At 44.8% G+C, this 72,089-nt stretch overlaps 2 protein-coding genes across 2 annotated transcripts; one reads left to right on the plus strand and one right to left on the minus strand.

The window, feature by feature from the left end:
• The first annotated feature begins 22,091 nt into the window (after nucleotides 1–22,091).
• On the plus strand, nucleotides 22,092–23,568 carry LOC121169544 (cancer/testis antigen 55-like). The gene is made up of 2 exons (XM_041000158.1): nucleotides 22,092–22,200; nucleotides 22,870–23,568. Exons 1-2 carry the CDS (start codon nucleotides 22,153–22,155, stop codon nucleotides 23,062–23,064), a joined length of 243 nt encoding a protein of 80 aa, XP_040856092.1. The 5' UTR covers nucleotides 22,092–22,152; the 3' UTR covers nucleotides 23,065–23,568.
• Nucleotides 23,569–32,545: 8,977 nt separating this feature from the next.
• Nucleotides 32,546–42,467, minus strand: LOC121169460 (cancer/testis antigen 55-like). Its single transcript, XM_041000055.1, has 6 exons — nucleotides 42,431–42,467; nucleotides 40,425–40,484; nucleotides 36,698–36,879; nucleotides 35,534–35,678; nucleotides 33,382–33,494; nucleotides 32,546–32,740 (listed from the first exon to the last, which is right to left on the minus strand). Exons 1-6 carry the CDS (start codon nucleotides 42,465–42,467, stop codon nucleotides 32,546–32,548), a joined length of 732 nt encoding a protein of 243 aa, XP_040855989.1.
• Between the last annotated feature and the right edge of the window lie 29,622 nt (nucleotides 42,468–72,089).

Below are 72,089 nucleotides of genomic sequence, written 5' to 3' on the forward strand. Positions count from 1 at the left end.
GCTCAGGAAAAATGTCTAGAAGAAGGAGGAAAGGGAACTTTCCCTTTTCATTCTCATCCTCTTTCCCAGACTAACTGCTACTTGTTTAAGAACTGTCCTGCTCAATATTGAGACAAGTACTTAAAAATCTGTGTTTTTGCTCTGTGCTGTGGAAGTGGTGCTGGTGGATTATTTATTGAAAATAAAGATATCATGTACCTGAAAAAAAAAAAAGAACTGTCCTGCTCTGTAATCTAGGAGTGAAACACCACCTGAAGAAAGTACAGTATGATTACTTGCCACCAAGAAAGTAGTTGAATTGATTTTTATAAGGCTTTATTGTATGTGAAAGGCATAGTTACAGAGAAGGAAGAGGGAAGGGAGGAGTGTTTATATGTGCTGGTTCACTTTCCAAATGGCTGGGCAGATCTGAAGACAAGAACCAGGAAATTTTTCCAGGTCTCCCACATGGATGCAGGTACCAACGCACTTGTTCCATCTTTTGCGGCTTTTCCAGGGCTATCAGCAAGGAGGCAGATCAAAAGTGGTGCAACTGAGACACAAACTGGTATTGCAGTCAGCGGCTTTACTTGTTAGACCACAGAGCTGGTCCAAGCTGAATAGATGAACTGGCTCTGCTATATAATAGCAAGGTGGGGAATACTATTTATCCCAGCAATAACATCCTGTATTTTGCTTTATTTTAAATATTTACTTGACAAACACTTTAGCCATCTTCACATTCTCCCAGAGGCTGTTTCAGCAGGGAAATATAATCAGGGTTTGGATCCAGGAAACCAACACAGGTACTCTATTCACTAAGATGTGGGCATTCTAACCAGTGGCTTAACCACTAAGACAAATGCCTAACTATCCTGTATTTTAGAGGGTAATTGTATACTACAGATACTAGGTGCAACATTTATCATTAATCTGCAGACATAGTAAGACTATACTCTTGCTTTGCCATTAACCTGTTGTTAGTTCAAATGTTTCTCACTTTACCTGGTCTGTATTAAGATAAAATCACTAGCATAGGTAAATGTGTATTCAAATTCAATTGTAATTACTTATAATTTGGATGCACTCCTGCTGTATTGATTTTCCCAATCTTTATTTTTGCATCTGTAAATTGGGTCATGATCACCTGTACTGCAGATTTTGCCAAGAAACGACATGTCATGAGGTTGTCTTATTGTTCAACCACGGGCCAGGAACTCAAGCCTTGTTTTTCTTGTGGCTAGTAGGACCAAGAAAGAGATGTAAAGGAAACAGTTGAGTTCCCTGGGGGCGGGGTGGGCAATTCCTATTATCTCAATACCTACAGAGTACATGCTTGATTCTCCTTGTTCTGAAAATAAAGACAGCCTCTATCTGAGTCACTATGTGGGAGACATGAATGGAGTTCCTGGATCCTGGCTTCAGCCTGGCTTAGCCTTGAATGTTGCAAACATTTAGGGAGTGGACCACTAGATAGAAGATCTCTTTTTCTCTCTGCTTCTTTCACTCTGTGTTTAAATCAAATAAATAATTTTTGTAAAATGTCAAAGGTTTTGACATTTATTATTTGCTTGGTTATCTATTGAAAAACAGAGGGATAGAGAGAGGGAAGGAGAGAGAGAGGAGAGAGAGAAAGAGAGAGATTATCGTATGCTTTCACAGGCTTGCGATGGGAAGCATCCAGAAGCATCAGAGTAGAAAACCCTGGTTCATATTATAAACTTTTGTGTACTATACTGAGGAATTTAACTTGATTGTAGCTTCCACTGTGCAGATTAAAGTAATGCATATTCTGTAAAGTCACAAAGCATATATTGATAGTATGCTTTCCCTCTGAAGCCGACTTCAGGGCCCAGTCAGGCAGCTGCAAGTGCACCTTTGGCCATAGAACAGCAGAAAAAGAAGTTTCTCTCTGGTTGCACTGAGTTTCACAACATTCAAGGCAGACTGGTTAGAAGATTAGTATTACTTCTGTCCAGGCATCAGAAATAGCAGAACAAACTCTGCAATACCAGTGAACTATAAAGCATGCTAAAGAAACACTGATTTTGCATGTTGCACTTGACCTTCCTTATTGTCATTTTTATCTTGGTGGTGATTGTTAACCAACATTATAGAGTATGTGCCTGGATATTTACAAACTGAATTCTTTGCCAAGGAGGAGCTAATGTTCCTTTTCAAAATGTAGTGCTTCCATATCCAAGTTAGGAATTAAGAGGGTATTGTATACCTTGTATGCAGTTAGAATCTAGGTCTGGCAGTGGCATTGCAATGCTTTAAGGATCCCATATGGGTGCTGGTTTGTGTCCCAGGTGCTCCATTTCCCATCCAGCTCTCTGCTTGTGCCCTGGGAAAGCAATGGAGGATAACCCAAAGCTTAGGGACCAAGCATCCACATGGGAGACCCAGAGGAAGCTCCTGGCTCCTGGCTTCAGATTGTCTCAGTTGCGGCTGTTACAGCTGTTTGGTGAGAATACCAGCAGATGAAGATGTTTCTGTCTCTCCTTTTCTCTGTAAATCTGACTTTCCAATAAAAAAAAAATCAGGCATAGAACCTGATGCATGGTGATAAAGAAAAGACGTGAAGCAAATAATCAATATACAATATACAAGTGTCTGGCTCTGACATAACAACTGAATTCAGGCTCTAATTCAGAATTTCAATCGGCCCTAGTGAGGATAGGGGACAATTGATCACTTTTTGTCATAAAATAATCTGCTGTATTTTTATGGGTTGGATTTGCTCATCTCCTCTACAATAAATATCTAACCCCCCCCCCAAAAGAAGCAGTCGTCTGAGCATGCTCATGCATATGGATGATGGTTGCAGTTTTTTTTAATATAAAGATTTATTTATTTCCATTGGAAAGGCAGATATACAGAGAGGAGAGACAGAGAGAAAGATCTTCCATCCGATGATTCACTCCTCAAGCGGCCACAGCGGCTGGAGCTGAGCCAATCTGAAGCCAGGAGCACTTCCAGGTCTCCCATGTGGGTGCAGGGTCCCAAAGCTTTGGGCCATCCTTTCTGCTTTCCCAGGCCACAAGCAGGGAGCTGGATGGGAAGCAGGGCAGCCAGTATTAGAACCGGCGCCCATATGGGATCCCGGAGCATTCAAGGTGAGGACCTTACCCACTACAGTATGGTGCCAGGCCCAGATGGTTGCAGTTTTCTCCAGTTTGAGCCTCATTTGCAGTATGTTCTCTTTGTTTTCCCTACTTCACTAGTCATCTCTCAAAGCAAAACTTGCTGTTTCTGTTGTTGGTCTGCATCGCAATTTCTTATGTGAATATGTAACCAACAGCCAAGTCTGTTTAAGTTGTGTTTCATCTTTTTCTCTTTTTTTTTTTTTTGGTTGTTAGAACATCATTGGCCATTTAGATTTTTCCCTGATACAATGAGACATTGTTATTAAAACAGATAAGCCATCTGACCAGGACTGATGTTTAGTCAAGGTTACTTGATCATTTGTTTGCCAGCAATAGAATTTCTGACCAATTCCTGAGGGCCTCAGTTAATTTGTTAGACACCATGGTGATCCCCAGAGGAAGGTGCCTAAGCTCACTGCTATATTACTGGTTAAGATGCTTGAGTTGTACATCTGAGTTTGTGGGACAGTTTCCTTCTTGCAAATTCTCACTCCAGCTCCTTGACAATGCAAACCAAGGGAAGCAATAATGGGGTTTTTGCCACCTGTGTGGGAAAGATTTTTTTGAATTCCAGGATACCAGTTTGGGCTGTAGGCATTTGTGTAGGAGATGAAGGGGGATGGAAATGATCTCTCCACCAATGTGTCTCTCTTAGATGTTAAGCCAAGAAGTGTATCAGTGTGTCTGATATTATTCTCAGTGAAATACAAGAATTTTGTTTTTGTTTAAATGATCGTTTATTTTATTTGAAAGAGTTTGGGGTGGGGGGAGAGTCAGAGAGACAGTGAGATCAAGATAGCTTCTCTATGTTGATTTATTCCCCAAACAGTAAAAATGGACAGAGCTGGGCTGGACTGAACCTGGGAGCCAGCAACTTCTTCCAGGTTTCCCACATGGGTCCGGGGCTCTGGGATTTGGACCATCCTTGGTGACTTTCAGGTCATTAGCAGTTAGTTGGATTAGACGTAGGGAAGCTAGTACTTGAATTGATGCCCATATGGGATTTCAGTGTCATAGACTGAGGATTGGCCTGCTATGTCACCATGTCAGCCCAAGAAAAACAAGGCATTTGAAAATATTCACAGAAATGTACACTATCAAATGTACACTATCAAAATCAAATGTACAGTATAAAATATATTATTAAATGGGAAGAATCAAGATGGCAGAATAGGGTAAGGACACGTTAAAACAGACGGAAAAACATTTAATCAGGATGAAGCAGAAAGGACATATTTCAGGAAATAGGAAAGGACAGAACAACAGCAGAGGGGTACCTGGAGACAGACATACTCAGGAAAGCAGTGGACACAATGGTGTGGTGTTGCAGTGACTGATACTCCAGCAGCATTCAGCAAACAGCGATCTGAACTCCACCAGCAACCAGGTGGGAAGGGACTTTCAACGGGAACTTGGGAGGTGAACCCAGACAAAGAACTGTCTGTCCTGCTGGTCCGTTTGATTTTACTGGGAGCAGAGATAGAGCAGCAGATACCAGATGGATAGTGCGAGAACAGGGTGGATTTCACAGCCCTGTCTGCCCCCTAGAGCTGAATTGGGCACCATTTCACATAAGGAGGTAAAGGCAAGGGAAAGAACTGAGCATACGCTGAGCTGGGAGTGAACTCATTTCTGACTCAGTGAACTGCAGCAACGTGGCATTCTATAGGTTCTACCCAAGACAGGTCTGGGTAGCCCTCAGACTTGACATACAGCAAATCAAGAACTCTAGTAGTGGTACATCCGGCGCCATTTTGTACACTGTGGCAATTGGGACTGCAGGGGACAACAGTGAACTGCGCATGTGCTGAGCTCATGAGAACTCACTGAGCTTCGTGGATTGCACTGGTCCTTCAGGAAAATAATACTGACTGTGGCATTGTACAGGTCAAAATAGGTCAGTGTGGCACCCAAAACTAACATCCAACAGATTCTGACAAGATCAGTGCCACCAACAACCTAACTATATAGGACACCTGGTGTCTCCCTAATCCTGGGACCTGCTCCAACTGGAAGTGGGAGAAAGGTTGCAGAGACAATAGTGCAGCCTCAGCACGGTATCACAGGAGGTGGAGACTGGTGATCCAGGAGCTGGGGCTACGGAGACCATGATGGAAATCTAACATAAGAACCCAGACCTGGAACTCGCTGGAGCGAGTGGCACAATTGGCTGCAAGCAAACAGTTGTGTACCAACTGCAATAAGTAAAATCTAACTGTAGACCTGTGGGTGGCGCAGCTTAGAAACCTGCCCCAAGGAGAAGACTCTGCTAACCAGGAGTACAATGACCAAGAGCAAAAAAGGAGACAAAGGCACAACGAATATTATTGAAAACTCCCCTGCAAAGGAGCAAAACCCTATGCCAACCTCAGAGTTAATCGAGAAAATGGGGCACACAGAATTCATAAAACTCATTTTAAAGCTTCTGATCAACAATGAGAAGCACATACAAGAGTTCAAAGAATTTATGTTACACAAGCAATAGCAGCAATAAAGCAAATCAAGGCTGATATACCAGAAATTAAGAACACAAAAGAGCAAATTAAAAGTAGAGTGGAGAGTCTCCAAAATAGAATGAAGCAAGCAGAAGAAAGAATTTCAGAATTGGAAGATATTTCCTGTCATCAGGGGTAAGAAACAAAAAGCTGGAAGCAGAGCTGGATCAGGCCAAAAAAAGTATGCAAGAATTGAAAGACACTATTAAGAGGCCAAATATAAGAGTCATGGGAGTCCCAGAAGGTGCAGAAAGAGAAGCTGAGTTTGCAAATATATTTAATAAAATAATGAAGGAAAATTTCCCTCATCTAGAGAAAGAATTGGGAAACAAGATCCAGGAGGGGCACAGAACTTCCAACAGGCTTGATCAAAAGCTCTCTTCAATTGAGCATAAGAAAAAGACCCTTAAATGTGCACGTGAAAAAAATCAATTGACATGTAAAGGAATGCCAATTAAACTCACAGGAGATCTCTCACAGAAAACTCTACAGGCAAGAAGAGAATGGAGTGACATATTCCAGATTCTAAAAGAAAAAAATTGTCGGCCTAGGATAACATACCCAGCAAAGCTTTCTTTCATCTTTGAAAATGAAATAAAATTCTTCCAGAGTAAAGAAAAGTTAAAAGAATTTGCCTCTACCAAACCTGCCCTACAAATGATGCTTCAAGATGTTCTCTTGACAGAGAAGAGGAATAGCACCAAACAAAACTAAAGGCAAATGGGAAGAACATCCCAGTAAAATGACAACAGAAGACTAAACCAATGAACAACCCATTGCTAAAATGACAGGACCAAAGTACTGTCCATACATATTGGCCCAAAATGTAAACGGCTTAAGCTCAATCAAACATCATAGATTAGTAAACTGAATTAAAAAACAAAACCCATCTATTTGTTTAGAAGAGACACATTTCACCAACAAAAATCAGCGGAAACTATATCACATGGGTTTTGTTGTTTTCTGTTAGTTTCATGTCTTCAAAACAGTTTCTTCTGATTAAATCATTCAATGACTCACAGATCATACAGCAGCATCATTTTCTGCAAGAAGGTTCCTGATTTTCATTTCTTCAGCTACACGTTAGTCATTTAGTAGCATGTTATTTAACTTCATGGTGTTGTTAATTTCTTTTTTCTCCCTGTTGTTGAGTTTGTTTTGTGGCTTTTCTTTTAAGGGGATGTATAGTAGCTGTGTAATGTAGACTGTCATATCTAGTAACATGTCATTTAACTGCATGGCATTATGAATTTCTATTTTTCTTTCTATTGTTGATTTTGTATCATGACTTTTCATTTAAGGGGATGTACAGTGGCTGTGAAATGGAGACTAACATCCAGATGTGAGGATGCAGTGCAGTATGCATTTCTACTTCCAGACAAAGATGGACTTGCAATGAAACGTTCACTATATCTTAACAATAGGATGCTGGACTCTCTGCCATTGTCCATGCCCTCAATGATGGATATGTGACTGTGAATGAAGAACTATATGTCAGTAATAATACAGAGGAACTAGGTGGAGGGGAGGGATTTGGGGAGGGGATAAGGGAAATTCCAGGAGCCTATGGAATTGTATCATAAAATGATAATAATAATAATAAAATGTTTAAAAAGAAAAACAATATATTATTAAATGTTCATAACTAATGTACATTATGAGATATTTTCATGGAGTTTAAAACTGTCCTTTGACCTAGTTTTTTTTTTAATGATTTAGTTTATTTTTATTGGAAAGTCAGATATACAGAGAGGAGGAGAGACAAAGAGGAAGATCTTCTGTTTACTGATTCACTCCCCAAGTAATCGCAATGGCTGGTGCTGAGCCGACCCGAAGCCAGGAGCCAGGAGCTTCTTCCGAAGCCAGGAGCCAGGTCTCCCAGGCAGATGCAGGGTCTCAAGGCTTTGGACCAACCTCAACTGCTTTTCCAAGCCACAAGCAGGGAACTGGATGGGAAGTGGAGGTGCCGGGATTAGAACTGGCGCCCATATGGGATCATGGTGCATGAAAGGCGAAGACTTTAGCCACTAGGCTATCATGCCAGGCCCTGATCTAGTTGTTTTTTTTTTTTTTTGACATTTACTTTTAAATACATCTTACAAAATCAAGACCTGCTATTCAGCATTTTTCTAATATTTATTGATAAACTTTGAGTAATTAACAATTCAAGAGGTATCTGCAGATGAGTGGAAATTTGCCCCTCCTTCATACTATCTATGTGTGACATGACCCTGTCTCTTTTCTCAGGCCATTTTCTTCCACCCTGGTCTCTGGCCCTATGGGTAAAAGGGAATTGTTGATCACAAGCTGTTCCAGAATGTGTTCCTTGGGATGAATGTTTTTAGCTTCAGCCATTGACAGCCAAGCCTCCAAAAGTTGTTGATAACATCTCCAGGCTCTGTTTTGCTGCACTGGGACTCCTGGAATGCTGCTGGGAGAATTCACAGTCATGGTTGTAATCTTGAAGCTCAGGGAACTGGTTCAAGAACCCCTGGATTGTACTGCTCAGAGTCACAACTTTTGCCCTAGTTGATTTGGGCCTGAGGTTTCAGAGTCAAATCGCTTTCTCTCCGAAATTGCTGGGGAATCATCTTCAGCTGAGGACTGGAAAGTGATACACAGGGGACACTGTCTAAAACGAGGGTATCCTGCTCCCTTAACATTTGAAAATCTGTGAAACTGTGGACTCACCTCCCAGAGAATCCCCTGATCCCATATTCACATCCAGTTCTGCTTCCAGTTCCTTAAAGGTTCAAGATGTCCAATCCCATCCCAACCCTCTAGTTATATAGCGGTCAATGTGGTCACATGACCACACACAGAAATTCACTAATATTAAATTCACTAAATTAAATTCACTAATATTAAATATTCAGTTGCCTGCCATAATCCCAGTACTCCACAGCCATTCCTTTAGATATGTAAATAGGACATTCCCTCTAAGATTTTATATTCCACAGAGGGCAGACTAAGGCCACCTGGCCTTAAAGAAAACCTCCTACGGCTATGCTGGCTCTACACTCAATTTAACAGCATGGTCTTCTGGTTCTGAATATAAGGTGGGTACAAAAGTAATAGAGAATGGATCCTTGCAAAGTTAGTGACTAACTCTACAAGTCCACGTAGTTGGAGTCATTATCCCACACTGGAGTCACACTAGAGTCCGGCTGGGCTTATCAATCTTCACTTATCCCAGAGCAGCACTTGTAGCCCCTCCCCATCACCATTTGTTTGCCTGCAGCCCATCCTGCCAAAGTAGGTCACTTGGCTATCCTACAACAAACTACTCTCCAAGAGGCATGCCATGTTTCATAACTAGCACTCAGGGGCTCTTTTTGTAACCCCATTACAATTATAACAACTTCGTACACTATTCGGGTATTTCCAACTGCATGGAAAGTAAAAAACCAAGAGCAGAGTGTGCAACCAAGTTAACATTGGGACTCACTAACAGCCATACTGGCTGGGGTCAAATGTATTGGGGGATTATGCACCTGCCCTAAAATAGCATAGGCTGTTATTTCTGTGTTATTACACTATTTGACAGAATAACAAATATTTACATAACATTCACATTAAATACACCACTGTACATGATCTAGTGTTGATATCAAGTGAACAGGAAGATATAAAAAGCTGTGTAAACAACAGGTCATTTTGTAGAGGAATGTAAACATCTGTGCCTATCAGCCTCAGGGCCTTCTTGAGATCAACAAGAGGGCAATTGTTGGTTTGACCCTTTCCTAGGAAGTTCCTACTTGCAGAAGCAGGAAGCAGGGTGGGGTTAAGGAGAGAGCCCTTGCTCTGAAGGAAATTCAGGAGCTGTTGATTTTGGTTAATCTCCTCCTTCCTAAAACTGGTCAGCCCAGCCTCGATAAATTTTCCCTTTCACTACCACAAAATAATCCTTTGCTTGCTTCTTTTACAAGTACCCTTCACAATTAAAAGTCATCTCATCATATGGCTAGTGCATTCTCCCTAAAACCCCCTGAAATGAATTCTCACAGGGACTAGGAATACACCTGGAACATCAAGAAAGCACTTGTTGAATGGGAATCAGGAAATCCGGGCAAGGACTCTGTGAATCTGCAAAGCTTTGCTGAGCAGAATAGAGCTGAATCCAGAGCAACTTCCTATACCCCCTGGAGGTGCTGCTTGTCCCAGAAGCCTCCTGGGAGGGAAGGGATGGCCATGGGGGAGAGTGGCTACAGAGAGAGGCCCAGCATGACAGGGAACAGAGAGGCTAGCATCCGTGCCTGCAGGTTAGCAGTGGCCATGTGCTGCCCTTTGGCCTCTATCAGGCATCAGAGACCTGAGGGGGCCGATCTCTGTAGGATAAAGGAACACACAGGGTCTGCTGTGGATCTCTGCTACCTCTTTGGCCTCTACAGGACCCAGTAACAATGATGTGAATTGGTGATCTCTGGGCCCTGCACAAAGGTTTGGATGAGAGGGGCCTGTCCCTTGAACCTGGCCTGTGAGAGACCCCTGCATGTCTGTACATGCTATATTGGGATACCAAGTGCCTCAGGGTCCCCATCCTCTCTTTCCCAATCCCCATCCTCTCTTTCCCACTCCCCATCCCCACTCCATGCATCTGCAGGATCTGGGGATATGGGTTGTTCCCACCAGTCAACGAGACAACCTCCATCTACTTATAGCTCCCCAAGTACCACTTGCATCTTCAGAGTAGAGGTAGCCAGTTCCCAGGGTGTCACACAGCCAGGAAGCTGTTTCTCATGACAGGCAGGCAGGACTTAGTCGCCTGCTTCCCATGGCTCTGACTTGTGCCCTTGGTAAAACCACTGCCGCATGGACAGCCGCCCATCCCTCCAACCCTGCGCATCCCAGGTGTGTCATGGCAGCAGACTGGCCCCCAAGGTCAGAGGTGGATAATCATGTCTCCTGTGACCTGTATTTATTTGTTTTATGCTCCTTGTGGCTGGATTCCTCCTACTGTGGAAACTGCCTCCCAGCACCAATATTGTTTCAATTTAGCAACGATTAGCTCCAACTCATCCAGTGTTCAGGGTCAGCAGTGAACTGAATAACTGCTGACTGAATGAACGCCAAGTACAAGAAGTGTAACAGTGTCACTGCCTCGCATCCCATGGTGGTAATGCTTATCAAACAATTTCTGGTTAGATTGCCAAAGGTCTCCAATGAAGAAGCCCTGGGGAATAGATGGAGACCTGAAGACTGCAACATTTACATACACATGGGATGTCACACTCCACCCCGCACGCAGCCATAGACTCAATCTCAATCTCTGAGGGGAGCTCTGACCTGCCCAATGGGAGGGCTGGGCTGTTTGCACCTCACAGGGCGCACGTCCCAGATACACGTGAGGTAGGACCAGGAAAGGCAGCCCAAGAATCTGTTACCTTCAGGTCCAGGCCAGTACTTGCCACTCCCAAGGAATATTCCTGAGGGTTTTGAAAAGCCACAAATGCTATGGAAGTGAGGGGCTGAGATGTTTGCTTCTGACTGGATCCTATTGGCTGTGCAGCTCGAGGTGTGCCCAGGCCCAATGGCTACAAAGTGTCAGGGGCAGTTCATACAGTGTTGAGATGAGGGAGAGCAACACGTGAGCTGCTGCTTACGTGAGCTGCTGCTTTCGGGAGCTGCTGGGCGTGGCCGCGGGGGCTTCTTGGCCATTGGAGCACCTCATCAAAGGCCATTGTCTGCAGCTTGGTACTTGACCAGTAGACACCGAAGAAGAGGAGCAGGAAGCTGTTCCCTTAGAGCCAGTGTGGTCTGCAGGAGAGAGGAGGCCTTGGACTTCACATCATCTTGTGGTGCCAGGACGCATGATGTGGGCGCAGAAGGCTCAGGCTGGTGAGAAGCAAGGTAACCTTCTTCCCTGTAAAAGCTGTGAGCCTGCCCATGGCAGCCAGTGTCCCCCAAGGTGCTCTCAGTACCTCTGCTCCCGCAGGACACAAGGAACCTGGCTGTGTGATTGTGCCATCCCTGAAACAGGGGCCCGCAGGCTGTCCTGGGAGAGTCCCAGCATGGGCCCATGGAGTCTAGGCTCTGCAGGACTGTGTGAGTTTTTCTGTGGAATCCCACGTGTGGGGGTTGTCCTGTGTGGCCTGGCCTGAGCTCAAGCCTCCAGGTCCTGCCTCCTCCAGAGTGGGGTGGGGAAGACACAGAAAGCCCAGGTTGGGGGTGGGTGGGGAGAGCTGCATGACCGCCATTTCTGGTGGGTCTCCCACTCCAGGTGCTTTCCTACTTTGCCAAAAGAATGCAGAAACTGTTCAACTTACCTTGCATTTGCTGTTCACTTGACATAAATGTACATTAGAGGCCATGTGTGTTGAGTCGGGTATCCCTCAACAGACCAGCCCCTTGCTGGGTATCCATCCCTCCCTCAGCCGACCAGACTTGCCCTTTGGCCAGGAGCCTGCTAGAACCAAATCTCCCGTGGGGGACATGTGCCCTGTGCTCGTGCACAACAGCAAAATAAGTGGGCACTTGGAGCCACTTGCAAGTCTCCAGGTTTCTTTCAGAGGTGAGAGGGGGACCTGGAGATGCAACTCCTGACTATGTTACCGTGATAATATTGTTTCTTAGAGTAAGAGTGTGAGCGTACAGTAGCTCAATGTGCGTCTGATATGATCGCTGCTTCGTCCTGAGAGGCAATCAGAGATCGTGGAGGTTACGTGTGTGCGTGGCTTCACAGACAGGCCTATTAGGCTGTTGTCATTGGATTCCTAATACGATGTGTAAAGGGTCAAGAAAACACAAGGCAGGTGACCAGGGTGGGGCTTTTGTGTACTGGATGTTCACATCTGAGCCTAAGGGATGTGACCTTGTCGACCTCGCTCATAAATGACAGGTATCTTGGAAGTGAGCAACAAGTGGTGTCAAGTTCCCCTGCTGATTCTGTCAGGCTTGGTGGGTCCCTCCACGGAAGTACTGATGAGAGTGCCATTGAGAGGTGGGAAGAAAGGTGCTGCCAGTGTGGAAGTTGGGGGAAGCGTCCCAAGAGTAGAAACCCTCTCCAGGAAGACTGAGTGTGCAGTGTGGGGACAGTCGCTTGTTCCCGTTGGCTTTCACCCTTGCTGTTCCTGAGCATTCTACACACTTGACTGTCACCAACACAGAGGCAGAGTGTTGAGTGAGAAGCCTCACTTCCAAGAAGCTATGAGACTTCTGTATCTCTATTTGTTGGGAATTGTTTGTTAATATGAATCTTCATTGTCAGTTTTTCTTGCATTTCACTGGTATCATGAATAGTGATAATTAGACGAGAATCTTTATGCACAAACACATTAAGAGCAGGGTAAATATGCAAGTGGAGACAACGGCTGTGTTTACCCTCAGGGAATTATGAGCAATGGATCTGAGTTTTAATTAATTCTCTGTATTCAAACTATTGTGCTTCCTATAAGCAAAACTCTTGTGCACCCCTCTAACAGAGACTGAATAAACCTTAGTGTGACTAGCCCTTTTTCATCTCTGTCTCCAATTACAACTGACTTTTCCTACATTTGTCTGATGGTTCTGTCTCCTGCTTATGGATCTTGGATGGCAGGAATTATCTGTCCTTCCCCTCGGTGGTGTGCACTTCTCTCTGTCTTCTTGTTCCTCCCCTGCTGTCACTGAACATGAATGCCCTTTCTCTAATTCCGCAACGTAGCACAAAGCACATTTCTTCTTATTGATGTGTCAATTTTCTCCTTATCTGGAAGTTCTGCTCAGAATTTGCAAGGCCACTTTCACCATTTATGAGTTTTTATCACAGCACACTGGAAGGAGACACTGTTCTACATGCCGCCTTGTTTGTTTTCTAGATCAGAAGAACAACCTATCTTTTATCACTAAAGCTGATGGAACAAGTGCCCGGAAATCAGGTATACATTTAACATTGTAACCAGTGTTTCAGAAAAAGTGAAGCAGCAGCATTTTAATGCTCATCTCACATCTGTGATAATTTTGGGGTGGAATGCAAGACCAGAAAGGAACAGTCCTCTGTGGGTGTCTAAAGGGATGGCCATGAGGCAGTTGAATTAGGACAGAGATCTAAATATTTCATTACGATGACTTCTCATGAGTGTGGCCACGAGAGGCCAGTGGCAATGTGAATGCACAACAGGTTTCTGGGACTGACCTAGGTCACCTTGGACATACTGTAAACCTTTAGGGAACTGAAGCAAACTGCATGTGATCATGGGATTCTCTGGGGAGTGGGTCCACAGCTTTCATCATATTCTCGAACATAAAGAGTCAGGGAGCCCTCCTGCTAACAACACGATGTCCCCTGCGCCCCCCTCCAGTCGTCAGCTGCAGATGGTTCCCCAACAATTTCAGAGGGCAAGTAACTGGACTCTGAGACCTCAGGCCTAGATCAGCTGTAAGCTGCTGGAGCCGAGACAAGGCTGTGAGTGAGAAAGTGCAAGTCGAGAGTGCTTGAATCATGGTTTGGGCTTCAGTGGTACGACTCTGGCTGCGAAGTGTACTGTTAGCATTTCAGGGAGTCTCAGGAAAGCACAGCAGAGGAGCCTGTGTGAGCTCTGCTGTCAATGGCTGAAACCAGTCATTCTGGGAAACATCGAGGAGCAGGTGGTGTTTAGCACCTACTGACTATTGCACCCGTGGGGATAGATGCAGGGTTGAGGGAGCACTGCCCCAAAAGAGAGACGGGGCCGTGTCAGAGGTGCAAGATTTGAGACAGACTTGGAGACACAACACCAGCGCTCCACATGAGGACACTGGAGGATCTTTGCTGTTTGGCAATGGCAGTGGCCAACGTCACTAGGACTAGACCTGGCCTTTTCTGCCTGTGCCCTTATCAGTCCCAAGATCTCTCTGCATTCCTTTTTGTTTTTCTCATCTGCTGGATACTGCACATGACTCAGTGCTTCCCTCTGCATCATGTCTGTCCACGCCTATGACACCTGCTGTGGAATGTCCTCTTTACTAGACTGCTTTTTCCATTAGCTTTGGAGTCATTGATTTGCATCTGTGGAAAGGCCTCCTATATCCTTTAGCCATTCGTCTCTCTTTGGTGAGATTTTGGTTTGCTTTGCCATGTTTATATTCGGATGTGTGCATGCATGTGTATGGATACATGTATTTAGATTCCCAGGAACAGTGTTTGAGAATACCTCTTACTTCACATTTGATTTTTAAGACATCTGTGGACAGCACAAGCCAGTCATGTTCACCAGCCTGCTGCCTTGGGGTATTACGCGATGGCTGGCAGGGTACAACCTGACACAGCCATTCAGGCTGAGGTTCAGCCCGAGAGACCCACATGATGTACACATAGTGAAAGGATGGGGTGGCAAAATGTGCTGGCTGAGGACTGTGGCACTGTGCTGAAGATCCATCTTGGGGCCCGGGATGTTGTTTTGGAAGGCCTTGGTGCAAGGGTCTGTTCCAGTAAAGACACATCTTCCTGCTAATGTGCTCTCTAGGACACAATGTCTGGATTAAATATCTGGCTCCCTATTGGCCAGAAGGGAGAATCAGGTGGACTTCCAGGTTCTTGATTTAACACAAGCACAACTCCAGCATTTTTTAGTATTTGTGCAGTGAAACAGTAGATGCATAATCTCACTGTTTCTCTTCTCTTTGTCTTTCAATCTCCATCACTTATTCCACATACATAACAAGCTCAACACGAAATTTTTAAAGAAGAGAGAAGAGAACGTAGCCAGAGGGTGAACATAGCTTTCTATAAGGTAATCCACAAAGACAGTACAACAAAAAATGGATGGCATTTTTCAAACTGCTAGATTCTACATGCACGGAAGAACCAGTGCCCTCTGACCCCTGATGGGATGGCAGGGATGGTCATTGTGTGGCTGCTGACCAAGTAGCAGGCATCTAGCTGGATTTCCCTGGCCAGAATAACACATTTTAACAAATGTGCTACTTATCATTGCAATCGGTCTTCAGAGTAGATCTGCAACTTCTCAGTCATGACATTCGCAACCATCTGGACTTACCTAATTATTGTATGAGAGAAGCATCAAGAACTGACACCTCCCATGAGGCCCATGAGAATGTGCCCATATCTCCTAACTGTGGTTTAGTATACCAGTCCATCAGGGCTTCACGTATATGCTTAGTTTGGCCCAGTGAATTCTTAAAGGGATCTAGTTGGACAGATGTAACATTCAGTCATATGTGCAATTCTTTGATGAGTGCTGCGTGAGCCTGGGATGTCCACAGGTGCTGTTGGAAGATAGGCAGCCCCAGAAGAACTGAAGCTAGGTAGAGACGGCTGACAGGCATGTATCATAGCTGGTTATGTAGGCTGGCCAGCCCCATTTGTCCATCATGTGTGTGGGGGGTGTCGACACCTATGGTAACTGGATAGAAAGGTCCAGCAAGCAGCCTTTAGCCACCATCACGTTCTTCCACTCTGGGAATGGACTGTCACTCAAGGCCCCCTGATGGACAGACTGAACCCCTGCTTGTCTGCGTGCCTCCTCTGCTGGTGGTTTCTCACCTGTTAGGCAGTAGAACTCCCCAGCTGGGCGAGAATCTCATTTGGCATCTCCAGCAGATGACCTGTGCAGCTAAGGGGATGAGACCTACATGTGTTCCCTAGTGGACCAGTTGGCCCCTTTGCCCAGCTAACTGCTGGAATCAAATGCAGAAATGTTGTTCTCTGATGGGCTCCCACAGGAAAAGAAACAAGTAATGGCGTGCAGAGTGGGGCCAGGAGAGCATGTCAGGGTGTCCTGGGTACTTGGAAGAGGCACGCAGGAGGGGCAACTACAGTTCCTCAGGAGGTTGTGATGCTCATAAGATAAAAGAGCAGCAGAGGGTCACAGACTTCATAGGCAATTGTGGTGCAGGTGGCTACCTTCTCAAAGGCATTTGTAGACCTCAAAACTGACATACCATGGTGACTATACTTTCGTAAGCAGATATTGTCATGTACATTGTTTGCTAGGTCAAGGGTCTGATCTGTGATAACTAATACGCAGAGTACACAAATGTACTTTATAGGAGTGAAATTGACTGCTTGGGGTTTGATTATTGCTCAACCTTTGTCTCTACACCGGATGAACTGAGACGGTTTGTGGTTTCTCTGTTTTGTTTTTGTTTTTGCTTTCCCCACTTGTTGATATCTTTATCTCTTGGATTACTAAGACTGATTTCCAGGGGAAATGAAAATATGCCATTTTCATTGGAAAAATGGGGGACAAATAAGGAAGGAAGGAGTGGTTGTGTAATGTGAGCCCAAGGAAGGCAGGGTGGGAATTATTGTCAGGCTACTACATCTGTATCACAAAATACATGAAATGTGGTTATTTATAAACAATTTTAACAAGAAACATGAAGGATTAAGGGCATGTAGTGTAGATGGTCAGGGTAAGCCTTCTTTGTTCTGGATCTTTGCTTCTGAATAAGTAATGTGACCCTGTTTACCTGTCTCATAGATGAGAGCAATCTGGAAAATCGACAGGAAGTTCTGGCCGGATCTTCTGGTCATTGTGCTGTGACTGATGAGTCCCTCGGCTCCGGTAGTTTTGAGACAAGCACCACCGCACTGAGAGGTGCACAGAGTGCTATTATTGATTTGGAAGAAGTTAAAGTGTCTGAAGTGTCGGGATCCTTCCCGGTAAGATAGAATTTGGTAGAGTCTCTTATTCCGGTGTTATGCTTTATTAATCCTCCTACCTAAAGTGACCTGCATGGGGGATACAATGTCACATTGAAGCCTCACACCCGATGTATAGTTTCTGCTTTCATAATGTTTGTAGTAATGCACTTTATGAAATTTAATATTTCTTATCTGGTTTTGTAGTAGTATTTATATGATGCCTTGATGGTGATAATTAAGTTTTTTGCACAAAAAAGAGCTGAAACATAAATTAGTTGCTTATAGCTAATGGAATTATGCCTTATGATAAGGAACTTTGTTTTTTGTATTTCTTCCGCCATTATTTTTGTGCTTCAGAAATTTTAAATGCAGATTATCGTGGTTGCAAAATGGTTCAATGACCCCTTTGTCATCGATTGAATACACCATAATTTGATGTCTCTGCCACTTTGCTCTTCATTTTCAAATACTTTTTTAGCAGGTTAATGTACTGGATTCGTTATGTGCTTTATTAGCCCAATTCTCATAGTTTACCTGTCTATAGTATCTATTGTTTATTTCTGCTCTCTGTCTCATGTTCCTGCACCTACACTGTCATTCAACGCAGCACTCATTCTCTCATTTGACAGTCCAGCCTAAAACTCAGTCTTTCCTATTTGATGGTGCTATTTTCTCCCCATTAAACAATTTGTCACTCGGAAGATTTGGCAAGATCATCTCCACAATCTTTAAATTTTTTGTTTTTCTTTGTATATGATATCGAATTTCTATAGCAGAATAACATTTTATCAATGAACCTCATGTAACAAGTGCTGAACATTGGATAAACAATTAGCATTTTCACAAGTAATTTAACTATATAGAAAGCTCAATTACTGTTTTTGACTCATCATTGCACTTCTGTGATTTATGATGAATTCTCTAGTTTCTTGAACATGAATCTTGTAATCATATCAGATTCCCTTTTAAACTTTTTGTTATGGTAGAAGAAAATGTCTACTTATCTTACAGGTGGCTGACTTCTCTGGTGACACTCCTGCCGCTAGAGCATCCGACAGGGATACCGTCATTTTAGCTGATATTGTGATTGCTATATGGAGAGGTTCTGTCTATATGAGTGAAAGAATTAACTTCCCCCTGGATGTTATTTCTGAAGGTATGATTTCCATGTTTTTGGGAAAGTGAGTCTTTATTTTCTGATATGATCCTAGCACTAGAACACTGTATACAGCATACAGGTTCCAGAATGTGGCTCCTGAAGAATTTACCAGCACACGTGGAATTCTAAATGATATATGAACTGAGGGCACTTATGTAGTATCTAGGTATGTCCCATTATTATTTCTTAAGTGTGGATGCAGTTACTAAATATCTAAATATGCCTCTCCATCATTCAAGCCATTTAATTTATTTTTTAAAATATCTTAACAATTTTTTATTATAACAAATTTATTTATTGTGTTTTTGATGATGTTTACATAGTTGAGGATGTACACCCATATGTACCACTGACCACTGATTAGGGTCAGGAGGGTTGGGGAATGGCGGGAAATTGGGTGAGACAGTTGCTTCCAATGAACTGATCCTGCTCAGCATACCTCCAGACCTGAGCCACACCGATGCCAGCTACTACTGTCACCTGGTCTGGTGTGGGCTGCTCCCTGCCTCAGTTTCTGCATTCACCTGCAGGGACTGTACTCTGACAGAGGAGTTCCCTAAGCTCTTCTATTAGGTTACCTCTGTGTTACAAATCTTATACTCACCAGCCTGACTTGGCTCACCTCCTGTCCTGGCAGGTATTACAGTCTTGTCTGACCAACCCACACCTATTCCACTTCTTACTGTTGGGTGCTACAGCCAAGCCCCACTTGGCCCAACACTGACCCTGCTTCTGTGTGGTTCAGTGGTGCTGAGACTTAGCCCAACCTGTCCTATACCTGCTCTGGCTTCTTTGAACACCAACATGTCTGAGGTCTAGCCCAGTTTGGCATCCCGAAGACCCAGTCCACATCCATGCTGAGGGAAGCTGCACTCACTAGTATGAACCTGAGCCCATCCAGTGCATCCCATTAGCTCCTCGACCAGGCCTGTGCTCCAAGACACAGATTTTGCATGTGCCAGTGGTTGCTGTGATTCAGCTTGGCATAGCTTATACCCAGTCTAGGCCTTTGTCTTCAGATGCTTCAGCCTGGACTGGCTAAGTTCACCTCTAGTCCCAATTCTCACTGGTGGGTGCTTAGTCAAGCCCTGCCCAGCCTGCTCCCATCCCTGGCTATCATGCAAATAAGTAGTGTGATACCCTAGCCTTACATGGCCTGCATCTCATTCTGGCTGCTGTTCATGTCAGTGTGCTCTGGTTTGGCCAATATTTACCTGGTGGGTTCCCATACAGCCAACCCACACACCTGCTGACAAGTGGAGCAACCATGCCTGGCATTACCAACAACCAGCCCTGAGTTTATGGGCTTACCAGTGAGAGATAATGTCCATTAGAGGAGTTCCCCAAGTTCCCCAACCAGGCTCACTACAGACCAGGATCTCATACATGCTTGCGGGTGCTTGGCCATTATCTGGCATAGTTTGCCCCAATCTTTTTGTGTGCTGGTGAATGCTGTGGCTCGGCCAGCCCTACACCCAATTCTTCTGTGTCCCTCTGGGTGTTGCAGCCTGGATCAGCCCAGGCTGTTCCCAATCAGAGTACCAATGAGTGTCAGTGTGTTCCGTGATCGTGCTCAATTTGGCCTACCAACTCCTGCACCTCCAGCTTTTGAGTAAACCAAGAGATATTGCAGTCCCAGGTGTGAACCCACCTATCTCACACAGATTCTACCATGATATCTGGTTCTCTCATGTGCTCTCATCTCTGGTTCTCTCACGTCCCAGTCTAACATGACACATCCCTTCTTCTGACACTCCCTGGCGGTTACAGTTTTCTAGTCCTGCCAGGGATACCCCCAGCCTTAGTTTTAGTGTACTTAGTTTTAGTAGTGGATGATTGTCAGTGGTGGTTAATGCTAACTAGCCAAGCTCAGGTCTCCCATGTGAGTGGGTGTATTGATGTGAACCAGAAAGTTCCTTCAGTTTTCCTTTTCTAAACTTTTCAATCTCAGTCCCCTTGCTTTCCTGTGGGTACAGTAGTCTTGTCAGAGGAGTCCCCCAGAAGTCATTCCTTATCTGAAGTCTCCCTTCCCACACATCCCATATCCTTTTCACTGAGCAATTCACAGCCTCATGCCTGCAAGGGTATGGGTTCCCCAGCCCAGTCATTTGGTGGTGGTGGGGAGGTGTGTGTTGGCCTGGAACCCTGCCTGCCAGCCTAGGATGCAAGCACATGCACAGATCTCAAGACCTAGTTTATCAGCAAGAATGCTAGTCTGGGACCCTGATCCTCCTCCCTCTCAAGAATCAAGCGTATGCATGGGTTCATATGCCCACTTAAGTGTGCCAACATAGGGACCTTGCCAGATCCCAAGACCCAAGCATGTTCAAGATTCCCCAAACCTGGTTCAGAAGCAAAGCATGCCAGGGTGCCAATTAGGGACCCTACGTTTCCACCATCCCCATTTGCCTGCTCACCAGGGTTTTTGAAATCCAAGCACATGCTCAAACTCCCAAGCTCACTCCACTGGCTCTGGTCTCTGAAACGAGTTTTCTGGATCCTGGAAAGCAAACTTCCCTTATTTTTTTTTTAAAAAATGAAAAGCAAAGTTATGGGGAGAGAAGGATTTTCCATTTGTTGGTTCAGCTCCCAAATGACAATAGCCTTGCATTTGCCTACTCTCAGATTTCTAAGCAGGATTCAGGCTTTGGCTTTGTTGTACAAACTTCACAGTGTCTCTTTGGTTGAGAAGACAATGTGTCCCACAAGGATGGGGTCAAGAAAGTGGTTAGGAGGAGGACGTTGTAAAATGCTGTCCAGAGGAGGGCCCGGCGCTGTGGCGCAAGTGGTTAAAGGTCCTCGCCTTGCACGCCCGGGATCCCATATGGGCGCCGGTTCAATCCCGGCAGCCCCGCTTCCCTTCCAGCTCCCTGCCTGTGGCCCGGGAAAGCAGACAAGGACGGCTCAAAGCTTTGGGACCCTGCACCCGCGTGGGAGACCCGGAAGAGGCTCCTGGCTTCGGATCGGCATAGCATCGGCCCGTTGCGCTCACTTGGGGAGTGAATCATGGGACGGAAGATCTTCCTCTCTGTCTCTCCTCTCTGTATATCCGCCTTTCCAATAAAAAAAAAAATAAAAATAAATCTTTAAAAAAAATGCTGTCCAGAGCGGCATTAGAATTGGAAGAGGTTAGGTTCGAGCTGAAAGTGATGGCTGATGAACAGGCTTGTTTGAAAGAACTGAGAGGGACAAGTAATTGTCATGTATTTGCATTGAGCCTTGGGAAGGAGGGAGCTGTGAAATGAAATGTGGAAGAAGCAGCAGAGCCAAATGCAGTGAAAGAGAAACTGAGAGCCCAAGAGGATCAGCAGTTTGAGATTCCAAACGGCGAAGGTTACAGCTGCACACTCTTTAACACAGAAAGCCAATTTCAAGCACATGCTCACACCTTTGTAGTTAACTGCCTCTTTGAAATGGTTGGCAACGTGGTCATTCATTTGTTTAATAGACTCCGGATGGTATCCAAATGTGGCTACGAACTGAACTGTAGTGTTCTCTTCTCACTGTTTTCCCAAATTGAATTTATTAAGTCAGTGCAGCACAAAGGGGATGCAAGGCATGATAATGGTGCTTGTAAGTGAAAGGTTGCAAAGGTGTCCGTCCAAAGTCTGCAATGTAATCTAGGCAGAACGTTTGCAAGCTCCTTCGCAACGTTAGGGCACTGATAAAACAAGCAGGTGAGTCCATTGTGATTTCAGTAAGAGATGATGTATCTGATGTATCTCCATAACTCTTGTAGGATTTGTGCCTTATAAGGGAGACTGGTTGGAGGTTGAGTATTCAATTCAACCAGGCACCTCGAAAATGAAGACACACTCAGTGAAGCCTATTATGCGTAATCATGTCAAAGAGGTAAATTGTTTGCATTCTGCACTTGACGATCCTTACTGTCCGTGTTTCCTCTGGTGATAATTTCATTCTCTGCTTTCTAGTTTGTGTGCTGTGATATTTGAACATTCTACTGTTTTAAAAGTATAGTTTAGTCTCCTTTTGAGAATAACAACTTCAAGAAGTAAATGCAAAACTCATAGAATCATGTATACCTTCTATGCGATTAGCAAACTTTGCTGTGTAGTTCACATACTGTTCAGAGGCTAGTAAAATGTTTCAAGAGAAACACTAGGAAGTGTAATTTGTGTGTGAGAATTTTGTTGTGAAAAGTTGAATGTAGTAGTCTGTCTCTTCTGTCCACACAGAGTGCTCTATGTGATTTGAGGAGTGTAGCTGGAAAGCAGTAGAAAGTTCCTAAAATTGTGATCAATGTACACAGTGAGAAACAGTGAGAGCGGAGTCTCTCAGGGCAGTCCTGGGTGCTTTACCCAGAGGTCCTGAATTACCCGTGAAGAAGTGAGGTTGGTCCCACTTGTGTTTCCAGAGCATCCCTGGCAATGATAGGGTGCCAGCGAGAATGGGAATTCTGATGGGGATGGAGAGACTTCCTGGAAAGAGCCGGAGTGAGCAAGTGCAAGCAAGGTTGCAATATGGTGTGGTTCTGATAGTTTCTTTCCTTTCTCTCTGCAGGCCCGTGTTACCAGTGTGAATGGAAGACATGGGGTGATAGATCACAATTACTATTTTACTCTGGATTCTCTGATATGCCCTAAGGGATATGTGCCTCAAGTCCACGATGTTGTCAGTGTGGACATCGTGGAGAGTGATCAGAAGCAGTATCTGTGGAGAGCATTTGCAATCAACCCAATTGAAACATCACTGTAATGACAATACTTAAGTATTTCCTGTCCACTCTTATTCCTGAGGGCTGTAAAGGGCATGGTCCCTTGAAAACTTCAACTTTGCCTTCAATAAAACAAATTGAGTACAATTATTTTGGTGTGGACAATGAGAAACTCACTGCCTCTTGAGGTCCCTGAACCCACTGTAGCAGAGGCCATTGATTTATTAGCAAACATGAGCTGGAGAGTTGCAGAAAGAAGGAAGGAACTTGTCATAAATCCTTTGAAATTATAATTTAATTTTTTGATCTTTGTACTCCGAATTGGATTGATTTATACAGAGCCTGCTGACTTTCCTCAAGTCAGAATTTTAGGTAATGAATTGGCTTCCAAAAGCAGCAGCATGATAATATACATTTCACTGCTTTGATACTTGCAATTAACTTCTCTATGAACCCACAATTTGCTTTATGCCCAATTGTTTTTGTCCATGGCATCTTTCATCTTTCATCAACAGCAAAATTTGATGGTATCTATTGTTGCTGTAGCTCCTGTACTAGGCCAGTAGGTAGCTCCATAACACAGCATACTTTAGGGTCTGGGTTTTGCTTTGTTAAACTCTCTAAATCTTTGAGTGTATCACATTTTAGAATCTAGCTTTTGTTGTTGTTCATGATGATGGTGATGATTAACCCATCATGGAACACATAGCATTTTGCCTGAGATAGTAGGAAACTGAAATTTAATGTAATGAAAGTAAATTCAGTACACAAGAGACCGCAACAGCTTTCTCTTGTGTGTGGGTAGTCTGATGTAGGTGATGGGCTATGCTGTATCCCGTACTTCCTGGTAATTTGAGACATCGCGTCTGGGGTCATCTCTGGTGAGGTTTCTTTGTTTAAATTTTTCTTAAATATTTTATTACTTAATTTTTATATTAGTTATTTTTATTTTGATGATTTTTACATAGCTGATTAGGGTGTTAAGGGTCAACGGCTACAGGAGGGTTGGTGAGATCACCATTTCCACATTGTCTTTTTTTCCTTCCTGTATCTGGGGTAGGGGGAGACAAGGAGAGAAGTCACATCAAGCCTTCCAAATGCCTTTGCACCCTGGGATTAAGGACAGCCACCCGACATCACCCCAGGCCAACTCTGAGGACCCCTGTTAAGACCAAATTTCCAAACTGAAGAAGCAATAAGCCAGTTTCCATAAGCTGCAGCAAAAATTCAAAACTCAAACATGAGAACAACTCAAGGCACTCAGTGGCAATATCAATCTAACAAATAAAAGAACATAAAAATGGCCCATGAAACGTCTTAATGAAACTAAGCTTAAAGGTATGGAAGGAACAAATGTAAGCATTCCAGAGACATGGAGAAGCATTCCAGAGACATGGAGATGATGCATTCAATCTCCCATATGAACAGTGGAATGAGATGGAGATATGAGGTTGGAATCTGCAATATACTGCATACTCATGGGACCACAAAGCCCACCCTGCACACAGGCTTAGATTTAGTTCTGGGTAGAGCTGTCAGGACCACACACAGGAAGGGCAATGTGATGCTGTACACCAGAACCTCAGTTGGCAGTGGATGGCTGGACTGCTGGTTTGTACCACCCCAGAACACACTTACAAGACAAGACTCCAGATGACAAATGAAACCCACCAGACACCCACTACCTTCTGAGCACATGCTCCAGAACAGCACCCAAGCCGTATTCCTAAGGCCTTCCCAATGGTGCAGTCACTATGGGTGTGGGAAGCCATGATGTCATCACTGACAAGCTCCTCTTGCCTGTGGGAGTCGAGTTGCATTTCTGTCGTACCCGTATTTTCTGCAGATTAGTAAGACATGATGTATGCAAACCTTCCCATTTCCTGGTGTGTGTGCAGTGTCATGCTGGCACTCCAGAGGGTTCGTCCCTGGACGTTGTGACCAAGCTCTCATAGGCTGAAGGAGATGGGCACGTGGTGGTTTCCTGAGGACCACTGCAACAGGAAGGAGAGAGGAGGCCTGGTGCTCCATCAGCCTCGTGTGTTTGGTACCTAGGTCTATGTTGAGGACAGGATTATGCTCAGCCTGGTGGCTGCATGGTAACCATCTCCCCTGGCAACAGCCATGGACAATTTGAAGGGAAGCCAGAGTCCTAACAAGGCGCCGCTCAGTGTGTCCCATGCCCAGCACATACTGGTTGTCCAAGTTCTTGCAAATAATTACAGACCCTGATACAGTCAGGAATGGGATGACTTAATCCTCAGGGTGTGCATGCATGCATATGCCTGTGAGTTCGGCGTGTCCACATGTAAGAGTGAGTGATGCATTTGTGAAACCTAAGCTGCACCCTAATAGTCCAGCCGTGAAGTTTACAGTAAATTGCCTATGAGGAGCAAAGTGCAAGGAGGTGAGTGAAGGATTAGGGGAGAAAGCACAAAGGTGCTCTTATGAAGGATCTAGTGTTCTACTTGAATTTGTGTGTGAAGCTTTCTGACTTTCATGGCAAGTGTTCATGGGGCTTAACTTTCACTGCAGTCAGCTGATGCTTTGAACTGCACACTTATCTCTGAAGACTAGAGTTCCCACTTGGGTGGTACATGACAGCTTCCACAGAGCTCAATTCCAAATCTGCTGCATATAGGGGGGTTTATGAGGACATGGATGTATGCAATGTTTAGGGTCACCCCTCCCAGTTTCTTTCAATTCTGTGAGCTGTGAGGAACAAATGCATGATTTCCATGCCTGGACTACTCGAATAGGTTGCCTCCACTCCATGGGGGCACCATCCCCAGGTCTCGCTCATCCAGAAACAGCCCTATGGACAAGGAAAGCTGATACACAGCATCCTGTACCACCTAAAATTCTTCTTAGTGATTTGAAGAAACTCACCATCTTGCACCATATGAATATTCTGTGTCCCAGCAAGATCACTCATGCTTGGTACTAAACGGGAGTTTTACAATTAATGAACTTGCACTTAGTTTTCTATCACCTACAGATTTCATACTAAGCCATGCAAACATCAGTTCACACTCATGTCTTTCACAAATGTAGCTATTTAAATATCCTGAGGTTTCAGTTGCTCCTTTGCTTTTGCTTCAGATAATTCCAGTAGGTGTATATAAGGCAGGAAATCAAGGCGATCCATGAATCTCAAAATTGTCATTATGTGGCAGGTGTGTGGAATGTGTGGCTGAGGGTAACACAATGTGTATGAAATCAGTTAGTCTGCCCTGGCCAGGTTTCCACAAGCAGGACACGATACTCCATAGATCTATGTCGAGCTAACTCATAACATGGTATCTCGTATGGCCTGAAATGGTGTCATAAACATCCACATTGCAAGGCAGAAAAAGATCTCCATCCCTAAAAGAAAATAAGCATTTCCATGAGCTCACATGGCTGTTTATTTGCCTCTGCCCTATATTGATAACAGCTGTAATATATTCAATTCTAATAAACTCTGGATGCAATGTGCTATTTCCAGCTGTAGAGATCCAGGTGTGCATCATGGATTCTTTCTTGTTTTCCATGTATACTTGCTAAACTACCTTTTGATCTTCATCATCCAGTTTCCTCCCCATCCCAGCTGATTCTGGAAACCCTTGTCAATGTCTCAATGTCACTGGCTCCTTTATAAGATGTCATGTGCAATTGATATCATGCCATTTTCCCTTTAGGCTCCCAGGTTGTTTAACTTAGCACTAGTCTGTGCAAGCTCATCCAGGTTGCTGCAAATGACAGGGTTCCCTTCTTGTTGAAAGACAAACCACGTTTGACTCTTACGCATGCCACTGACTCCTTGTTAACTCATCTTTGACAGACACCTAAGTTATTGCCAGTCCTATCCATTGAGTAGTGCTTCAGCAAACATGGAGCACAGGTGGGTGCAGCCATTTCCTCTCCTTTGCAGATTTCCCCAAACCCGAGATTGCTGCTTCATGTGTTTATATATCAATATACACACTTCAGATTTGCGTTGTGTGTATGTATATATTAGAGACTGAGACAGAAGGTTCACAGAAAGGTAAAGGGAGTTTTTATATGCTTCCATCGACATTCAATAGAAAGATTTGGAAGAAATACTTCGTATCTATGTGACCAGAGACAGTACTTTTTAAAACAAATTCAGTTTAGTTTTGACCATAGTTGCATAGTTGAGAAGCATGTACAGCCATATGGACGACTGACCACTGATTAGAGTCGGGAGGATTGAGAAATGGGGAAAATGGATGGGACAATTGCTTCCAATTTCTTTTTGTACTTCTGTGCCTGTGGGAAGTGGGGAGAGAAGGGGAGGGGACTGCTCCCAGCAGCCTACCTGCATCAGTACCTGTGGATGGGGGAGGCCACTTGATGTCATCCTAGGATGCCAGTGTGGAGCATGCTCCAAGGGTACTGCTTAAGTGGTTTTGGTAGTTGTGAGATACTGTGGATTTCATTACTCCAAGGTTGAGGAATTACTTACAAGATCCTTTGACTGACATAGACCACCCTACAGTCTCTGCTCACTCAGACACTTGATGCCAAAGCTTGACCTAGAGAGTTGTCCACTTTGTTTTGCCATTATCCTCTGCAGGCCTCAAGGATTTGGCAGGTCCCCTATGGGATCTCGGCATGCTGTCCATGTCTCAGGTTTCAGCAACTAAGGAGGCCCAGGACTGACAAATGCATTGCATGGTCAGATTACGGGTCCTGTGATTTTTCCCCAACTTGTAGCTTTGAGTTCAGTGTGTGTGTGTGTGTGCACTCCCCAAAGAAATGTCACCAGTTGTCACCACCCAGCAGCAACACTAAAAAGATAAGGCACACTCTTGAGTGTCTGGGAAAAGCTGGAACCGCAACTGGATCCCTCATTGCCAAAAGCGGCCACATTTAAACCCTTTTCTCCGCTGCCCCATTCCCGATTGGCCTTAGCTTTCCTCTGCTGCTTCTCCAGCCCTCTCTCCGCCACCCTTCTTCGTTCTTGTCCCTGTTTTCTGCTGCATTTCTCCATTCTTGTCCCTGAACTTAGGTCTCACTCTTCTCTACTGCTTTTCCAGCCCTTTCACTGCCACCCTTCTTCCTGCCCGTCCTTCTTCTCTCCGTCCTGTCTTTCTTGTCATCGTCATCCGTCCGTCCATCTGTCCATCTGTCTGTCCGTCCTTCTCGTCCGTACGCTGTTTGTCCCAGCTTTTACAATGGCTACTTTTATATCATTCACCACCAATCACTTCTCCCCATGGGTCCACTTGGTGCTATGAAATAGGCCAGTAGCAATGACATAATCACAGCAAGGGCATTAGCCTATCCCTGTGACTTCCTGTTTACCTGCTGTCGAGACCAACTCCACCTCCTGGCCCTGGGCAAGCCGCCATCTTACAACAGCCCTTCCAAATCCCAGGATAGGCTTTAGCACCCCGTTCCCCACAACCAGTCACACACAAGATCTGTGGCTGGAAACAGTCCCAGCATAGCCCATCACCTACATCAGTCTACCCACACACTGGTGGCTGCCATTGCCCAGTCAGTTCTGTCCTCAGCCCCATCTCATACACAAACCAATGGATGCTGCAGCCCAGCCCAACCTTGCACACCACACACTCGGTCCTCACACACATCAGCAGGAACTGCAGTCTAGTCCAAGCAACCCTCAGCAGCCCTCAGCAGACCTGCACCCAGCCTGTGTCCCCACACATGCTAATACGTGCAACAGACTGGTCCAGATGGTTCCACATTGCATTTAACTCTCATACAGATTAATGGGTGTTGCAGCCTACTTCAGCAAAACTGACCCCACAACTCTCCAGCCCACAACTATGCCAGCAGGTGCTACTGCCTGTCCAACCAGGCCTGTCCTCGCACTGGTTTTCATGGTCACTGAAGGGAGCTGCAGGCTATCTGAGGGCTTTCTACAATCTGTCTGCCAGGCCGATTCCCAGCTCCAGAAGTGATAATTTTCAAGTGGTACTGCAGTCCAGAGTGACAGGAACTGTCTCCTGTCTTGACACTTGCTACCGGATGCTGTGGCAAAGCCCCACCAGCCTGCACTTGCTCGGGCTCATACATACACCAGTGGATATGGTTGCTCAGCCCAGCCTGTCTCTCCCCATTAATCCATCTCACATGCAGGTCAAAGGTTGCTGTCGCCTTTTCCAGCCTGATCCGTCATCAGCCTTGGCTCTCTTGCTAACCAGTGGGAGCGATGACTCAGAAGCAAGCCCCTGTAGCACTCCCACAGGGACCACAGGCCACCCCCACACTGGTTGTTACCCATGCTGATGGGAGCTGTAGCCCAGTCTGTAATGGCTTGCCTCACATTGACAATTGCTGGTAGGTGCTGCAGTGTGGCTCAACAAGCTTGCCCCCAGTCCCAGCTCGTGCTGACAGATGCTGCAGCCTCGCCCAGTTCAACCAGCTCCCAGTCCCAGCCCTAGCCCTGATGTGAACTGCCTGGTGTTACAGCCCAACCCAGCCTGTCACACACCCTGTCCTGGGTTTCCCATTTGCCAATGGGTGCTACATACTGGCCAAGTCCCGTCTGCCCCCAGACCTGAACCACATGCATACCAGCGAGTACTGTAACCTGGCCTGGCCTGGGCTGCCTCCATCTTCAGTTATTGTGTTCACCAGCATGGACTGCATCCTCACAGAGGAATTCTCCATGCTCCTCTATCAGGTCACCTTCCCGTACACACTGGTGGGTTCTTGGCCCAGCCTGACTTGGCCCACCTCCTGTCCTGCATGTTCGGTGGCATTGGATGACTGGCCCACATCCATATGGGCTCTCACTGTTGGATGCTACAGCCCAGCTCCACCTGGCCCATCCCCAGACCCAGCTCTCACATGGCTCAGTGGGTGCCAAGGCCCAATCCAGGCCTTCCCACATCCAATCAGGCCCCACGAGCACCCACAGAATCTGCCCCCAGCCAGGGTTCCCTCACTTGCCTGTTAGTGCCATAGCCCAGCCTAAGGTGATCCATTAGCAGTAGTTTGTGCCACCTGGTAGCTGTTTAATAATGATGCAGAACTTTGTGCTCACTCTAGACTGAGATCAACACGTACATTATTTTAACGGAAACCTGGGCTAGTTTTTAGCATTTCACTTTAGGGGGCACTGTGGTATTCCAGAAGTGTTCAAGTGTTTTGATCACAATTCAGACAGTGAGTGCACACAGAGATAGCAAGTCACGTGTTTCAAGGTTCTTTGACGTTTTCTTCATAATCTGCATGACTAAGCACTGATGCAATCTCACTGTTACAGCTCTGAGTTTTGGAGAATGCAGAGGCTTCCAAACGGCATAAATCAGAACAGTGTTCAAGACTTTAGAAGCCTGTGAGATCTCAATCCTGCAGATCAGCTAAGGAATCTTGAACCTGGGCTCCTTCCTGTCATGGTGCACTCCCCTGTGTTCTGTGTGTACAGATTAGCCTCTCTTTCTGCAAAACCTCTTGTGGGAGTACTGCTCACCATATTCTGTACCACTCACTGCATTTGCAATAACCCTGTCTTTGAAAACTTTTATCATACAGGGTGAAGAGATCTCCTGTCTCTCTTAGCTGGAATTTTAAGAAGATAGCCATGCTTTGCTCCCTTCCAAATAAGATTCCATACACAGATTAGGGAACTACACGTGAGCAGATACTGTGGTGAGGTGGGGGCAATTCAATTCATTTGAAAATAATTCTTTTTTTAAAATGATGCTTATGCATTATGTTTCTCACTGAAACTCAGAAATCACAGATGGCAGGCCTTGCTCATTAAGCAAATTCCAAAGTCAACGGTAAGCTGAATTCAAGGTATCTAGGGTACAAAGTATTGAAATCAGGCATGTAATTTCTTTGTGACGACCTTGCACTTCACCAAGAGATCAAAATCTATGCATACACAGCAGGGGTGGAGCCTCTGGCATCATTCCCTGCTCAACCCCAAGGGGACTCATAGACAGAGACTGAGTTCCCATTTCCCATTTGCACCACCAGGCCCGAAGGCCCCACTTGGAATCCACAAGCTGAGAGAAGTCCTTCCACATTTGAGGCATGAACCACATAAGCACTTTCTAGTGTTTTCAGTAGCAGCAGGTTATATCCTTGTTCTGTGGGCAGGAATATATTCCTGTTATTCGTTTGTGACACACAGGTTAAACAACCACTTGAGTGTTAATGAAAACATTGCCGCAGGTGGCTTATAAAATATAACAACGCAACTTGATGAGAAAGAGCAGGGAAAATGTGTCTGGAATGCTGAGTTCACAGACTGCTAGTGCCAGAGACCAAGATCAAACTCGGCAGGCAATGACGCACAATTGCACACAGGCCAAACCAAGGTTAAGGCCTGTGGGCAAGAATCTGCAGTTGGACAATGGTCCAAGGCCATTGGACAAACCACAAACTTGGAATTATCGTACACTTGAGATAGTTTTTTACTGACATCTGCACTTCATTCACACTGTTGCTTCCTGATCATCACACATTGGCTGCTTATCATCGCTCTACCACACAACTATCAAACATTGTGCCTCAAGATGTCTGCAATTTGATTGCACCGGAAGTTTAAGAAAACATGGAACAGTTTCACTCTGGCAGCCCTGCTCTTCTGTGATCTTTACCTCGTGTCTGTCTCACTTCTTATTTCCTCAGTTGTGTGTTGCCACCCTCTCAAGCACTATCTATGCTGAAGCTGGGAGAAGAAAACACCCACAACTAAGTATTAGTATTTTATTACAGAAGCAATGTACATTCATTAGAGATTCTTCAAAAATGTTATTTCAAACAAATAAATGGTTAATGACAGCTAACAAGAGAAAGCTGTTGCGGTCTCTTGTGTACTGAATTTACTTTCATTACATTAAATTTCAGTTTCCTACTATCTCAGGCAAAATGCTATGTGTTCCATGATGGGTTAATCATCACCATCATCATGAACAACAACAAAAGCTAGATTCTAAAATGTGATACACTCAAAGATTTAGAGAGTTTAACAAAGCAAAACCCAGACCCTAAAGTATGCTGTGTTATGGAGCTACCTACTGGCTTAGTACAGGAGCTACAGCAACAATAGATACCATCAAATTTTGCCATTGATGAAAGATGAAAGATACCATGGACAAAAACAATTGGGCATAAAGCAAATTGTGGGTTCATAGAGAAGGTTAATTGCAAATATCAAAGCAGTGAAATGTATATTATCATGCTGCTGCTTTTGGAAGCCAATTCATTACCTAAAATCCTGACTTCAAGGAAGTTAGCAAGGCTCTGTATAAATCAATCCAATTCTAGGCACATCTTACAGGAAATGAAATTATAATTTTACGGGATTTTCTGCAACTTCTTTCTGCAACTCTCCAGCTCATGTTTGCTAATAAATCAATGGCCTCTGCTACAGTGGGTTCAGGGCCCTTATGAACTAACCATTATTTGCATTGTTGATACCGCAAAAATTATACTCACATTTTTTGGAAGGCAAAGTTGAAGTTTTCAAGGGACCATGCCCTTTACAGCCCTCAGGAATAAGAGTGGACACAGGAAAAAAATACATTGTGATTACGATGATGTTTGGATTGGCATGAGAGCAAATGCTCTCCACAGATACTGCTTCTGATCACTCTCCACGATGTCCACACTGACAACATCGTGGACTTGAGGCACATATCCCTTAGGGCATATCACTGTATCTAAGGTGAAAAGGAAACTATCATCTATCACCCCATATCTTCCATCCACACTGGTAACACGGGCCTGTAGAGAGAAAGGAAAGAAACTATCAGAACCATACCATATTGCAACCTTGCTTGCACTTGCTCACTCCGGCTCTTTCCAGGAAGTCTCTCCATCCCCATCAGAATTCCCATTCTCGCTGGCACCCTATCATTGCCAGGGATGCTCTGGAAACACAAGTGGGACCAACCTCACTTCTTCACGGGTAATTCAGGACCTCTGGGTAAAGCACCCAGGACTGCCCTGAGAGACTCCGCTCTCACTGTTTCTCACTGTGTACATTGATCACGATTTTAGGAACTTTCTACTGCTTTCCAGCTACACTCCTCAAATCACATAGAGCACTCTGTGTGGACAGAAGAGACAGACTACTACATTCAACTTTTCACAACAAAATTCTCACACACAAATTACACTTCCTAGTGTTTCTCTTGAAACATTTTACTAGCCTCTGAACAGTATGTGAACTACACAGCAAAGTTTGCTAATCGCATAGAAGGTATACATGATTCTATGAGTTTTGCATTTACTTCTTGAAGTTGTTATTCTCAAAAGGAGACTAAACTATACTTTTAAAACAGTAGAATGTTCAAATATCACAGCACACAAACTAGGAAACATAGATAACAAGGAACATCAAGTGCAGAATGTAAATAAGTTACCTCTTCAAGATGCTTACACGTAGTGGGCTTCACTGAGTGTATTCTGATTATGGAGGTGCCTGGTTGAATTGAATACTCAACCTCCAACCAGTCTCCCTTATAAGGCACAAATCCTACAAGAGTTATGGAGATACATCAGATATTGTTCAGATACAATATACATTCAGATCTCTTACTGAAATCACAATGGACTCACCTGCTTGTTTTATCAGTGCCCTAACGTTGAGAAGGAGCTTGCAAACGTTCTGCCTAGATTACATTGCAGACTTTGGACGGACACCTTTGCAACCTTTCACTTACAAGCACCATTATCATGCCTTGCATCCCCTTTGTGCTGCACTGACTTAATAAATTCAATTTGGGAAAACAGTGAGAAGAGAACACTACAGTTCAGTTCGTAGCCACATTTGGATACCATCCGGAGTCTATTAAACAAATGAATGACCACGTTGCCAACCATTTCAAAGAGGCAGTTAACTACAAAGGTGTGAGCATGTGCTTGAAATTGGCTTTCTGTGTTAAAGAGTGTGCAGCTGTAACCTTCGCCGTTCGGAATCTCAAACTGCTGATCCTCTTGGGCTCTCAGTTTCTCTTTCACTGCATTTGGCTCTGCTGCTTCTTCCACATTTCATTTCACAGCTCCCTCCTTCCCAAGGCTCAATGCAAATACATGACAATTACTTGTCCCTCTCAGTTCTTTCAAACAAGCCTGTTCATCAGCCATCACTTTCAGCTCGAACCTAACCTCTTCCAATTCTAACGCCCCTCTGGACAGCATTTTACAATGTCCTCCTCCTATCCACTTTCTTGACCCCATCCTTGTGGGACACATTGTCTTCTCAACCAAAGAGACACTGTGAGGTTTGTACAACAAAGCCAAAGCCTGAATCCTGCTTAGAAATCTGAGAGTAGGCAAATGCAAGGCTGGTCTCTGGGATGAGCTCATGCAACCTTTGTATTTCAGGCTCATGACAGCTGCATCAGGTTCACCAATCTTCAAGAAGATAGTGCTGGGCAGAGTTCAACCCTTAGAAATAACTGTGCATTTCAAGTCAAATGTGGATCTCAGAGAGACTCCCAACATGTCACAACCTGCTCCTGAAACATCTCTTTATAGAATCTCTATTAATTCACATACCTTCCATATATACCTACATGATTATTGTTTTAGATTACCAAGTAAGTTGCTGACTCAGTTGCATAGTTCACTAAGCCTCTGCCTTTGGCACTGGCATTCCTTATGGACATCAGTTCATATCTTGCTTGTTTCTCTTCCTACACAGCTCCCTGCTTATGGCTTTGGCAAGAATTACTGGACGGTCATGTCTATTGGTCTCTGTACCCATATGGTACTCCAGGTTTAAGACTTCTGATAGGTTTAGCTCTGACGCTGCTGCCATTTGGGAAGTGGGCAAGCAAATGAAGGGTTTCTCTCTCTCTCTCTGTCTTTGTAATGTTAACTTTCCAACATAATAAATAAATCTTTTTAAAGATCAATTAGATTATTCAATCAATGAAAGACATATTTAGATGTGTGCTAACTGCTTTCATGCCTAAAAATGCTAGTAGTAAATACATAATTACCTAGGATCATATATTATTTTCAATTCCATGTGTGCTGTTCAACCCTTTAGGAGTCATTTTCTGGATTTTGTATGCTAAACACATTGTGCTAGTGCTAGGATCCTGTCAGTAAATAAACATTCAAAAGAATATAGTCGGGCCCGGCGCGGTGGCGCAAGTGGTTAAAGGTCCTCGCCTTGCACGCCCGGGATCCCATATGGGCGCCGGTTCTAATCCCAGCAGCCCTGCTTCCCATCCAGCTCCCTGCTTGTGGCCTGGGAAAACGGTCGAGGATGGCCCAAAGCATTGGAACCCTGCATCCACGTGGGAGACCCGGAAGAAGCTCCTGGCTCCTGACTTTGGATAGACTTAGTTCTGGCCATTGCAGCCTCTTGGCAAGTAAATCATCAGACATTAGATCTTCCTTGCTGTCTTTCCTCCTCTGTGTATCTGGCTTTCCAATAAAAACAAATCTTAAAAATAATACAATGAATAAAAATGAGCATATAGACATATAAACGAAGTGATGGAAATAGTTTTAAATAATAAAATGAAAAAAGGTCACTTTTGTAAAAAATTGAAATCATACCTTCAGATATAACATCTACGGAGAAGTGAACCCTTTCATTCATGTAGACAACATCATTCCATACAGCAATAACAGTATCAATTAAAATGACACTATTCAGGTCTGATGCTCTAGTGTTAGGGATATCATCACAGAGATCAATCACCTGCAAGAAAAGTAGAAATTTTCTTCTGCCGTAACAAAAATTGAGTAGGGAATCTGATATAATCACAAGATTCATGTTTAGGAAAATTTTGAACAATTTTTTTCCACACTAGTTTGTCATACATTAAATAGGTCACATGTGCAATGATGAGTCAAAACCAATAATTGATCTTTCTGTATTGTTTAATTACTTGTGACAATGCTAATGTTTATTCAATGTTAAACACTTGTTACATGAAGTTCATTGATAGAACGTCATATTGTTCTAGAAAACCAAAATCAAGAAAGCAGAAAAAAAATTTTGAAAAGATGGTAAAAAATGTTTGTGTCCATGCTCCCGAGTGACAAATTTTATAATGGGGAGAAAATAGCACCATCAAATAGGAAAGACTGAGTTTTAGGCTGGACTGTCAAATGAGAGAATGAGTGCTGCGTTGAATGACAGTGTAGGTGCAGGAACATGAGACAGAGAGCAGAAATAAACAATAGATACTATAGACAGTAAACTATGAGAATAAGGACACTTAAGCATGGAAAAAGACCAGAAGATAAAGGTGCTAAAAAGGCTGTGAAAACGAAGAGCAAAGTGACGAAGAGATGTCAAACTTTGGTATATTGAATCCACGACAGAGGTCTTTGAACAATTTTGCTTATCACAACAACAATAGCTTGTACTAAAAACTTCCAAAACACAAATTATGAAAGAATTACAAAAAGAAAACTATTCCTTTCCTAAGTCATACTTTCCATTAGCTATAAGCAACTAATTTATGTTTCAGCTCTTTTTTGTGCAAAAAACTTAATTATCACCATCAAGGCATCATATAAATACTACTACAAAACCAGATAAGAAATATTAAATTTCATAAAGTGCATTACTACAAACATTATGAAAGCAGAAACTATACATCGGGTGTGAGGCTTCAATGTGACATTGTATCCCCCATGCAGGTCACTTTAGGTAGGAGGATTAATAAAGCATAACACCGGAATAAGAGAATCTACCAAATTCTATCTTACCGGGAAGGATCCCGACACTTCAGACACTTCAATTTCTTCCAAATCAATAATGGCACTCTGTGCACCTCTCAGTGCGGTGGTGCTTGTCTCAAAACTACCGGAGCCGAGGGACTCATCAGTCACAGCACAATGACCAGAAGATCCGGCCAGAACTTCCTGTCGATTTTCCAGATTGCTCTCATCTATGAGACAAGTAAACAGGGTCACATTACTTATTCAGAAGCAAAGATCCAGAACAAAGAAGGCTTACCCTGACCATCTACACTACATGCCCTTAATCCTTCATGTTTCTTGTTAAAATTGTTTATAAATAACCACATTTCATGTATTTTGTGATACAGATGTAGTAGCCTGACAATAATTCCCACCCTGCCTTCCTTGGGCTCACATTACACAACCACTCCTTCCTTCCTTATTTGTCCCCCATTTTTCCAATGAAAATGGCATATTTTCATTTCCCCTGGAAATCAGTCTTAGTAATCCAAGAGATAAAGATATCAACAAGTGGGGAAAGCAAAAACAAAAACAAAACAGAGAAACCACAAACCGTCTCAGTTCATCCGGTGTAGAGACAAAGGTTGAGCAATAATCAAACCCCAAGCAGTCAATTTCACTCCTATAAAGTACATTTGTGTACTCTGCGTATTAGTTATCACAGATCAGACCCTTGACCTAGCAAACAATGTACATGACAATATCTGCTTACGAAAGTATAGTCACCATGGTATGTCAGTTTTGAGGTCTACAAATGCCTTTGAGAAGGTAGCCACCTGCACCACAATTGCCTATGAAGTCTGTGACCCTCTGCTGCTCTTTTATCTTATGAGCATCACAACCTCCTGAGGAACTGTAGTTGCCCCTCCTGCGTGCCTCTTCCAAGTACTCAGGACACCCTGACATGCTCTCCTGGCCCCACTCTGCACGCCATTACTTGTTTCTTTTCCTGTGGGAGCCCATCAGAGAACAACATTTCTGCATTTGATTCCAGCAGTTAGCTGGGCAAAGGGGCCAACTGGTCCACTAGGGAACACATGTAGGTCTCATCCCCTTAGCTGCACAGGTCATCTGCTGGAGATGCCAAATGAGATTCTCGCCCAGCTGGGGAGTTCTACTGCCTAACAGGTGAGAAACCACCAGCAGAGGAGGCACGCAGACAAGCAGGGGTTCAGTCTGTCCATCAGGGGGCCTTGAGTGACAGTCCATTCCCAGAGTGGAAGAACGTGATGGTGGCTAAAGGCTGCTTGCTGGACCTTTCTATCCAGTTACCATAGGTGTCGACACCCCACACACACGTGATGGACAAATGGGGCTGGCCAGCCTACATAACCAGCTATGATACATGCCTGTCAGCCGTCTCTACCTAGCTTCAGTTCTTCTGGGGCTGCCTATCTTCCAACAGCACCTGTGGACATCCCAGGCTCACGCAGCACTCATCAAAGAATTGCACATATGACTGAATGTTACATCTGTCCAACTAGATCCCTTTAAGAATTCACTGGGCCAAACTAAGCATATACGTGAAGCCCTGATGGACTGGTATACTAAACCACAGTTAGGAGATGTAGGCACATTCTCATGGGCCTCATGGGAGGTGTCAGTCTTGATGCTTCTCTCATACAATAATTAGGTAAGTCCAGATGGTTGCGAATGTCATGACTGAGAAGTTGCAGATCTACTCTGAAGACCGATTGCAATGATAAGTAGCACATTTGTTAAAATTTGTTATTCTGGCCAGGGAAATCCAGCTACATGCCTGCTACTTGGTCAGCAGCCACACAATGACCATCCCTGCCATCCCATCAGGGGTCAGAGGGCACTGGTTCTTCCGTGCATGTAGAATCTAGCAGTTTGAAAAATGCCATCCATTTTTTGTTGTACTGTCTTTGTGGATTACCTTACAGAAAGCTATGTTCACCCTCTGGCTACGTTCTCTTCTCTCTTCTTTAAAAATTTCGTGTTGAGCTTGTTATGTATGTGGAATAAGTGATGGAGATTGAAAGACAAAGAGAAGAGAAACAGTGAGATTATGCATCTACTGTTTCACTGCACAAATACTAAAAAATGCTGGAGTTGTGCTTGTGTTAAATCAAGAACCTAGAAGTCCACCTGATTCTCCCTTCTGGCCAATAGGGAGCCAGATATTTAATCCAGACATTGTGTCCTAGAGAGCACATTAGCAGGAAGATGTGTCTTTACTGGAACAGACCCTTGCACCAAGGCCTTCCAAAACAACATCCCGGGCCCCAAGATGGATCTTCAGCACAGTGCCACAGTCCTCAGCCAGCACATTTTGCCACCCCATCCTTTCACTATGTGTACATCATGTGGGTCTCTCGGGCTGAACCTCAGCCTGAATGGCTGTGTCAGGTTGTACCCTGCCAGCCATCGCGTAATACCCCAAGGCAGCAGGCTGGTGAACATGACTGGCTTGTGCTGTCCACAGATGTCTTAAAAATCAAATGTGAAGTAAGAGGTATTCTCAAACACTGTTCCTGGGAATCTAAATACATGTATCCATACACATGCATGCACACATCCGAATATAAACATGGCAAAGCAAACCAAAATCTCACCAAAGAGAGACGAATGGCTAAAGGATATAGGAGGCCTTTCCACAGATGCAAATCAATGACTCCAAAGCTAATGGAAAAAGCAGTCTAGTAAAGAGGACATTCCACAGCAGGTGTCATAGGCGTGGACAGACATGATGCAGAGGGAAGCACTGAGTCATGTGCAGTATCCAGCAGATGAGAAAAACAAAAAGGAATGCAGAGAGATCTTGGGACTGATAAGGGCACAGGCAGAAAAGGCCAGGTCTAGTCCTAGTGACGTTGGCCACTGCCATTGCCAAACAGCAAAGATCCTCCAGTGTCCTCATGTGGAGCGCTGGTGTTGTGTCTCCAAGTCTGTCTCAAATCTTGCACCTCTGACACGGCCCCGTCTCTCTTTTGGGGCAGTGCTCCCTCAACCCTGCATCTATCCCCACGGGTGCAATAGTCAGTAGGTGCTAAACACCACCTGCTCCTCGATGTTTCCCAGAATGACTGGTTTCAGCCATTGACAGCAGAGCTCACACAGGCTCCTCTGCTGTGCTTTCCTGAGACTCCCTGAAATGCTAACAGTACACTTCGCAGCCAGAGTCGTACCACTGAAGCCCAAACCATGATTCAAGCACTCTCGACTTGCACTTTCTCACTCACAGCCTTGTCTCGGCTCCAGCAGCTTACAGCTGATCTAGGCCTGAGGTCTCAGAGTCCAGTTACTTGCCCTCTGAAATTGTTGGGGAACCATCTGCAGCTGACGACTGGAGGGGGGCGCAGGGGACATCGTGTTGTTAGCAGGAGGGCTCCCTGACTCTTTATGTTCGAGAATATGATGAAAGCTGTGGACCCACTCCCCAGAGAATCCCATGATCACATGCAGTTTGCTTCAGTTCCCTAAAGGTTTACAGTATGTCCAAGGTGACCTAGGTCAGTCCCAGAAACCTGTTGTGCATTCACATTGCCACTGGCCTCTCGTGGCCACACTCATGAGAAGTCATCGTAATGAAATATTTAGATCTCTGTCCTAATTCAACTGCCTCATGGCCATCCCTTTAGACACCCACAGAGGACTGTTCCTTTCTGGTCTTGCATTCCACCCCAAAATTATCACAGATGTGAGATGAGCATTAAAATGCTGCTGCTTCACTTTTTCTGAAACACTGGTTACAATGTTAAATGTATACCTGATTTCCGGGCACTTGTTCCATCAGCTTTAGTGATAAAAGATAGGTTGTTCTTCTGATCTAGAAAACAAACAAGGCGGCATGTAGAACAGTGTCTCCTTCCAGTGTGCTGTGATAAAAACTCATAAATGGTGAAAGTGGCCTTGCAAATTCTGAGCAGAACTTCCAGATAAGGAGAAAATTGACACATCAATAAGAAGAAATGTGCTTTGTGCTACGTTGCGGAATTAGAGAAAGGGCATTCATGTTCAGTGACAGCAGGGGAGGAACAAGAAGACAGAGAGAAGTGCACACCACCGAGGGGAAGGACAGATAATTCCTGCCATCCAAGATCCATAAGCAGGAGACAGAACCATCAGACAAATGTAGGAAAAGTCAGTTGTAATTGGAGACAGAGATGAAAAAGGGCTAGTCACACTAAGGTTTATTCAGTCTCTGTTAGAGGGGTGCACAAGAGTTTTGCTTATAGGAAGCACAATAGTTTGAATACAGAGAATTAATTAAAACTCAGATCCATTGCTCATAATTCCCTGAGGGTAAACACAGCCGTTGTCTCCACTTGCATATTTACCCTGCTCTTAATGTGTTTGTGCATAAAGATTCTCGTCTAATTATCACTATTCATGATACCAGTGAAATGCAAGAAAAACTGACAATGAAGATTCATATTAACAAACAATTCCCAACAAATAGAGATACAGAAGTCTCATAGCTTCTTGGAAGTGAGGCTTCTCACTCAACACTCTGCCTCTGTGTTGGTGACAGTCAAGTGTGTAGAATGCTCAGGAACAGCAAGGGTGAAAGCCAACGGGAACAAGCGACTGTCCCCACACTGCACACTCAGTCTTCCTGGAGAGGGTTTCTACTCTTGGGACGCTTCCCCCAACTTCCACACTGGCAGCACCTTTCTTCCCACCTCTCAATGGCACTCTCATCAGTACTTCCGTGGAGGGACCCACCAAGCCTGACAGAATCAGCAGGGGAACTTGACACCACTTGTTGCTCACTTCCAAGATACCTGTCATTTATGAGCGAGGTCGACAAGGTCACATCCCTTAGGCTCAGATGTGAACATCCAGTACACAAAAGCCCCACCCTGGTCACCTGCCTTGTGTTTTCTTGACCCTTTACACATCGTATTAGGAATCCAATGACAACAGCCTAATAGGCCTGTCTGTGAAGCCACGCACACACGTAACCTCCACGATCTCTGATTGCCTCTCAGGACGAAGCAGCGATCATATCAGACGCACATTGAGCTACTGTACGCTCACACTCTTACTCTAAGAAACAATATTATCACGGTAACATAGTCAGGAGTTGCATCTCCAGGTCCCCCTCTCACCTCTGAAAGAAACCTGGAGACTTGCAAGTGGCTCCAAGTGCCCACTTATTTTGCTGTTGTGCACGAGCACAGGGCACATGTCCCCCACGGGAGATTTGGTTCTAGCAGGCTCCTGGCCAAAGGGCAAGTCTGGTCGGCTGAGGGAGGGATGGATACCCAGCAAGGGGCTGGTCTGTTGAGGGATACCCGACTCAACACACATGGCCTCTAATGTACATTTATGTCAAGTGAACAGCAAATGCAAGGTAAGTTGAACAGTTTCTGCATTCTTTTGGCAAAGTAGGAAAGCACCTGGAGTGGGAGACCCACCAGAAATGGCGGTCATGCAGCTCTCCCCACCCACCCCCAACCTGGGCTTTCTGTGTCTTCCCCACCCCACTCTGGAGGAGGCAGGACCTGGAGGCTTGAGCTCAGGCCAGGCCACACAGGACAACCCCCACACGTGGGATTCCACAGAAAAACTCACACAGTCCTGCAGAGCCTAGACTCCATGGGCCCATGCTGGGACTCTCCCAGGACAGCCTGCGGGCCCCTGTTTCAGGGATGGCACAATCACACAGCCAGGTTCCTTGTGTCCTGCGGGAGCAGAGGTACTGAGAGCACCTTGGGGGACACTGGCTGCCATGGGCAGGCTCACAGCTTTTACAGGGAAGAAGGTTACCTTGCTTCTCACCAGCCTGAGCCTTCTGCGCCCACATCATGCGTCCTGGCACCACAAGATGATGTGAAGTCCAAGGCCTCCTCTCTCCTGCAGACCACACTGGCTCTAAGGGAACAGCTTCCTGCTCCTCTTCTTCGGTGTCTACTGGTCAAGTACCAAGCTGCAGACAATGGCCTTTGATGAGGTGCTCCAATGGCCAAGAAGCCCCCGCGGCCACGCCCAGCAGCTCCCGAAAGCAGCAGCTCACGTAAGCAGCAGCTCACGTGTTGCTCTCCCTCATCTCAACACTGTATGAACTGCCCCTGACACTTTGTAGCCATTGGGCCTGGGCACACCTCGAGCTGCACAGCCAATAGGATCCAGTCAGAAGCAAACATCTCAGCCCCTCACTTCCATAGCATTTGTGGCTTTTCAAAACCCTCAGGAATATTCCTTGGGAGTGGCAAGTACTGGCCTGGACCTGAAGGTAACAGATTCTTGGGCTGCCTTTCCTGGTCCTACCTCACGTGTATCTGGGACGTGCGCCCTGTGAGGTGCAAACAGCCCAGCCCTCCCATTGGGCAGGTCAGAGCTCCCCTCAGAGATTGAGATTGAGTCTATGGCTGCATGCGGGGTGGAGTGTGACATCCCATGTGTATGTAAATGTTGCAGTCTTCAGGTCTCCATCTATTCCCCAGGGCTTCTTCATTGGAGACCTTTGGCAATCTAACCAGAAATTGTTTGATAAGCATTACCACCATGGGATGCGAGGCAGTGACACTGTTACACTTCTTGTACTTGGCGTTCATTCAGTCAGCAGTTATTCAGTTCACTGCTGACCCTGAACACTGGATGAGTTGGAGCTAATCGTTGCTAAATTGAAACAATATTGGTGCTGGGAGGCAGTTTCCACAGTAGGAGGAATCCAGCCACAAGGAGCATAAAACAAATAAATACAGGTCACAGGAGACATGATTATCCACCTCTGACCTTGGGGGCCAGTCTGCTGCCATGACACACCTGGGATGCGCAGGGTTGGAGGGATGGGCGGCTGTCCATGCGGCAGTGGTTTTACCAAGGGCACAAGTCAGAGCCATGGGAAGCAGGCGACTAAGTCCTGCCTGCCTGTCATGAGAAACAGCTTCCTGGCTGTGTGACACCCTGGGAACTGGCTACCTCTACTCTGAAGATGCAAGTGGTACTTGGGGAGCTATAAGTAGATGGAGGTTGTCTCGTTGACTGGTGGGAACAACCCATATCCCCAGATCCTGCAGATGCATGGAGTGGGGATGGGGAGTGGGAAAGAGAGGATGGGGATTGGGAAAGAGAGGATGGGGACCCTGAGGCACTTGGTATCCCAATATAGCATGTACAGACATGCAGGGGTCTCTCACAGGCCAGGTTCAAGGGACAGGCCCCTCTCATCCAAACCTTTGTGCAGGGCCCAGAGATCACCAATTCACATCATTGTTACTGGGTCCTGTAGAGGCCAAAGAGGTAGCAGAGATCCACAGCAGACCCTGTGTGTTCCTTTATCCTACAGAGATCGGCCCCCTCAGGTCTCTGATGCCTGATAGAGGCCAAAGGGCAGCACATGGCCACTGCTAACCTGCAGGCACGGATGCTAGCCTCTCTGTTCCCTGTCATGCTGGGCCTCTCTCTGTAGCCACTCTCCCCCATGGCCATCCCTTCCCTCCCAGGAGGCTTCTGGGACAAGCAGCACCTCCAGGGGGTATAGGAAGTTGCTCTGGATTCAATTCTACTCTGCTCAGCAAAGCTTTGCAGATTCACAGAGTCCTTGCCCTGGTTTCCTGATTTCCATTCAACAAATGCTTTTTTGATGTTCCACCGGTATTCCTAATATCACAAAATAGGCACACAACAGAGAGAAATTGGATATAAATTCACACTGCAAATATACTTTCTTGGAAGTAAACCTGAATTTGCTGGTCAGCTGCCGGAATGCAGACTGGATAACAGGTGGCCGTGACTGTGTTTGTGCAGGCTGGATGTTGTACTGAGGTGTCCTGTGGGAGTAGTTATTCTGTACAACTTGGAAGGTTTTTCCCAGATATTTTAAACGTTAAGTAGGCACTGCTTCCTGGGGCTAAATTCTAGGGCAGGAAAGTAGTGGGATGGTTTTGGGGCAATAGTCCATGACTACACCCATTTTCCTACATTCAGTGCAAGTTTAAAAGTTGTAATGACTAAGGAAACAGAATGGCAAGGCTTGTTCTCCTGCACTCTGGAGGAAATAGCCTGCTCCCCAGGGTTTGTCAGTAGTGGGGTATTTTTAACCTGAAATCATCTTAAATGTTAACAACTGAAAAAAAAGTCTAGAACTATTTCTCTTGGGCACATAGGTACAGACATCTGCCCCGAAGAGTTGAATAGGACCTCTGTGATTGAAAATAAAAACACAAAATCACACTTGAATACTTTAAGCTGCTAAATATAAATGTGAAGGGGAAAAAAAAACCATGAGCTAGCTGAAGAATACCCTATAGCCACTTTAAGGTTTATAGCAGTCTGTTATGTATAAAGTATAATTGAGATGTCAATGAAGTAGTTACAGGATGTGGTTAAGAACTTGCATTTTCTAACACATTGGTCACTCAGTAGCATGTCAATTACTTCATCATGTTGTAAATTTCCATGTTTCTTCCTGTTGTTGAATTTGTTTTGTTGCCTTTCACTGGAGGGGATATTCTGCCAGCTCTACTTTCAGATCAAGGGTGGTCTCCCAATGAAACTGTTGAATTTATCTGGACAATAAGATGCTGGACTCTGCATACTCCATGCCCGCAATGATGGAATCATGACTAGCTATGAGCTGTCCTGCTGTAATAATATGGCGGAAATTAATATGGGGGAGGGCTTGGGGAGGGCTTGGGAGAATCCCAGAGCCTATGGAACTGTGTCATAAAATGAAATAATGTTTTAAAAAAAGAAAATAAAAACACCACCTATGGAAAAATTGGTAGCATATTTAACTATTTATGTTGCCATTTTATGGGTGAACGTTAGTCACAAAGTGCTGCCTATTCTTTTATTAACATGAATATTAAACTGCTCATCAGGGCCCAGCACTATTGTATAGCAGGGTAAGGAAAAATATTCATCAGTAATAAATAATATCTTACAAATACCCTAGGACAATATTTTCAAAGTATTGGTAACATTCAAAATAAATTTTTGAACATAGTTTTGCTCTCTGTTCTGTGACTGCATTCCTTGTTTATTATGCTTGCAATAAAAAATAAGTGTAAGATTTCATCTCTACACAAAGCTACACTTTGCATCTAAGATCCAAAATAGGACATTAATTCAGCACTGCCCCAACAGCCATCTTGCAATGTTCTTCCTCTGGGATATCAAGCCAGAATTCTCACCTGAACTTTAAGGTGTGGAAGATACATGGTGATAAATGAAAGCATCTTTGTCACGTTGGACTGTCTAACAACTTCTGGACAGATATATGTATCTTGAAGATGTGACAGGGTCAATGTGAACACAGTGGCGAGCATGCATGCATGCGCTATGCAGATTGACTTCACCCACCCTCTACCAGTTCAGAGGATACTTTACTACCTTCTGGTTTTGATGAACTCCTTCTCAGGTTGGGTAGAGATTTGCTTACCGCTAACCAAAGAGTCTTCACAATTGCTATGATACTATTAATACAGATTATTCTCTTATTTAGAATCCCCACATTCATGCAATCCAGTGGAATTTAGTGAACAAATTACTCAGATACTATCAATTACTCTCCACCTCCATGGCATTTCCACATTACCTACTGGCACTCTACCTGTTCCCCAACCACCACAGTTCAGGAAAACTAGAATGGAGGAGTGGAATTTCAGTGTGAGTTCTGATAAAACTCTCAGCTCAGGTACACCTACATTGGATATATTTTCTTCAGTTGACCCTATTAAGAACCAGATCTCTTTCCCAGATATCTGTCAAAAGAGGAATGGATAAAGGAATTGTGGTATATTTACTCCATTGAATACTACACAGTCCTTACCAAGAAGGAAAATTCTACCATTTCCAACAAAGCTGTCCAAACCAGAGACCATTTTGCTTAGTAAAAAACCCACTCCAAAAAGGACAAATATCATATGTTCTCAATAAGACAAACTTCATGTAAAGTGCAGAAACAGAGACAGGCAATCGAGCCTATACTTACATTCTTATAGATGAACTATATAATGGAGATTGACATCCTGGGAAGTTAACTTATGTTGTAGCACATGTCTCTACTTCTGAATAAAAGGAGGAATTCCAATGAGTCACTTAAATATACCTTTACAGCATGATACCAGATTTTCTACCTTTGCCCCTGTTATTTCCTTCATGTGTTTCCATTAGCAGGAACCTATAATCAGATATTGCAGCCAGGAACACATCCCATTTCTCAATTGTGAAACAGACCCCTTAATTCAGTAATGTACATGACAGTGTAGACACCTGCCTCTAGAGATTATGTTCTTACAGAAGCAATGGAATAATTCTTGATTCACCAAATATTGTATTCTAGCCAACACGATCAATCAACCACACGTAAGCATCGTTTCTCGTGAAATAACTCAGCTACTGAATTTTATATCAGTGCATTATATCATAGTTTCATGATATGTTAGGCTAAACTCTAAATGGTCTATGATGGGCTAATGCAATTAAAAAACAAAACAAACAAAAAAAAAACAGAAAAAATACTGTAAACCACCCTGAAATTATGGGGTTTATATAAACGTATAGGAAAGAGAGACACAGTTCAACATTAGAAATAACAATTTGCGTTGGTGATACAAAGTGAAAAGTACTATGGAAAAAACCAAAGGTACATTAAGCTAAAAGGGAACTCAAACTGAAGACAAACTGCAACCATCGCTTATGTCCATGAACACATTCAGCCTGATGCCTCGAGACAAATTCTTCGCCTGATGAGATGACTTCAGGGTAATGACAGGCTTCTACTACCATCCAATTCACTCCTGGCCATAGCAAGCAAGAAATTAGAATTAACTGCAGAAGTTTTCCAACCAATTTTCCTAGTTTAATGTCCCAACTTCAATTTGCTGCAAAATTGATGCCCTGCCTTACATCTGATTGGTGGTATCCCGTGAATTTGCCAGTATTTCAGATGGTTGCAGCATAGAAGCTCCCATACTTAAAATACTTTCTCTGATAACCATACTGAAAATTGCAACTGAATCAGGCCCTTAACTGACCTTAGAAATAAGGAAAAACAGGGGAAAATATGTTAAAATGCCACAGTTTGCACTGGGGTGATAGAAACTGCTCTCCAAAGATAGCATCCCTGATGACTCCTTAAGATGTCCACATTGACCACATCATGGATTTCAGGCACATATCCCTCAGGAAATAGCAGCGAACTCAACGTGAAAAATATACTGTTAGCTATCACTCCATGGCTTCCATGCATACTGGTAATGCAGAGCTGTAGAAAAAAAAGAAAAACACAACAATCAAAACCCACTGAAACCTTGTCTTCACCTCCTCACTCTGGCTCTACCTTGTAAACTTTCCATTAACACGAGGCTGCCCAATAAGCACTATTTCACAGTTTTCCCAATTGTGATCCAACTTCACTGCCCACATTACACTTGGCTCTTGCGTGAGATCAGCTACTACAATGAGCAATGCATTCACTCTTTCTCAAAAATACTCTTGGAAAAAAAATCATACTTCATGCTGTTTTACCCTCCCCCTCCAGGGGGTGCACCATCCCTGGAGGTTGATGCACAGACTGGGCAGAGAAAGCTCCAATTCAAGGTGTTTCTTTTTTTTTTTAATTAACATTGCAAAAGCACCCCAATATCTTTTGAAATATACAACAAACACTAAAAATTTCATAACGATGGGGCCCGGCAGCGTGGCCTAGTGGCTAAAGTCCTCGCCTTGAACCCGCCGGGATCCCATATGGGCACCAGTTCTAATCCCGGCAGCTCCACTTCCCATCCAGCTCCCTGCCTGTGGCCTGGGAAAGCAGTTGAGGATGGCCCAAAGCCTTGGGACCCTGCACCCATGTGGGAGACCTGGAGGAAATTCCTGGATCCTGGCTTTGGATCGGCATAGCTTCAGCAGTTGCGCTCACTTGGGGACTGAAACATCGGACGGAAGATCTTCCTCTCTGTCTCTCCTCTCTGTATATCTGCCTTTCCAATAAATAAATAAATTTTTAAAAAAAATTTCATGAAGATGTATATGGCTATCTCATTTTTTGTTCATTTCCCAAAAGGAACACAGCCTACTGTTTGGCAAAAACAGATGTGATAGATATCGCAACAATGCAGTGGAAAAACGAGAGCCAAATTATTGTGCAAACCCATTACCTCTTTGATATGGTTACGGTTCATCGGCTTGGCTGAGTGAGCTCTGATGTTTGATGTGCATGGTTCCATGGAATACTCAATTTCTAACCAGTCTCCCTTATAAGGCACAAAACCTACAAAAGCCATGGAGAAACTTTAGTTACATTATTTGAAGTCATCCTCAATTCATGAGTCTTGTCACTACTGTATTATCGCTTAGAACTGTGGGTCTGGCACTGTGCCATAGCCGGTTAGTGCCACAGCGGCTTATATGACTGACAGCAGTGCCAACACCCCATTTGTGTGCCTGTCAAACAATCCTGAGGGCTCTGCTTCTAATCCAATCCACCGCTTATATAAACTAAAGTATTTTTCAAAATTAAAGTATTTCTAAAAAACTTGTTTTCTCATGCAGAAATAATTTTAAAAAACAGAAACCTTTTAGATCTTGGAGAAAACTTTATAAGCCTTTATTCCATAGTGAAATATTCAAATTCCCAAAAGATAAATATCACGTTTCCTCTGATAAATATCAGAGTACAGAAATGCAATCTATATGAGCAAGACTGACAGTTGAAACTCGCTTATTGCTTATAGCCTATGTCTACACCCGAGAGGAACAGCGTTCTCTTCTCATTTGCTACTTTTACTTCTAAAGCTTCTGCTCAACTCTTCGGGAGCTGTTCACTAGACTCAAACATGTTCTACAATTTGTTCTGGTGCTATCAACCCGTCACATCACGCATGGCATGTTTCTAAGAAAATGGAAATCCTACCTTCAGAAACGATGTCTAGGGAGAAGTAAATTGTTTCACTGATATAGACAAAACCATCCCATGTATTATTAACACAACCAATTAGGATATCGGTTTCCAGATCTGATTGTTCAGTGCTAAGAATATCATCAGAGATGCTCACCACCTGTAACAAAAGCAGACATTTACTTCCAACATAACAAAAGGTTGACAGAAGAACCTGATAAAACTAAGGGATCCGTGTTAAACATCATCTCATACTTATCCTCCACGGCAAAGGACATGTTTTATAGCAAACTGATCACCGATGTGAGGGGATGAGTTAAAAATGATGCTTGTACTTCATGTTTTGTTCAAACACTTGGGTCCCTGTTAATTTTGCACTCAAGTGTAAGGAACTAATTTTATCAATTTGTGTACTATTGATCAAAATGTGTACTGTTCTTTTCTTCCATAAATTAAATATTAAGTAGCAGAAGAAGCTGAAAAAAAGTTTCCAGTTCTAGTATGCTGTAATAAATTGGCAAGCACGGGGAAAATCATTGGGTGAGTGTTCTGAAAAGAGGAGATCTAATCAGGAAAACATTGAAGAACCAATTGGAAAAAAGTTAATTTGGGGTTAAATTGCGGTATTAAGGAAAGTTTTGCTATTTGTTGAGAGTCAGACCAAGAGAAATGCAGAGATGAGATAAACATGTGCAAGTTAAGGAAACACATTAATCATACCATTCAAGATGCAGAATTAGGAGAGAAATTTTGGAAAAGTCCTTTGATGTCGGACAGAGAAATTAAAAGCAGGAATCAGATTAGAGTTTTAGAAATTGTTCTGCTTCTTGGAAGCAAAATATTCTGTATTTAAAATTGTTTTACAAAGAAAATATGACAATTACGGAGAACGTGGAAAAAGAAAGTAATTCCTCACAGTCCACACTTGCATGACGCAGAGATAACTCTTTTTTCAGTGTTTCAATAGACAGTTCTGTGAGTGGAGATTCAAGTATGACATTACCTCCACTGTGCAGGTCACCTTTAATTGGGTGTGATTAATCAAGAAGAGCAAGAGCAAAAAAGCACTTCAATAAGATTCTGTCCCCAAGCCTAGTCTTACTTGCAAGGTTGTCAGCTCCTGAGACAGTCCACCTTCTTCCTCATGGGTGGTACGTTCAGGCCGCTCTCTCAGAGACCTGCACCTTTCAACAATGCTGAAGCAGAAGGACTCAACCATTTCGGCACAATCAGCAGAGGAGCTTGACACCACTTCCTGTCGACTCTGCAAACTGCTGTCACCTACAAGACAGTTGAATGAGGCCACACCACTTAGACTCAGATGCACGATGCTGTACAAACAAGTCCTACCCTCATCTGTGCCCTTCTAGCAACACTTGAGAGCACAAACCAGGGATATCTGCTTGAAATGGCTGTCTATCAGTTCACACAGCTATGCCAAGCTGAAGCTCTGAGAGCGCCTTGTCAAAGTTACCTGTTCTCACCGCAGCTGCACACGATGTCTCAAACATTCCACTCTCACTACACGCTATCGCCATCACAGCCACGAGGAACTACGTTTCTAGCTCCTTTTCATCTTAAAGCACTCCAATCATCTGGAAATTTGCTGGGGAACCCCGGCCACACCCAATTATCTTTCTGCATGTGCAATTATAGCTAAGCAGTAACAGTTTGTGCTTTGAACATAGTAGTTAGCACGCCAAGTAAGCCTGCTGCTCTGCTCAGGGAGCAGTTGTACAATATTTACACCTGACTGCGAAAACTCATCAGTCAGCGACGCAAAGCGAATTTCATGGACACCTTGGGGCGTCTCAGAAACCATCCAAGGTGGGAGTCATCCAAGAATGCCAGGCGCACTTCACCCCAGGGCCCTGAGCGTCAGCTCGTTCCCAGTCTGCAGGGACGTGACACGGAGTTGCGCATGTGGCCGGCCTTGCTCTCACGCTATGGCACCTGTGGGGTACTCCGGGCACACACGCGTTCACACACAAACATACGCACGCAGAGGGCGGAGCCGAGACCACTAAGGAGCACTGCAGCCCCTGGGAGAGGGTCAGCGCGGGAGGGCAGAGAACACTCGAGTCCTTGGGGTGGAGCGGGTGTACCTGGGGACGATCCTGACCGCTCCTGTACAGGGTCGTAGCTCTCCCAGCGGCAGCACGCCACCACGCATCTCACCAGCCTGAGCATGGCGGCGTCCCCGGCAGAGGCCTAAGGTCTTAGGAAGCTCACGAAGTGTGAGGACTGCACAGGCACAGCGTCACTAGCAAAGCAGCAGTGGCTCTTTGGCCTCTGTGAGGAACACCCCGCCCTCGGGCGGCAGGCGGCTAAGCGGCGCGGGGTTCCCGCCAAGAACCGCGCAGCCTCCAAAGCAGCTCTCGCGTGCGGCTCACGCGGCTCCCAGCCCCCGCGAGACTTGCTATGTCCCGCCCCTCTCCTTCCGCCCCATGCCATGCGGCCCATGGGGCTGTCGCGCTCGGGCAAGTGGGTCCCTACGGCCAATGCGAGTCATTAACAAGGAACGCCATGGCTTCTCCAGGCCGACCTCCCGGCACCTTTTTAAAAACCCCGAGGATCTGGCTCCTGGGCAGTGTGTGTTCTTGTTGGCAAGGTTCAGGATTCTTCTGGCACGTTTCCTGTTTGGTTGGTCAGACTTCCATCTTGGAACATGCGCCCTGGACGAGCAAATGTGCAATCCACCGTCCCGCTCCCCCAACAGGCCACCCCCCAAGCACTCGAATAATCCGCCTGCTGTCGCCACCCTGAACGATCCACCCCTCTACCCCGGGTTACGGGGAGCTCTGAACAGAGAGAGCTATTCTGTGTATGTGAGCTGGAGAATACGGACATACACACAAACACACACATAACGTGTGTGTGACATCATCTAGATACTCACACACATATTATATACTTGTGTGTGACATATAATACTATGTGTCCGGGTGATTACATATATCTGTATATATACATCTAATCTGCTTTATCCTCGTTCTGCCTCAATAACTTAGAATACAACAATTGCCAACATGTGTTGATCATTGCCATGAGGTTGGAGTCATTCGGCCAGCATTGCGACTCAACAAGTCAATGATCTAGCTCCTCAGCCAATTCTTACCGCGGGGGCCCCACTTCCCATCCAGCTCCCTGCTTGTGGCCTGGGAAGGCAGACAAGGACGGCCCAAAGCATTGGGACCCTGCACCCACATGGGAGACCCAGAGGAGGCTCTGGGCTCCTGGCTCCAGATCTGCTCAGCTCTGGCAGTCGTGGCCAACTGCGGAGTGAACCAGCGGATGTAACGGTTTTTTCTCTGTCTCTGCTTCTCTCTATAAGTCTGGGGCTTTTGTTTTTATTTTTGTTTGTTCATTTTTTAAAGAGGTATTTAGTTCTAGTGCAAGGTCAGGTATATAGAGAGTGGAGAAGAGACAGAGAGGATGATCGTCATCTGTGGATCCACTCCCCAACTAGCCACAACAGGCTGTGCTCTGCCAATCCGGAGCCAGGAGCCCAGAGCCTCGTTCGGGTCTCTCATGTGACGTTTTGGGCCATCCTTAACTGCTTTCCCAGGCCATAAGCTGTCAGCTGGCCAGGAAGCAGGGCTGCTGGGATTAGAACTGATGCCCATATGGGGTCCCATTGTGTGAATGGCAAAGACTTCAGCCGCTAGGCCGCCGTGCTGGGTCCAAGTCTGTTTTTCTGAGGAAAGTAAATCTTAACAAAAAAATTGATTCAAGTCAGTACTCTGCTAAACACAAAAATTTTTACATTTAAAATATTTATTACAGGTCTGGCGGCATGGCCTAGTGGCTAAAGTCCTCACCTTGAATGCGCCAGGATCCCATATGGTCTCAAGTTCTAGTCCCAGCACTCCACTTCCCATCCAGCTCCCTGCTTGTGGCCTGGGAAAGAAGTTTAGGACGGCCCAAAGCCTTGGGACCCTGCACCCGTGTGGGAGACCTGGAGGATGTCCTGGCTCCTGGCTCCGGATTGGCACAGCACTGGCCGTTGCACTCACTTGGGGAATGAATCATCGGACGGCAGATCTTTCTATCTCTCCTCCTCTCTGTATATCTGACTTTGTAATAAAAAGAAATAAATCTTTTTTAAAAGCTTAAAAAATAAAATATTTTTTTTAGTACTGACCTTGAGGCAGAGACATCGGTGCAACCAGTGTTTGGGAATAATCAGTGAATGAAAAAGAATGGCTGTCGGCCTGGGAAGACAACTTCAACGTGAGCAGGAGTAGGAAGAGAAGTCTCTCCTAAGGAATAAGTAGAGTCCTTATGGAAAGTTCAGAGCTTCCCATAAACCTGGGTGGGCCTGTGCCCAAGAGGGAGCTCCGAGCTTGAGGGTCAAAAGGATGGGCTGTGTGCCCAGCAGCACCTTCAAGCCACATGGCCCCGTGTCTCTCTGTAGGCTGGGCTTAACTATGAAGTGTGGGAGCCAGCTAAACCAGCTTCATGCTCCCTGTGCCTGCGAAGCTGGACTCTGGTGCCCTAGGTATTGGCTGCTTGCAGCTCACCAAGGACAGTGGACACATAAAGATGTGATTGCAGAAGACTTCTGAATTGCCCCTTTCTGTGGTAAGAATCCTCTCATACGGGCCCCCAGTGCAGGTTACAGTGCTGGGGAACTGAGGGGCGATGTACATTGCACGTGTATTGGGGCTGCTATCATAGTCCAGTTATGGCAACAGGTGTCCTCTCCTCCAGGCCTTTGTTTGGGGTACAGAGAAGTGCTACCTCAAGCAGCACCATAGCAGTCTCTGTGGACGAATAAAGGGTTAGGATCCATCAGCAAGAGGCATTTTTTTTTTGTCCCTGATCCCATGTGCCAACAGCATCCACACAGGCCAAAATGCAACATCCATTCATAAAAATAAATTTAAAAACTCAAAATAGAAAGGAACTCTTTCAATCTGATTAGCAACTCTATGGAAACTTCACAGCTAACATCTAATTAGCTGACTAATCTCAACACATTATAATTGTACTTAATTGTTATGTACACATTGACATTCTGGTATATGCATATATGGTGTAAAGTTTTTCTTTTTTAAAGATGTATGTATTTTTATTGGAAAGGCAGATTTAGAGACAAGGAGAGACAGAAAGATCCTCCACCCCTTGGTTCACTCGCCACAACAGCCAGAGGGAAGGCAATCCAAAGGAGGAGCTTCTTCTGGGTCTCCCATGCAGCCTTGGTCCATCCTCAACTACTTTCCCAGGCCACAAGCAGGGAGTTGCATGGGAAGCGGGGCCTCTGGGATTAGAACTGGCGCCGATATGAGATCCAAGCGTTGCAAGGCAAGGACTTTAGCCTCGAGGCTACCGCACCATCTAGCCACAATTACAAATAGTTTTGTTATGAATATTCATGACCGAAAATTTGATCAAAAGTAATTGAAAATATTCTTTCTTTTGGATATATACCCTTTGGGGGAATTCCTGCATATTGTTTATTTTTTTTGGAGGAGTTACCAAAAACAATTTAAAGATTTATTTATTTTTATTTGAAAGGCAGATATACCGATAGGAGGAGAGACAGAAAGATGTTCCATCTGATGGTTCACTCCCCAAGTGGCTGAAATGGTCGAAGCTAAGCCAATCCAAGGCCAGGAGCCAGAAGCTTCTTCAGGATCTCCTCTGCAGGTGCAGGTGCAGGTTTCCAAGGCTTTAGGCCATCCTCTACTGCTTTCCCAGGCCACAAGCAGAGAGCTCGATGGGAAGTGGGGCAGCCAGGACACGAACTGACGCCCTTATGGGATGCCAGCATAGACTAAGTGAGGATTTAGCCACTAGGCCAGCACGATGGGCCCCAAATGGTTTTCTTTATTAGTTTCCATATCAGTTGCACTATTTTACATTCCTGTCAGCAGGTACCAGGGTAACCATTTCTTTCCATCGCTGATGAATAGTAATTTTGACTCGTTGCTAATATACCCATCTTAGGAAATAACAGGTTGATTTGATTTTCATTCCCTCAATTAGTAATGTTGAGTATATTGTATGTGTTTCTGGGTAATTTGTGTATATTCTTTGGAGACATTTTTTCAGATACCTGCATCTATTGAAAAACTAGGTTGCCTTTTTCTAGTCAAGTTCTAAATAATTCTTCGTGTATTGTGGATATTGTGTGTATGTGTATGAGTGTGTGTGTGTTTATGTGAGTGTGTGTGTATTATGTACACAGCATGCCACGTCTTGTAAACGGAAACTAATTTAGTCTTATAAAGGATGGCGCAGCATGCCACATCTTGTAAATGCAGACTAATTTAGTTTTCGAACAATGATGCCAATCTCTACCATGCACACATATCTAGCCTATTGCAATCCATCACCTTCAACCCTTTTTTAAGGAGTAATATGATATTTCCTATGAACGGAAACATATGATACGAGACATTTGGTTTCAGGAATCTTTCGTTTAGCACACTGTTCTTTGAAGTTCATGCATGCTGTACAGTGTATTCATATTTCATTTCTAGTTTTGACTGGATAACAACCTGTTAGACTACCACGCTTTATTAACAAACCAATTCCGCATGAATTATAAACAGCGTATCCTGATGGCACAATAGGTTTGCAGCAATCCCAGAATGCAAAGAAAAGCCCCGTGCATCCTAAGATGTGTGCAAGTCCACTGTAGCTATGGCTTTCATAGAAGCAAATGCAAACAGATCTGCAGGGGCTGGTGGCACAGTCACAATCACCAAAGACTTCGGAATATAAAGATCTTTGTCTCCCAGATCACTTGTTCCTCCTGGCTTAATCTCAGTGGGCATCTACACAGTCAACTATTCGCCATTTCAATTGAGAGTCTGTTAATCTGAGAATGCAGCTAACTGCACAAGTATGGTCCACGGAAATACATTCCTAGGCCTCCCACCCGCCCCGTCTTCAGGCATTTCGCCTTGAGGTTCTCTACTGTACTTTGGTTATATTCCTCATGAGAATTTGCAAATCGGAGCACTGTTTACTGCTGACGGGAAAAGAGCATCTCCACAAAGGTCACAAACAGTGTCACTAACACCTTCAGGCAAAGCGGAAAACAACAACGACGACAAATTCCAAATGCTTCCAATCTGAACAAACAACATTTATTTTCTAAGAAACACATCAATGAATGAACAAGATTACCAACATTTGTGGCACGTGCAGTCAATCACAGAATTATGCAGCCTCTCTTATATTTGCCCTCATCTTCCCAGTAGCCCTGGGAAGTAGATAATGGGTCATTAAAATAGACTTAAAGATCTCTTGGTGAAAAAGCATCTAAAGAAAGCTGTCCCTCCCCAACTTCCTCCCTCCCCCCTCCCCCAAAAAACCAAAAGGTGAACCCTGTCTGCTCCTGAGTGCTTTGGTATCAAAGGAGTTTTAATTAGTGTGTAAATTTAATAGAAAACATGCTATCTTCATTAACAGTGAACTTTTGTCTACTACTAAACAGAACACACATATCATTATAGCTACAGACAAGTGATAGGTGTATTCCCATTGTGTATGAAGTACTCCTCCTGCACCCATCTTAGTCTAGGAACTGAGGATACAATGCAAAGTAAGACAACTGAGATGCATTTCTGACATATGCCTCACACCGATATTCCGTTCGACAAATAGCTCAGCACTAAATGACTTGAACTTTTGCATCTTGGTCACAAGTAAGATCAAGACCATGTGATTGCTAGAGTCAGAATTACGGCACACGGTTCCCTATCAACGTGGAGATTTGGGGGGCTGTGATAGCCTGAATGGGTGCTAAAGTTTCTCCTGCAGTTGGTGCACGGATAAGGTTGCTCAGCGCTGTGGGTTCTCTTGTGTTTAATGAGGTGAGTTCTGAATGAATCTTTTTTAGACTCTCACATTTGAAAGGCTTTCTCTTCCATGTGAATGTTGTGATGGCTGTGCAGCTGTGCCATATGAACAAAGGTTTTCCCACAGCATGGGCATGTCTATGGTGTGACCTGAAGTATTTACTAAGGTCTGAATGCCATCTAAGACTACTTTTACACTGCTGACATGGACAGGATTCCCTGTAAATGTGAACTGTTTGGTGCTTAATAACTTTGGGATAAAGCTGAAGCTTTTCTCACACTATTTAGAGTTGAACCGTTTCCCTTGCTGTGTGGCCTGACCCACGGCATTTTATATATTTCAAAGAGTGTCATTTATTGGTTGGAAGCATATGTGCCCCATTCCCTTGAAAGGCTGGGTGATCTTTCTGGAATCTGTGTTTCACTGTGATGTTCCGTGCCCGTTGTCCAGTAGGCAAGTTTTCTTCTGCTGCTTCTGGAATCACGGCGTCGTGGCGGTGAGGCAAAAAAGACCACATGATACTTTTTCTTAGGTTCGTTTCTGAGCTTTAAACCTGTCGGGACAAACAGAAGAATGAGTCTGTTTCCCAGGGGAAGAAGGTTATAGAAATGAAGTTTAAAAAGTCAATGATGACTGCTTTGAAAAGATGCAGGAGGTAAGCAAATTCTGGCCCAGGCTGAACAAAATACTATACTGCCACTTCTCCATGCTCCTCCCTGCTTCTGAGCACAGCCATACGCCAAGTAAGCAGTGCGATGCATAAACTAAAGATAATTGTGAGAAATGGTAAGGAGTAGCTAAACACCATTGAGACAGTGGTGAAAGAAGAACAAAAGCAGAGTTTCTTACATCCCCAATTCCAGCCCGGCTCCAGCTTTCTAAACCCTCAACCAATCAATAGAAGTGTGGCCAGGCAGGGTTATTCTTCTGCAGCCTGAAAGAGAAACTTTCTGACAACTGGAAAAGGAAATCTGCCTGGATTCATGTCAGCAGCAGTGGAAAGTAGAGCTATAGGTCCTCCACACTGGGCTGGAGATGCCCTCAGGCCCAGCTAGAGAAAAGCAGTACACGCAAAACTGGCAGGAGGAACCCAAACATACTAAGAAGGGACAGGAAGCCTCCTAGACAATGGAGCTAGGAGACCACTTCCTCTCAATCGGATACTCGGCTGGCCGGCAAGCAGCACCCAGCCACTGCATGTGCCATGGCCTACGAAGCCCCACAGATTTGAGACACCCTTGCTCTCGGAGAAACATCCTAGCCTAGGGAGATGACCTTCGCATCCTCAAGCAGCACTGACAGCAACCCACATAAATCAAGGAAGTAAAACAGCACTCTGAAAATCCAACTGTGGCAAGCAGCATAGCCCACCAACGTGAGGGAGCATCTGCACACTGAACTGCAGCAGGTACTTTGCCTGCCAGAATAAGATACTTAAGAGGGTCCAGCTTCTGATAACTTGACAGACAACAGAGTCAGGGTACAGCAAAAAGGGCAACAAACATCACTCATGAGACCCACGTAAAAGAAAATCACAACTTCAGTGTGAAAACAAACAAAAGGAAACTGATAAAAGGGTAATGTAAGTCAAACGCGAACACAACAGAAAAGCAACAGATGAGACTGAAACATCACAAACTGCAGAAACAAATCTGTATACTTCTTTTTATCTGAAAGGCAGAAGAGTTGGAGACAGTGAGAAGAGAGGGACAGAGAGAAAGAGAGACATACAGTGAGAGGGCGACTGCTCCTCTATTGGCTGATTCACTCCCCAAATGGCTGCAAAGGCCAGGGTAGCCAGGATGAAGCCAGGAGCTTCTTCTAGGTCTCACACGAATGAATGAACCTGGGGTCCGGCGCAATATCCTAGAGGCTTAAGTCCTTGCCTTGCATGTGACGGTACGCCATTTGGGTGCAGGCTCTAATCCTGGTGGCCCACTTCCAATTCAGCTCCCTGTTTGTGGCCTGCGAAAGCAGCAAAGGATGGCCTGAGCCTGGCGACCTTGCACCCAAGTGGGAGATCCAGAAGAATGTCCTAGCTCGTGGCTTTGGATTGGCTCTGCTCCATTCATTGGGGCCATTTGGGGAGGGGATCTTTGGACATAAGATCTTCCTCTCTGTCTCTCTTTCTCTCTCTACATCTGGTTTTCCAATAAAAACTAATAAATATTCCAGAAAAAAATGCATGTGTTTATATCTTCACATCTTGTTAGGATAGTCTATTACACAGTTACTACACACACTTCTCTAAATGAAAACCATAACGAATATAAAACAATACTGAGAAGGCCATTAATTTATAATTTGCATTGTGGTTGCCATATGTCAGACAAAACATATGGCATTTGTCTCTTTGGGATGGCTTTATTTCACTGAGCATAATGCTTTCTAGTTAGAACCATTTGATAACTTGTAGTAGCTCATTCTTGGTAATGGCTGTGTGGTAATCCGTAGAGTAGATGCACCACTCTTTCTTTAGCTACTCCTCTTTGAATGTGCATCAGGGTTGTTTCCATGTCTATTTTAGACTGTGCTGCTGTCAATGTAGCATCACAGGTCACTTTTTCATTCAGTTTTCATTTCCTTTGGAAAGTTTCCTAGGAGAAGGATGGCTGTGTCATATGCCAGATTTATTTGCAGTTCTCTAAACATGCTCCGTACTGACTTCCATAGTACTTGTACTGGCTTACACTCCCAGCAATAGTGAAGGAGGGCCCCTTACTCCCCACAGCCACACCATCAGGTGTTGTTAGTAGAGTGCTGCGTGCCGGCCGACCTCACTCGATTTAGGTAGAACTCGATGTGGATTTTATTTTTATCCTCATGATGGCTAGAGAGCCCGAACATCTTTTCATGTTTATTAGCCATTTGAATTTGTTCTTTTGAAAAATATCTACTAATTTACTGGTCCATTTTTTCGCATTGGGCAAATGTAAATCAAGCCAATAATGAGGAATCACTGCACTCTGACCAAATTCTAGGATTAAAAAATACTGACGCTGCACACTGACAAGGATGCAAAGAAACTAGATTTCGCATCAGGTGCTGGTGGAAATGTGAAATGGGTCACTCACTACAGAAAACAGCTTGGTAGATTCTTAACAAAATGAAGCAATGACCATACCACCAGCTACTGCACCGGAGGTGATTACCACAGAGAAACGAAAAGTTATCTTGACCCAGAAACATGGATGTTAATGGAAGCCCAAACTGAAGACAACAAAGCCATTCTTCCACAGAGTGTAAAGCAAAAGAGTCACATATTAATGCCATGGAATACTACACAGTAGTTAAATGGAACAAGACTATTGACACCGGAAACAGTTTAGACCAACATCCAGAGCATGAGTAGGAGGGAAAAAAGTTAAACATGAATAACTATATTCACGTGTACATACAATTATATACATATGTATATGTGAGTTCATATATGTACCCAAATATAGGTATACACATATATATTTTATGACTCCATCTATATGAAAATCTTCAATGGAATATATTATCAATGCGGCACCAGTTGGTCATTGCAGGGTCTGTGGAGACGTAGAGCAGATAGGGCAACAGAAGGGTCCCTATGGTGATGGATTTACCCAGCGTTCTCAGCGTGATGGTGAATACACAATTTTACCAGTGCTAAAACTGTACAGGACTATACCCCTGTACCTAAAATACAGTCTTGGAAAACAAAAACTCAAACTGTACAGGACTAATACACACACAAACACTCAGACACAAATACAAGGTAAACTGGGGTGACCAGAATAAGATCAAGGGATACCTTTGTGATCACTCTCATGGCAAGAAACGGAGTAAAGTGCACATGGGTGCTCTTTCCATTGCATTTGAAAACTGCAGAGGGATGCAAAACTGATCACAATAAAATATTCAGTTGAAACGACAGATGCAGTGCCTTTAGAATTCGAAGCCATTGTATAGATGTCTATTCAAACAAATTCTCTTCTCACGATTACCCTTATCTGTAAAACACACTCCAAGATTGTCCTTCAAATCTTGGAAGAGACTTTGAATCTCTGATTCTTCTACTCAGTGTAATAAGTAATATCACTCTAAGGTGCAACGATAATGCTCTGAAAATACAACACTGATGAAATGGGATGGCATTATTTTCAGGATATGTTCCAAATGTTTTGATGGGCAGAATACTACATCCTATGTCTTTTTATCACTCTTCTGACACACAAAGAGAAAGATTAAAAGGAAAGTGATGTGAGCAATCGGAATCCAGTGCTATCGCAGTAAGGCTGCTTAGAGGTGACAGTGATTTATGCCACAATGCTGAGAAAGGAAGGGGGTGAGATGTGTAGATACAGGAGAACATTTGAAGATGGAACTCAAAGGACTTGATTGAGCGCAGAACAAAAGCCTGAGGTCAAGGATTACAGAGGGGTTTGTGACCTGATCAGGTGCTGCCCACCCCTGAGACAAGAAAAATATGGCAAGAGCAGCCTTGCAGATGGGAGGAGGATAATCAATCACCACATCTATCGCGATGAGAGGAGTCAGACACGGAATAAGCAAGCTGCCGGCAGACATGGGCATTGCCTCCAACCCACAATATCAAGCTGAGACATTCAGTTACCTGGAAGACGGAGACTCCCTCTGGGAACGAGGCATTTTCCGTAAGACAAGCACACATTACACACACAACAGTAAAGAAAGGGTAAATATTTACCTAGAGAGGCAGCATCCTCACAGATATTTTGCATTACATCGCCATAGAGGGTCTTCTGAGAAGGGTCCAGTAGCTGCCATTCGTCGTCAGAAAAACACACGTTCACATCTTCAAAAGTCAGCAAATTCTAAAGGCAAGAACGAGAATGGGTTGTGCATGCAGAACTGGCCACTACATCTCCAAATGACACAACAGGTCTGGTGCTGAGGAATCAAGCAGTGCGCTCTCTAGTGGGGAAAAAGCAACATGGCAGAAAAGATGCCAAGAGTGGCACTCAACAGCCTAGGAAGTTCCCAAGGCCCAGTCCCACTGAGCCAAGGCAAACCCCAAGAACATCTGGGTTACACACCTCAGAGTACCTACAAAGCAACAGAGGTGGTAGGCCGCAGCACCAGTGAAAAGCAGAGCCAAGGATACTGTGGGACTCCCTGAAGAATCTGCGCAGTACACTTGGCCTAGAAGTCAGCTAAGATGAACACACATGTCACCTTGCACTTTTCGAAGCTTTTACCCTCAGAAAAGACTCAGACGAGCGGGGTGTGCTTGCTGTGGGTAGCAAAGAGCCAGAGAAGGGGTGTGCTTGCTGTGGGTAGCAAAGAGCCAGAGAAAACTTCTTTCCCTCTTTATGAGCATTGTGAGCTGACAGGACACCTTTACAAGCACATCTGTGTGCCTGGAGGTGAGCATCCCGCACTAAGAAAGAACCAAATGTCCACCAGTCACAGAGCCTGTTCCCCTGGTCAGTACTCCCCCATAAATTCATGAGACAGATTAAGAAAACCAAACATATCCCAAATTGAACGGTCCACAGAACTGGCCCAGAATGGCAAGTGTCTGAAAAGAAGGACTTGAGGTCCATCAGGATGCAGTCAATGTGGTTTCATAGTGTAGCCCTGGTGCATGGTTTTCTTTACAGTCCCTTTCTGACCCTAGGTTAACGTAAAATGCGAGCTGGTTCTGTGTGTGTGCACTGCATCCTCTACTCTTTTTAAGTTTTCAGGGGCAGAGTCCATAACATGCATGACAGGGCTATGAGGTTTACTTATGTCTACGCATCAGGTCAAAACTTACTTCCCACGAGTGGGCCTGCTGCACTCCCACCTGGCAGACACAATCACTGTTGAACGCCCGGGTACCTCGGCAATTTCCCCAAACATTCCGGTGGAACTAATGACTACAGATCCTGGGAGGAGAGACTGGCCACGGGCAGGGTGCAGCAGGCAGCGCGCTATCACTCTGCCTTCACTGGCAGCCTATGTTTGAATCACTGCATGTCCCCAATTGTTTCTGTCCTTTTAATTCTGTTTCTAAATATCTGCCCTTCTCCATAAGCTTGAAATCTAGGCCCACAGCTTTCAATCCATGTTGACCCTACAAGAGGAAAATAGCCATTTGTCTTTTCTTAATGAAGCTGGGAAATCTCTGCCAGGAAATCAGAAGACTCTGAGCAGACTACTGCTCTGTGTGTTTGTGGGTGTGTGTGCGCGCACACTCACGCGTGTGTTTCAGATCCTGACCAGCTGACTGAAAGCAACAACAGAAGAGTGGCTTGTGCTTCATTCCCTGATAATCCCCAAGCCTGGTATGCACCTCCTCCTCTTCCCTGCTCTGATTTCCTGTTGCACATAAGCGGCCTTTCTTCTCACCTCATCGTTTGTTTCATCAGGTTTTCTGTGGAAGTATTCCACCAGGGTCGCAGCCTGATTGACGGTCTGTGGACGATGCTTCTGCACCCAGGCTCGGGTCTCCTGGGGCAGAATGGCCAGGAACTGCTCGAGCACCAGCAGTTGCACCAGCTGCTCTTTTGAGTGTAGCTCTGGTTGCAGCCACTGGCAACAGAATTCCTGAAGTTGGCTGGCGGCCTCGAACGGTCCAGGTGCCTCACTATAGCAGAAGTTCCGGAAGTACTCCTGGGCTTTCTCGGGACCTAGGTTCCCTAGCTCTGGCATGCTTTCCTCACACTTACTGGATCCCAGGTTCACAGGCATCTTTGTCTCCCTGAGTGCCCTCGTTGGGAAGTCTAAGGTGGCATCTTCCTTCAGCTCTCTCATCTTCCTTGGGGAGTGTTTGCCCCCTGACTGTACTACTGACGTCATCCTGCCTCCACCTGTGACAATCGAGGTCAGAACTGATCCAAACATGGCGCCAGGATCTTCTTTCCAGGTGTTCTGAGGAAGAGAAGAAAGAAATGTACATGTCAGCCAGAAAACACATTGCACCTGGGACCTCCCATCAGAACTATGAATACCAGATGTATGCCCTGCTTCTTTTTAAAAACCATAGATGGGGGGAGAATCAACATGGCGGAACAGGGTATTGTTGAATTTGTGTTGTGGCTTTTCGTTGGAGGGGATGATACTCTGCCATTACTCTCAGATCAAAGATGGTCCCCCAATAAAACTGTTGAATTTATCTGGACAATAAGATGCTGGACTCTGCATGCTCCATGCCCGCAATGATGGAATCATGACTGGTTATGAACTGTCCTGCTGTAATAATATGCAAGAAATCAAAATGGAGGGAGGGCTTGGGAAGGGGTTGGGGGAACCCAGAACCTATGGAACTGTGTCACAAAATGAAATAAAAAACAACAACATCATCATCATAAAATAAAACCACAGACAGGCATTGGGGCATTCAGCATTGGTAACTGCAAGAGTTAAGGTTATCTTCTCCTTTACTAAATTGGGAATCACAGCTAAGCTCAGATGAGACAAAATGCCAATGAATGCCCTCTTTTTTGCTAACTGCTACAGGAAGTTCAGTGATGGAAATCTGCACCCACTGGCCAAAGGCACCTTCAACACTATCCAACACACAGTGTGCTTCACTTTCACTGAGACAACACAGATGAGTCTCCCTAGAAGTTGACACATCACACCTGTCCTCTGTGTTTACTCAGTGAATCAGCTTGCCTCTGTACCTGTTCATGAGGACTGAAGCACATACGGGTTTCCCAAACAGTTTTGCAACAAAACAAGCTTAACATCCGATTTTCCAGCCTACTTCAAAAACAAACCTTCTTCAGTTACTCGTCTACTTCCTGGACCATGGGATATTAACCTTCCCAATGTATAAACCATGGTAGGCAAGCTGGGATACAGCAAAATCAGAGTGGAAATCAACAGATGAAAGCTTTATTTTATTCCCATGTTTATTGCTGCTCAACTCACAACAGCAATGACACGATGACTGGCTAACCCATATGTGGTATACATATACTATGGAATACGATTCAGGCATATCACAGGGGAAAAAAATCCTGCCTTTTACGACAAAGTGCATCCACCCAGACACCGTAAAACTCCATGAAATTAAGCCAGCCTCAAAAACGGCAAATATGTTCCCCTGACATTTAGCAGCTAATATACAGAGAAAAAAATGCAGAGGGGCAGGCACTGTAGCATGGTGGGTCAAACCACACCTACAATGCTGACACACTGTACAGGCACTGGTTCAAGTCCTCGCAGAACTAATACTTATGTAGCTCCTGCTAAAGTGCCATGGAACGCGGCGGTATTGGCCTGAATCCTTCTTCTTCAGCACAAAATTGGGAGAGCCAGAAGCAGCCCCTGACTCCTGGCTTCCAGCTCCAGTCGTTCTGACCATCTGTGGAGTGAACAAGCAGACAGAAGATACCCAGGTAGGAGACCCAGAAAAAGATTCTGACTCATGGATTCCAGCCCCAGCTTTGTGACCATTATCACAGTGTACAAGTGGGTGGAAGTTTCCCTCCGGCTCAATACTTTTCACATAACTAACTACAAAAACTTTTTATCAGTGCTTGCAGAGTCTTCAGGGTGGAGGAGGGGGAAATCATAGAGCCTATGAAACTGTAGCATGAAACAAACTATGAAATAAATAAAATGTGCTTGCTGAATCACCCTGCTTGATCTCTGTGCAGGTCACCACCTGCCACATGAGCATCCTGAGCTGTAGGTCACAAGCATGCACAAACTGAGGATCGGCTGCTTTTCCCATCCCCTGTGCCCAAGTCCACCACCGGATACCTGGGTGGGCATCACCCTCACATAGTCACGCCGCCGTGTGGTAGTTGTGCTGCACAATTTCTCCAACGGAGCAGTCTTCAGATTCTCTCCTTTCACTAATAAAAGACTTTACCTGTATTGAAGACTCCCCACCCTCGCCGCCTCTCTCTGTGTGGGGCTCGAAGGGCAAACAGGTCACTGATTCAACAAGATGGCGACTAACAGTCAAGGTCACTGTGTTAACACGTGGCGAACGAGACCACGCCAAGGTAGAGACCTGGGTGTGAACCAGGGCGGGGGCAAGTTGTTTCAAAGAAAGACTGATTGGCCAGAGCCATTTCCCTCACCTGCCCCTGGCCGATGGGAGGTGTCTTCCACAGTCGTACAGATGACAACTGGCTCCTAGGTCTCTCCTCCTGGAATTCCTCGCCTGAGGCTATTCCCTGCCCTATGTAAGAGTGTGTATTTCACAAACAGGAACTGCTTAGACAGAACCCCTGTCGCGTCTGTAATCTGCGTGCCAGGAGGCTGGATGGCAGGCAGCAGGCTCACCCCTGCGGCAACAGGGCACTAGAGGACTCTGTGGGGGAGACCCCGCATATCTCTCTCTCTCCCTCCCTTTGTCTCTCTCTCTCTCTCTAACGAAATACAGGGCAGTGGCAATCAAACAGCCTGGTACTGAAACAAAACTAGAGAAGAATAACAAGAGAAGAAAGGGAGACGCCAGAAGTAGGTAGGACACACGTCAATAGGCAACTACTACTTGACAAGCAAACTGAAAATGACAGGGGCAGAAAACATAGGCAGCAAGTAAGAAACAAGGCCGCTACCTCTCACCTCATAGAAAAGCCTGCTGTAAAAGGATAAAGGATCTAAAACTACACCATCACGTCACTGGAGGGAAACACTAGGAGCACTCCGTAAGACTCAGGCACAGGCAAACACTTCTTAGGGAAAACCTCAGAAGTAGAGGAAGCTAAAGCACAAGTGAACAAAGGTGACTACATGAAGCTTAGAAGTGTCCATTCCACAAGGGAAACAGTCAATAAATTGAGCAGACAGCCAACAGGATGCGGAGGATCTGTGCACTGTGCTGCTGGGAAGGCGGTAAGACACTAACATCCAGGCTCTGCAAAGAACGTCAGAAAAGCAAGCCTAACGGTGAGCAAAACAACAAAACAACAAACCAACAATCAAAAACCTAATAAAAGCTGTTAAGGAATGCAGGAAGGCTATGAAAGATCCTTTCAAAACAGGGATTTCAGAAGGCTAATGGACACATGAAAAATGCTCAGGCTCCCTAGCTATCTGGGAAACACAAAAGAAAACCACACTGAGGTTCCATCTAACTCCAGTGAGACTGGGCTACAATCAGAAATCTGCTAACAACACCTGCTGGTGTGAATGTGGGGTGAAAGGTAGCGTATTTCACTGTTGGGGAAAATGTAGGCTAGCATAATCAGTACGGAAGCCAACATGGGCAGTGCTAAGACAACTGAAAATGATGTACTGTACGGCCCAGCTAGTCCACCTTGGGGAATATATCCAAAGGAAATGAAATCTGCATTTCAGAGAGCAGCCTGCAACTCTGTATGTACAGCAACACAATGCACAAAACAGTGACATGGAAGCAACCCAGATGCCCATGGAAAGAGGGCTGGGCAAAGAAACCATGGTACATCTACTCCATGGAATGCTAGATACGGTCAGAGAAATGTCAGTCCCAAAAGGACAACAGCATATCTTCTCTCTGACATAAAGCAAGTATCAATTAAGGTACTACACACACACACACACACACACACACACACACACACACACGATCTGCACAGGGGGAATAATCATTCCTGGAAGCAAAGCTACGACAGAGTAGGCACCTCTACTCCTGAAAAAAGGCAAGACTCCCAATAAAGCTTACAACGCCTTTCCATTATATTAACATGCGCTCCATCTTTTCCTATAACTGCCACAGCCTCATGCATTTAAAGTTAAGCTTGGGGGCCCGGTGGAGTGGCCTAGTGGCTAAAGTACTCGCCTAGAACGTACCAGGATCCCATATGGGCGCCGGTTCTAATCCCGGCAGCTCCACTTCCCATCCAGCTCCCTGCTTGTGGCCTGGGAAAGCAGTCGAGGACGGCCCAAAGCTTTGGGACCCCTGCACCCGCGTGGGAGACCTGGAGGAAGTTCCTGGATCCTGGCTTTGGATTGGCATAGCATCGGCCGTTGCACTCACTCAGGGAGTGAATCATCGGACGGAAGATCTTCCTCTCTGTTTCTCCTCCTCTCTGTATATCTGACTTTCCAATAAATAAATAAATAAAATCTTTAAAAAATAATAATAAAGTTAAGCTTGGGTCCAGAAACCGCGGGACTATGCTACTGAGATCATTTGTGGACAAATAGCAGGAGAGGAAAATGTGGAGGGAGGAAGGAGAGGTGGAGGGATGAATCCCTGTACCTAGAAAACAGCATTCTGGGAAAGAATAAACAAAAGAGCAAATAAAGAAAACAAATAAAAACACAATTTAAATAACAAGACTCTGCCACTATGCTGTTCAACAGAAGAAAATTATGCCAAACAGTGCTTCCATGTGAAAATGGCCACGTGCTTTAAGTGCAACCTACGGCAGATTATTTCACAGCATTCACTGTTGTAAAATATCAAGGGCTCAACCAACTGACCAAGTTCTGAATTTAGGATCCAAGACTACCCCCTAACCAGGTTTTTTTTGTCCTTCTTTTTAATGTATGATTATGGAAAACACCCGAATATTCCCACTGTTCAAACCTTAGATTACACAACCGTGGTCTCAGAGAGAAGGCTGACAACAAAATGCTGTCTGGAAAACACCAAGACATAAACTCAGGCTCACTTGCAAACGCGGGCCGCAGCAAACAAAAGTAAACCGGCATCCCGGTGGCCAAAGGCCCCTGTGCTCTTCCCGGTCAGGACCGGCTCGGCCAGCCTCGTAACACGCGTGCTCGCCGTTCCGTTCCCCACACAACAAAACCTGAGGGTCACGGCCTGGGGCTTAGAAACCAACAGCTTAGCAAACACAATCACGGAAAGACTCGCCCCGTCCCGCTTTCACAAAGCCCAAGATGGCACCCATGGAGCCTCTCCCGTCAGAAGGCCCAACTCGTGCACATCCGTGAAGTAGGTGAAGAAAAACGACGTGTGGGATGGAGTCAACTTCCCAAGAGAAGCCACTCGTCGAGAATTACCTAGTTAATTAAACTTACACTTTCGAAGTCTCTCGACAGACGGGCCGCCATCTTGCCCCGACGTCCAGGCGAAGAGCTGTGAAGCAATCCAGTGGAAGAAGCCCTGCCTGTCGTGCAGAGGCTTGCTTTCACGACAGTCCTTGTACCCGCCTTTATGCAATGTCATTGGAGGTTCTGACATGATTGACAAGCATGCTGGCCACTCTCTCCAGGGTATGTGTAGGAGAGATACTAAGTAGACAACTACCAAGATACGTCCAACAAATACTAAGTAGACAACTGAGCTGCCAGACTCTTGTGCTTTCCCGCACCCACGCATGCTGCTCAGAATTCAGGTGCGGCCCTGAGCTCCTGGTGCTCACCCCCAGGTTCGCTCTCCTGTCCCTTGGCCTCTTACCAATCGGACTCACCCAGTTCACCGCATCCAAACGGGGTGGTGCACAAGGATGGATTCTCTGGGGTCACACAGTACGCACGGGTCTGGGGATGGTGTGCTTGACCCCATGTGTGAACCTGGAGTTTGAGCGAATGTGATACTCTTCCCACAATTTTAGGAAACCCTAGAGAAAAGAACAACAAAGGATGTAACTCCTCACAGCCCAGAGGGATTCACCAACCATGAATTCCACTTTCAACTCCCTTTGCACGGTTTTCATATGCTTTCCTGTCTTTTTCTGAAACGCCTCCTAATTGTTCAGAACAGATGTAAGCCACCTGTTATCTGACATGGTGTCTGTTTTCGGGTCTTATTGTGCACCTACCATGTAGGTTGGAGCTGTAGGTTGTTCCAACTGTAGTTGTTCCAACTGTAGGTGCAAGAGATCTCACTTGCCAAGTTCGTGAGGCCCTGGGAGAGCTCAATGCAACTAGAACTCTGCCTTTATTCAGGAGACCTTGTGAAGCTGCTGCGTTTTGCAGATATCTTTGAATCAGCACAGGGAGGTGCAGCACACCCAGCACTGACTAAGTTAACAGGGGGTACTCACCATTCCCAATCCCAGATCCTTGTACACATGGCTCCTGTACAGCACTACACTAAGCTTGTGATGTTGCCTTAGACATCGTGGAGTTCCGTAGACCATAGAACTGGAGACGCTTGAACTATCAGATCTCCATGAACACGTCACAACAGCAAAATAAAAGGATTTCATTCAGTTTTAAGACGTGAGTAGACTTGAGACAGAGTAGAGGCTTTCAGATTATTGTTTCATAGTATGAACACAGCTGTCATCCATTCTGGCCTTCTGGCTAGTGACTACTTTTTTGCAAGTGTAGATGAAAATCTATGTGAGACTTCATCCAGATTTGAGCTTGTAATATGGGAGTTGGAAAAGATGCACAATGGCCAACAACTTGGAATGGATTCTACCAGCATGCACAAAAGCTCCTGGATTTTGCAAGATGAGCTGTGTTAGCAGGGGAGGTCAGGTGGACACTGCGTGGTCATGTGATTCTCTTTCCAGAATCTACCTGGCCTTCTACCATGTCATTGAGCTGGTCCCTGCCCTGATTTTTGCAGTAAGCTGGATTCTCAACGTTGAGCGATGCTGCACTGCTGTAAACATGGTGTTACAGGTACCTCTCACGTGCTGATTTCGGCACAGTCACAATTCATGATCAGTTAAGCTCAATTCGCACATGCCCCATTTGCATGACTTCCTAAGGACACAATTACTGACAAAAGACCTGGGTACAGGCTTGCTTGCTTGCTTGCTTAGACTCATATCCAACTCTTCCTCCCTTCCTGCTATTGAACATCAGGACCTTTTGCTTTCTCCATGTCCTTGTATCAATCTATAAGGTGATTGTCTGGTCCATCACACTGGGCTCTCATCACCTTTATCGAAGCAAAGACCAGAATGCTAGGGCTGATACTTGTCACAGCTGTAGCTCTGCCTTGAAGCTAGCTGTGGTTTTTACACCATTTTCTCTTAACCAGCTGCTTTCCAGAGCCACCTGCCTGCCACATTTCAAGCCATATGGGTCAACTTTTACAACCGTATTGGCTACCGTCCTTTCAGGCAAACTGCCTCTGGAAAACAGTTTGAGGTTCAGTATTTTGCCCCAATTTTATTTAATTTTAATCTCACTCCTTATAGTGGTGAATGAATCAATTCTAGCCAAGGTGTTTCTGTGGATGTTTCATCTCTACAGATTGAGGATGCTGTCTTATTTCCTTCCAGCAGGTTAAATTTTGACCATTCTCAGGTGTAATACAATGCAATATAAAGTTAAGACAAGAAATCAAGATCAGACAAATGTGTAAAGAAGCAAAGTCCTGAAATTGTAGAAACAGATTTCAAAAACTGGAAACTGGACTGAAAAATATGGGTTTTTCCCTATTTTGAAATCAAAATGGCGTGTTTTTAACCTTTTCATTTTTTTCTCTTGAACTTATGTAAACTGACAATGCTTCACCTTTTTTCACACTACAGTTTTAGAAGCATAGAGGTTCGTCCCTCATCTCCTTCCTTCCTTTCCCCCTATTTTCCCCTGACCTATTACAATTGCATATTCATTCACTTCACATCCACAGGCTTAACTTCATAATATAAAATGGTAGAAAAAAAGAAAATGAGAGGAAGTAAAAGAAACCTAAAGTGAAATTGGAAATCCTCTTCAATTCAGGAGTATTGATCACCCTGCACACAGCATGTAATTTCCAGCTTGTCACAGATCGGAGAGAATACATGATATTTCTGCTTTGGGGAGTGGCTCATTTACCAACACGATGATTTCCAGCTGGGACCACCTAGTTTCAAATGACAAGCTCTCAGGCATTTTTATGGCTGTGTCATATCCCATCAGTTGTGGGCCTCTGGGTTGGTCCCATATCTTAGCTATTGTACATGT

The sequence above is a fragment of the Ochotona curzoniae genome, unplaced genomic scaffold, assembly GCF_017591425.1.
Source record: "Ochotona curzoniae isolate NIBS_2020 unplaced genomic scaffold, NIBS_Ocur_1.0 scaffold_1852, whole genome shotgun sequence".
In the NCBI taxonomy this organism is placed as follows: Eukaryota; Metazoa; Chordata; class Mammalia; order Lagomorpha; family Ochotonidae; genus Ochotona; species Ochotona curzoniae.

Bases quoted from the DNA above. Each gene is read 5' to 3' on its own strand.
- LOC121169544 (XM_041000158.1), top strand. From the start codon at position 22,153: ATGAAGACACACTCAGTGAAGCCTATTATGCGTAATCATGTCAAAGAG. The intron at 22,201-22,869 runs GTAAATTGTTTG...TTCTCTCTGCAG, and splicing joins TGCGTAATCATGTCAAAGAG to GCCCGTGTTACCAGTGTGAA.
- LOC121169460 (XM_041000055.1), bottom strand. From the start codon at position 42,467: ATGTGGGCGCAGAAGGCTCAGGCTGGTGAGAAGCAAG. The intron at 40,485-42,430 runs GTAACCTTCTTC...TTTGTTTTCTAG, and splicing joins TCAGGCTGGTGAGAAGCAAG to ATCAGAAGAACAACCTATCT. The intron at 36,880-40,424 runs GTATACATTTAA...CTTGTCTCATAG, and splicing joins AACAAGTGCCCGGAAATCAG to ATGAGAGCAATCTGGAAAAT.